Source organism: Oncorhynchus keta, chromosome 28, assembly GCF_023373465.1.
Source record: "Oncorhynchus keta strain PuntledgeMale-10-30-2019 chromosome 28, Oket_V2, whole genome shotgun sequence".
NCBI classification, from domain to species: Eukaryota; Metazoa; Chordata; class Actinopteri; order Salmoniformes; family Salmonidae; genus Oncorhynchus; species Oncorhynchus keta.
This window is the reverse complement of record NC_068448.1, coordinates 28,156,379-28,228,467: the sequence shown is the minus strand read 5'-3', so window position 1 is coordinate 28,228,467 and position 72,089 is coordinate 28,156,379. Positions and strand designations below refer to the sequence as shown.

Sequence of the window (72,089 nt, the reverse complement as noted above, 5' to 3'; positions counted from 1 at the left end):
AAGGGGGAGTGGGGGGGGTCGCTACAAACCACGGAGGGCTGGATTCAATTTCAAAGTTATTTATACACTGGCAGTAAAACCATAGCAAGGCTGAAATATAGGATCGCTGGTAAATTGACGTTGAAGATGGAAACCTGATTGACACCATGATTTGTTTTCTAGCCTTCGGTGCACATAAATCGGTATAACTGTTCATAAATGCACACACAACTAACGTTATCCAGCTATACAAGACATCTGGATTTTAAAGTGAAGCTACCTAAAGCGTTTCAACAAGCTATTTTGAACATTCAGGGCAATCTTCCATCACATCAGGTCCAAGGACAGCTTTGGCTTGCTTTTCAGTTGTGGTAACGTCATGCCAGTTATTAGCTAACGACGTTACTGGCTAGTTCAAACAAACCGGCTTTAGCTAGCTAATGACATTACGTTAGCTAACTAGTAGCGTTATTTTTTTGTAACTAGTAGCGTTATCTAGCTGGCTAACGGTGCTAGCCTAACAATATGAACATACCAGTATCTGGCTAGCTAACGTTAACTGATTGGCTAACGACGTGGCGTTAAATAGCTACGGTAGCTAGCTAACGTTAGCTAGCTGGCAACCCGTTGCCAATCGGTCAAAAATACTACATCTGTGGTGGTTGCTGACTGAATGGCTAGAAGTTTTGGTTAGCTAGCTAACTATGCTGGTTGCCGGCGCGAAGAAGAAGCTAGCTAAATGTTGTAGCTGGTTCGACTGGGCCATCATTGCATTTCCTGTGTCAGTTCCCTGGCTCGAATGTAATATTAGCCAGTTAGCTGTGTCTAAAAATATCTGTCCCACTTCGTCTTTCATTTCTGGCATTGCTTGCTAACTTTACTAGCTACCAATGTTAGCCAGCTAACTTAAACTAGTTAAGCAAACGTTGGTCATACGGACTGCCTAAAAATGTGTCAAGTGACCCTTTCCTCAGCAAAAAAAAAAAGCCAATGCATACGAACTCCCACAGATCTCCATTGTAGCATATTCTTACCCCACTGTCCGCTACTTAATCACAACTTTGGGAAACTTCATCATCCATGTTGCATTCTTTCAGACACGCTGAAGAGTTTCGTTCATGGGCACGCCAGATCCGCCCCTTATCCCACTCGCTGACATCACTTGGTTTTACGAACCAACACAGCCAGCGCACCGCGTAGACAGGTTTGTGTTCCTTGAAATGACGTTTCACAGTTGCCATGCCTCTCCCTCTGCTTTTTTTTGCGTGTAAATTATTATTTATTAAGCAGTAACATGCTAAACACAAAACACAAGACACAGAACAGCCAGAGGGATTACACAAATAAACAAGGAAGATAAGAAGAAAAAAAAACAAATCCACAAATCCATCAGATGAAAAAGTAAGAAAACGCGATTTTTCTTCATAAATGTTGATTTGTGTAAGAAAATGTGTCCTAATAAAATAAAGGGATTTATGACATACTGACGTTCAATTGTGGAATCATTGTAAAATAATATGTCAAATTTAGATATTTCAATGGTTGTATGCATTTTGTTGTGAAGATATCGTTTTACATCAGTCCAGGACACCTCACCATGTAAACTACAGAATAAGTGTTCAATAGATTTCGTTTCTAGTTTAAAAAAAAAGGATTCACTGGTAACGTCAGGTATATATTTTTAAATGAGGGTGGGGATGTCAAAATCACTAAAACCTCTCCAAATCTGGATCGTCACTAGCGATGGACATTGAGTATTTTCTGTGAGCCGGATCATTTGGTTTCGTTCAACTAAAAGAGCCACTCATTTGGCTCTCAAACGGCTCTTCGTTCAGTAAGGTTTATAAATGGAAAAATCATGAAAAATAGTCAATCTCTAATTTAAAGCCCAAAACGTTGCTTAACATTATGTCAGATAGTGAAATGTGAGTTCAAATACATGCTTACCATACCCAATTATTAGATGGCCTACAATATACACTGCTCAAAAAAATAAAGGGACCACTTAAACAACACAATGCAACTCCAAGTCAATCACACTTCTGTGAAATCAAACTGTCCACTTAGGAAGCAACACTGATTGACAATACATTTCACATGCTGTTGTGCAAATGGAATATTCAACAGGTGGAAATGATAGGCAATTAGCAAGACACCCCCAATAAAGGAGTGGTTCTGCAGGTGGGGACCACAGACCACTTCTCAGTTCCTATGCTTCCTGGCTGATGTTTTGGTCACTTTTGAATGCTGGCGGTGCTTTCACTCTAGTGGTAGCATGAGACGGAGTCTACAACCCACACAAGTGGCTCTGGTAGTGCAGCTCATCCAGGATGGCACATAAATGCGAGCTGTGGCAAGAAGGTTTGCTGTGTCTGTCAGCGTAGTGTCCAGAGCATGGAGGCGCTACCATGAGACAGGCCAGTACATCAGGAGACGTGGAGGAGGCCGTAGGAGGGCAACAACCCAGCAGCAGGACCGCTACATCCGCCTTTGTGCAAGGAGGAGCACTGCCAGAGCCCTGCAAAATGACCTCCAGCAGGCCACAAATGTGCATGTGTCTGCTCAAATGGTCAGAAACAGGCTCCATGAGGGTGGAATGAGGGCCCGACGTCCACAGGTGTGGGTTGTGCTTATGGCCCAACACCGTGCAGGACGTTTGGCATTTGCCAGAGAACACCAAGATTGGCAAATTCGCCACTGGCGCCCTGTGTTCTTCACAGATGAAAGCAGGTTCACACTGAGCACGTGACAGACGTGACAGAGTCTGGAGACGCCGTGGAGAACGTTCTGCTGCCTGCAACATCCTCCAGCATGACCTGTTTGGCGGTGGGTCAGTCATGGTGTGGGGTGGCATTTCTTTGGGGGGGCGCACAGCCCTCCATGTGCTCGCCAGAGGTAGCCTGACTGCCATTAGGTACCGAGATGAGATCCTCAGACCCCTTGTGAGACCATATGCTGGTGTGGTTGGCCCTGGGTTCCTCCTAATGCCAGACAATGCTAGACCTCATGTGGCTGGAGTGTGTCAGCAGTTCCTGCAAGAGGAAGGCATTGATGCTATGGACTGGCCCGCTCGTTCCCCAGACCTGAATCCAATTGAGCACATCTGGGACATCATGTCTCGCTCCATCCACCAACGCCACGTTGCACCACAGACTGTCCAGGAGTTGGCAGATTTTTTAGTCCAGGTCTGGGAGGAGATCCCTCAGGAGACCATCCGCCACCTCATCAGGAGCATGCCCAGGCGTTGTAGGGAGGTCATACAGGCACGTGGAGACCACACACACTACTGAGCCTCATTTTGACTTGTTTTAAGGACATTACATCAAAGTTGGATCAGCCTGTAGTGTAGTTTTCCACTTTAATTTTGAGTGTGACTCCAAATCCAGATCTCCATGGGTTGATAAATTTGATTTCCATTGATACTTTTTGTGTGATTTTGTTGTCAGCACATTCAACTATGTAAAGAAAAAAGTATTTAATAAGAATATTTAATTCATTCAGATCTAGGATGTGTTATTTTAGTGTTCCCTTTATTTTTTTGAGCAGTGCATATTAACCATGGAAATATATTCATTTTGATTATGTTGACCCTACCGAACATAGAAATGCGGAGAGTTCTCTGTCTCTGAACATCTGATTCAATATTATCTAGTAAAGGAAACTAGTTGATTTTATCGTCCACCTCCAAATTGCATGGTATCCATACAACCAGGTATTACATATGTGTCTTTGTCCAGTTCCACTGAAATCTACTTTTCAAGCTTGACAAGTCATAATTAGAAATGGGCATTATTTCAGTTTTCTCCCAATTCATTTTGAATTCTGATACAGCACCTTATGTGTCCAAGAGTTGCAAAATAAATGACTGACAATGTTCTTGTTCAGATAAATACAGTAAAATGTAACCTGCATACAATGATATCACATTGTTCTCCACCAAACTCTATATGAGTACTAATTATTGAAGCTAGGGGTTCTATGGCCAGAGCAAATCAATAACTGGACAGAGGGCACCCCTGTCTGTCTTCAAACACAGTCAATTAAAGAAATGTTTACAATAAAAAGGTAAATTCTTGAATATGAATTGTGGGTATGAGAGTGTTAAGAGTATTTTCTTTTAGTTGGATGTTTATCTCTACAGTTCGCATACAGTGCCTTCGGAAAGTATTCAGACCCCTTAACCTTTTCCTTTTGTTTCGATACAGCCTTATTCTGAAATTGACTAAATTATTTTCTTTCCTCACCAATCTACACACAATACCCCACAATGACAAAGCGAAAACAGGTTTTTAGAATTAAATATTCAGACCCTTAGCTATGAGACTCGAAAATAAGGCCAGGTGCATCCTATTTCCGTTAATCATCCTTGAAATCTTTTTGAACTTGATCGGAGCCCAGCTGTGGTAAATCCAATTGATTGGACACGATTTGGAAAGGCACACATCTGTCTATATAAGGTCCCACAGTTGACAGTGCATATCAGGGCAAAAACCAAGCCATGAGGTCAAAGGAATTGTTTATAGAGCTCCGAGACAGGATTGTGTCGAGGCACAGATCTGGGGAAGGATACAAAAACATGTCTGCAGCATTGAAGGTCCCCAAGGTCACAGTGTCCTCCATCATTCTTAAATGGAAGAAGTTTGGAACAACCAAGACTCTTCCAAGAGCTTTCCTCCTGGCCAAACTGAGGAATCGGTGGAAAGGGCCTTGGTCAGGAAGGTGACAAAGACCCCAATGGTCACTCTGATAGAGCTCCAGAGTTCTTCTGTGGAGATGGGAGAACATTCCAGAAGGACAACCATCTCTGCAGCACTCCACCAATCAGGTCTTTATGGTAGAGTGGCCAAACGAAAGCCACTCCTCAGTAAAAGGCACATGACAGCCCGCTTGGAGTTTGCAAAAAAGGCACCTAAAGACTCTCAGACCATGAGAAACAAGATTCTCTGGTCTGATGAAACCAAGATTGAACTCTTTGGTCTGAATGCCAAGCGTCACGTCTGGAGGAAACCTGGCACCATCTCTACTGTGAAGCATGGTGGTGGCAGCATCATGCTGTGGGGATGTTTTTAGCAGCAGGGACTGGGAGACTAGTCAGGATCGAGGGAAAGGTGAACGGAGCAAAGTACAGAGAGATCCTTGATGAAAACCAGCTCCAGAACACTCAGGACTTCAGACTGGGGCAAAGGTTCACCTTCCAACAGGGCAACAACACTAAGCACACAGCAAAGACAAGGCAGGAGTGGCTTCGGGACAAGTCTCTGAATGTCCTTGAGTGGCCCAGCCAGAGCCCGGACTTGAACCCGATCTAACATCTCAGGAGAGACATGAAAATAGCTGTGCAGCTACGCTTCCCATCCAACTTGACAGAGCTTGAGAGGATCTGCAGAGAAAAATGGGAGAAACATCCCAAATACAAGGGTGCCAAGCTTGTAGCGACATTCTCAAGAAGACTCAATGCTGTAATCTCTGCAAAAAGTGCTTCAAAAAGTATAAAGGGTCTGTTTTTTATGTTTAATACATTTGCAAAAAAAAATGCTTTTGCTTTGTCATAATGGGGTATTGTGTGTAGATTGAAAAAGCAATTTAATCAATTTAAGAATAAGGCTCTAACGTTGCAATATGTGGAAAAAGTCTAGGGGTCTGAATACTTTCCGAATGTAGACCCATCTCTTTGATGTTGAGGTTTAATACCTTAGACATGTTAGGGTGAGGAGATAGTTTAGTTGATGACTTGTCTAACCTACCCCCTCATACAATATTCCCGCTACACTGAGATAGTTTAAGTATACATTTTGTTAATGAACTTAAGGTTGTCTTCATTTGGGCAATAGCAATTCAGTAAAGTGATGTCCTTAAGTATTTGTCACAGGCGCCGAATGCTTACTTACAAGCCTTTACCAACAATGCAGTTTAAAAAAAGTTTTTACTAAATAAACTGAAGTAAGTAATAGTCAAGGTAATTGAGGTAATATGTCCATGTAGGTAGAGGTAAAAGTGACTATGCATCGATAATAAACAGAGAGTAGCGGCAGCGTAAAAATGGGGGTGAAGGTCTTTAGGTGCATTTGGCAAACTCGAAGCGGGCTGTCATGTGTCTTTTACTGAGGAGTGGCTTGTGTCTGGCCACTCTACCATAAAGACCTGATTGGTGGAGTGCTGCAGAGATCGTTGTCCTTCTGGAAGGTTCTCCCATCTCCACAGAGGAACTCTGGAGCTCTGTCAGAGTGACCATCGGTTTGGCCTGCCGGCCAGCTCTAGGAAAGGTTTTGGTGATTCCAAACTTCTTCCATTTAAGAATAATGGAGACCACTGTGTTCTTGGGGATGCTGTAGAATTTGTTGGTACCCTTCACCAGATCTGTGCCTCGACACAATTCTGTCCCGTAGCTCTACGGACAATTCCTTCGCCTCATGGCTTGGTTTTTGCTCTGACGTGCACTGTCAACTGTGGGACCTTATATAGACAGGTGTGTGCCTTTCCAAATAATGTCCAATCACTTGAATTTACCACAGGTGAAATCTAAGTTGGAGAAACATCTCAAGGATTGTCAATGGAAACAGGATGCACCTGAGCTACATTTCGAGTCTCATAGCAAAGGGTCTGAATATAAATAAAAGTCAAGGGGTCTGAACACTTTCCGAAGGCACTGTACACTGATTGAAGTGGATTTAACAGGTGACATCAAAATATGGGATCATAGCTTCCACTTGGATTCATCTGGTCAGTCTATGTCATGGAAGGAGCAGGTGTCCTTAATGTTTTGTATACTCAGTGTACATTGTAATACTTCTGACAGCCAACTTTCCAATGGCGCTCATAACTTTTGGACTTCATAGCATTCCCAGAAGTAATGGATTTTTGAGTCATTATTCGTTTTACACTTAAGACATTACTCTGTCGTTGTGCTGTAAAATTTGGATATCTTACCTATCATATGAGTATCCTTTTCTGACTCAAATAGGATTCCCTCAAAAAGATTTCAAATCATAATGTAATGACATGAAACTTTTAAGTTGCATGTACTTTATTTGAAAACATCTACATTGGTCAGTCCATAATTACTTTTTAATTCTGTCGTGAAAATAAATGTATTTCCTATTACCAAGTAATTTACGGTTTCTATGCCATTAGTTTTCCATGTGGACCAATTTATTGTGGAGAATCGGTTTAATTTCTTCCATATTCTTATAGTGTTCCTAACTAATAGGTTGTTAATGTTCTTTGCTTTATCCTTTGAAAATACACACGTGAAAAGATTCTGGGGGCAAGCGTGGCAGTGGAGGCTGCTGAGGGGAGGACGGCTCATAATAATGCCTGGAACATAGCAAATGGAATGGCATCTGATGGCCACTGATTCTGATCCAGCCATTACCACGAGCCCGTCCTCCCCAATTAAGGTGCCAACAACATCCTGTGGAGCATGTGCATCTTCAATATGTTCCTCTTTAGTGCATTTATAGATGAGACACTTCTAAAGCGTACATTGATGATTTGTCCTGGCCAGCGTGATAGGCCCACCTCTTGTTTTTTTTAAGCCAAAGGATAGGAATATGTTATCCCTCTCAGGGTCAATAACAAGAGAAAAACAACATTAAAAGCTCTTGCCATCACCATCTTGACTGAGAATGAAATGAATTTGATTGTTTGGGCATTAGGCATCCTTATAGTAAATGAAATAAATTATTTATTCAACTCTCCAATGAAATAAATGCAAACAGATGCAGGCCTATAACCACTGGAGTAGCCTTCTGCACACAACCACATGTGGGGCGCACTCGTTTTGACGCACGTGGGGGGGGGGATAAACTAAAGGGAAAGGTGTGCAATGTGTAGGCCCTCTGAGTGTACATTCTGAACCTTGTTTGAAGTCAGTAGGTCACATGACCAAATTGCTATTGAAATTCATTAAAAAAAAATTATAATAAAAAATTGTGCGAGATGTAAATCAACAAAAAAGTGTGTGCAATGTGTGTCTATGCCATCGGGAGAGCTAGAACCAGTTTTGAAAGTTTTAGGAGTATTGGTTAAAGAGCTATTGAAATTTGAAAATGTTGATTTGTCACTATGTTGACGGTCCCTAACTGCTGTTGGTGGACATAAGGAAAACTACAGGTGAATATCTATCGAATATCCAATCTGAATCTGTTTTTACTTAGGTCCTTTTATAAACGCATTTCATTTACATAACTGGAGATGTTCGCAGAATGTTTTTTTTGGCATACTGTACAAATGATCGAAATGACAGGCTACTAACAAACTGAGAATTTGAGATCAATAAAAACGACCTTGTGTTGAATCCATAAATAGCCTAGGCTTAGGTGTGTCCAGACACGCATTGTAGGCTACAATATGAAGAGGAAATTATAGTCCTAAAAATGCTTCCCAGTTTCACTGAATTCACCCAATGATGTACAGCTCACTTGGGGGTGATGGTCGATGCGTTGGTGCCAGAAGCCTATAAAATGAGAGTTGCAGGCTCATGTCTTGGTCTATCACAGTTGAGAGAGGGCGAGAGATAATTTAAAGAGAATCTCATTCTAGTTCTGTAAGAGATACAGGTGTGCCTCTCACACAGCCAGGAGTTGATCTCCAGGTTACAACGTTAAGCAAACCATAAACCTGGGCCGGCCCAATGCCAATCAACCATTAGAATATCATTCCCGGCTGAAAATCTATTTTTTCACATTACTTTTGCGGGGTCGGGGGGGAACTCGAAGGAACTTTGATTGCTTTTATTATAATTTGTTTTATTATAATTTTTGTATCGCAAAAAGTGACAATTATTTGAGGGTGTATATAGCAAAACAAAATAATTCAACATCCACCCCCAAACTCAGGGGCCTAACTGTGAATTTAAAAGTGAGGGGTACATAATTGTTTTTCTGCTCGGAGGCAGGTTCCTAAAGCAAACTGTTGCCTTGTTTTGAATCACATTCCAATGATAAAACTGGGGGGGGGACAAAAATGCAATTTCAGAATGTCCCCAGAGAAAGTGGCGCCCCTAACCAAACTACTTACAGTGGCTTTGGATCCGGCTCAAATTAATCACTGCTCTAAACTCACTTTAGTCGAGTCGCCATCTACTTAATGAACAGAGTTCAGTTTACTAAGATAGATAATAGCCTAATGAGGTCCACCGTCCATCAGTACTCCTACCATTCCACCTATTTGATCTCTCACACCACAGGTGAAAAATAGTGGAGATGGACCCGTTGCCCCCTGAAGGAGATACAAGGGATCCCATTGCTGGAGCCCATTGTCTCACTCTGGGAACAAGTGGAGAAATTCTAAGCATATCTAGAGGACCTGATATTTGCCATATACCCCAAAGGCAGGTGAGGAAAAGTATATACTCAACTCAAAGATAGAACTAATGAATGATTCGACAGTGAATAAAGTAGGAATGGAAGAGGATGCTTGTTCTGTGAGGGGAAAAAACTGTGTATTATGACAAAATTTTGAATTTTTGACAATATACAAATATCAATATCAGGTGAGTAAGAACGCAATCAAAGTCTGCATGTGATACCTATATATATTCCTGATTGGAACCACATGGACCCAAGAGATAGTGGATCTGATCTTAAATCATGGTGAATTTGTCATTTTTAGCTAGCTTGCTGGTGCTAGCTAATTTGTCCTGGGATATAAACGTTGAGTTGTTATTTTACCTGAAATGCACAAGGTCCTCTATTCCGACAAATTAATCCACACATAAAACAGTCAACCGGAATTGTTTCTAGTCATCTCTCCTCCTTCCAGGCTTTTTCTTCTTTGGACTTTATATGGCGATTGGCATCTAAACTTTCATAGTATTACCACGACGACCGACAAACTCAGCTGTCTTTCAATCGCCCATGTGGGTATAACCAATGAGGAGATGGCATGTGGGTATCTGTTTCTATAAACCAATGAGGAGATGGGAGAGGCAGGATTTGCACCGCGATCAGCGGTACAAATAGAACTGACTTCTATTTTAGCACTTGGCAACACAGACGCTCGTTGCCGCACGAGCAGTGTGGGTGCAATAATTGAATAACATGTACGTTTAAATTGATTTTGCAATGCTCACGCGAGCGGTATAGTCAGCATGTTAGGTTTCTCTTTATGTAGTGTTGTCTCTCATGTTGTGATGTGAGTTTTGTCCTATATTTTGATTTTATTTTGCCTTTTGGTAGGCCGTCATTGTAAATGAGAATTTTTTAAATATATTTTTAAAAATATTTTATTTTTGCATTTTCCAATTAAGCACATTCAAAACAAAAGTGAAAATATATTGGACAACGATAGGACAAAGTGACAGTAACAGACGAATGTAACAAAAATAAATTATAATTATAGTTATATAAACAAACATACAATAATAAAAAATAAAACATTAAAAAATTAAATTAAATAAATAAAATAAAAATATAAATAACGAGACATTGGATTAGCTGCCGTAGGCTACATAATATACATTACGTGTGAAACATTATGTGAGGATTATATATAGATTCAATCAATGAGATGTGGGGGAGATTCTCCATATAGTCAATAAAAGGTTGCCAAATTCTGTAAAATTACTTTAACTTATTCCTCAAGCAGTAAGTGATTTTCTCCAAAGGGATACAACTATTAACTTCCGAAAGCCACATTGCAACTGGCAGGGAGGAATCCAATTTCCATTTCAAGGCAATACATTTCTTGGCAATCGCTAGCAATATTTCTGTTAGCTTTATAGTATGGCTTTGCCTAAGATTGGTGTTAGTAAAGTTGGAAATGGAGGAATGTTCCTTCATCTGAGCCACATCTAAAACATAGGGAGGAGATATCTGGGTTGAACCTGTGCAGTCTAGATGGGGTGATATTGAGCTGATGGAGCTGATGGAGGAAATTAAACTGGATCAAGGTGCGGACTCCCGGACGCACCTCAAAACCATAGGGAGGGTTCGGGTGGGCGTCTGTCCATGGTGGCGGCTCCGGCTCGGGACGTGGACCCCACTCCATTAATGTCATAGTTCCTCCCCCTCGCGTCCTGGGATAATCCACCCTCGCCGCCGACCATGGCCTAATAGTCCTCACCCAGAACTCCACTGGACTGAGGGGCAGCTTGGGACTGAAGAGCAGCTCGGGACTGAGGGGCAGCTCGGGACTGAGGGGAAGCTCGGGACTGAGGGGCAGCTCGGGACTGAGGGGAAGCCCGGGACTGAGGGGCAGCTCGGGACTGAGGGGAAGCCCGGAACTGAGGGGAAGCCCAGTACTGAGGGGAAGCCCAGTACTGAGAGGAAGCCCAGTACTGAGAGGAAGCCCAGTACTGAGATGAAGCTCAGGCAGGTAGTTGGCTCCGGCAGATCCCGGCTGGCTGGAGGATCTGGAAGAGTCTGGTTGACTGGCAGATCTGGAAGAATCTGGTTGACTGGCAGATCTGGAAGATCATGGCTGACTGGCGGATCTAGCTGCTCTGGCTGCTCCATGCAGACTGACAGCTCTGGCTGCTCCATGTAGACTGGCAGCTCTGGCTGCTCCATGCAGATTGGCAGCTCTGGCTGCTCCATGCAGATTGTGCAGCTCTGGATGCTCCATGCAGATTGGCAGCTCTGGCTGCTCCATGCAGACTGGCAGCTCTGGCTGCTCCATGCAGACTGACAGCTCAGGCTGCTCCATGCAGACTGACAGATCTGGCTGCTCCATGCAGACTGGCAGCTCTGGCCGCTCCATGTAGACTGGCAGCTCAGGCTGCTCCATGCAGGCTGACAGCTCAGGCTGCTCCATGCAGACTGGCAGCTCTGGCTGCTCCATGCAGACTGGCAGCTCTGTGCAGACTGGCAGCTCTATGCAGACTGACATCCCTGGCTGCTCTTTGCAGACTGACAGCTCTGGCTGCTCCATGTAGACTGGCAGCTCTGGCTGCTCCATGCAGACTGGCAGCTCTGTGCAGACTGGAAGCTCTATGCAGACTGACAGCCCTGGCTGCTCTATGCAGACTGGCAGCTCTGGCTGCGCTAAACAGGCAGGAGTCTCCGGCAGCGCTGTAGAGGAGAAAGGCTCTGGCTGCGCTAAACAGGCGGGAGACTCCAGCAGCGCTGTAGAGGAGGAAGGCTCTGGCTGCGCTGAACAGGCGGGAGGCTCCGGCAGCGCAGGAGAGGAGAAAGGCTCTGGCTGCGCTAAAACAGGCGGTAGACTCCAGCAGCGCTGTAGAGGAGGAAAGCGCTGGCTGCGCTGAACAGGCGAGTCGCACTGAAGGCCTGGTGCGTGGTGCTGGAACTGGTGGTACTGGATCGAGGACACGCACAGGAAGCCTGGTGCGGGGAGCTGCCACCGGAGGACTGGTGTGTGAAGGTGGCACAGGATGGACTGGACCGTGAAGGTGTACTGGAGAGCCTGAGAGCAGGACTGGCACAGGACGTGCAAGGCTAGGTAGGTACACAGGAGGCCTAGTGCGTGAGGCTGGCACAATTTTCACCAGCCGACTAACACGCACCTCAGGACGAGTATGGAGCGCTGACCCAGGTGCCATCAAATCCCGACACGCTCCGTCGGACAAATCTTGTACCTAAAGCACCAAGCTAGCAACTCCCTCATTACTCTCTCCTCCACTTTCCCCATTAACTCCTTCACAGTCTCTGCTTCGCTCACCTCTAACACCGGCTCTGGTTATGGTCTCCTACATTTACATTTACATTTAAGTCATTTAGCAGACGCTCTTATCCAGAGCGACTTACAAATTGGTGCATTCACCTTATGACATCCAGTAGAACAGTCACTTTACAATAGTGCATCTAAATCTTAAAGGGGGGTGAGAAGGATTACCTATCCTAGGTATTCCTTAAAGAGGTGGGGTTTCAGGTGTCTCCGGAAGGTGGTGATTGACTCCGCTGTCCTGGCGTCGTGAGGGAGTTTGTTCCACCATTGGGGGCCAGAGCAGCGAACAGTTTTGACTGGGCTGAGCGGGAACTGTACTTCCTCAGTGGTAGGGAGGCGAGCAGGCCAGAGGTGGATGAACGCAGTACCCTTGTTTGGGTGTAGGGCCTGATCAGAGCCTGGAGGTACTGAGGTGCCGTTCCCCTCACAGCTCCGTAGGCAAGCACCATGGTCTTGTAGCGGATGCGAGCTTCAACTGGAAGCCAGTGGAGAGAGCGGAGGAGCGGGGTGACGTGAGAGAACATGGGAAGGTTGAACACCAGACGGGCTGCGGCGTTCTGGATGAGTTGTAGGGGTTTAATGGCACAGGCAGGGAGCCCAGCCAACAGCGAGTTGCAGTAATCCAGACGGGAGATGACAAGTGCCTGGATTAGGACCTGCGCCGCTTCCTGTGTGAGGCAGGGTCGTACTCTGCGGATGTTGTAGAGCATGAACCTACAGGAACGGGCCACCGCCTTGATGTTAGTTGAGAACGACAGGGTGTTGTCCAGGATCACGCCAAGGTTCTTAGCGCTCTGGGAGGAGGACACAATGGAGTTGTCAACCGTGATGGCGAGATCATGGAACGGGCAGTCCTTCCCGGGAGGAAGAGCAGCTCCGTCTTGCCGAGGTTCAGCTTGAGGTGGTGATCCGTCATCCACACTGATGATATGTCTGCCAGACATGCAGAGATGCGATTCGCCACCTGGTCATCAGAAGGGGGAAAGGAGAAGATTAATTGTGTGTCGTCTGCATAGCAATGATAGGAGAGGCCATGTGAGGTTATGACAGAGCCAAGTGACTTGGTGTATAGCGAGAATAGGAGAGGGCCTAGAACAGAGCCCTGGGGACACCAGTGGTGAGAGCGCGTGGTGACGAGACAGATTCTCGCCACGCCACCTGGTAGGAGCGACCTGTCAGGTAGGACGCAATCCAAGCGTGGGCCGCGCCGGAGATGCCCAACCCGGAGAGGGTGGAGAGGAGGATCTGATGGTTCACAGTATCGAAGGCAGCCGATAGGTCTAGAAGGATGAGAGCAGAGGAGAGAGAGTTAGCTTTAGCGGTGCGGAGCGCCTCCGTGATACAGAGAAGAGCAGTCTCAGTTGAATGACTAGTCTTGAAACCTGACTGATTTGGATCAAGAAGGTCATTCAGAGAGAGATAGCGGGAGCTGGCCAAGGACGGCACGTTCAAGAGTTTTGGAGAGAAAAGAAAGAAGGGATACTGGTCTGTAGTTGTTGACATCGGAGGGATCGAGTGTAGGTTTTTTCAGAAGGGGTGCAACTCTCGCTCTCTTGAAGACGGAAGGGACGTAGCCAGCGGTCAGGGATGAGTTGATGAGCGAGGTGAGGTAAGGGAGAAGGTCTCCGGAAATGGTCTGGAGAAGAGAGGAGGGGATAGGGTCAAGCGGGCAGGTTGTTGGGCGGCCGGCCGTCACAAGACGCAAGATTTCATCTGGAGAGAGAGGGGAAAAAGAGGTCAGAGCACAGGGTAGGGCAGTGTGAGCAGAACCAGCGGTGCCGTTTGACTTAGCAAACGAGGATCGGATGTCGTCGACCTTCTTTTCAAAATGGTTGACGAAGTCATCTGCAGAGAGGGAGGAGGGGGAGGAGGATTCAGGAGGGAGGAGAAGGTGGCAAAGAGCTTCCTAGGGTTAGAGGCAGATGCTTGGAATTTAGAGTGGTAGAAAGTGGCTTTAGCAGCAGAGACAGAGGAGGAAAATGTAGAGAGGAGGGAGTGAAAGGATGCCAGGTCCGCAGGGAGGCGAGTTTTCCTCCATTTCCGCTCGGCTGCCCGGAGCCCTGTTCTGTGAGCTCGCAATGATTCGTCGAGCCACGGGGCGGGAGGGGAGGACCGAGCCGGCCTGGAGGATAGGGGACATAGAGAGTCAAAGGATGCAGAAAGGGAGGAGAGGAGGGTTGAGAAGGCAGAATCAGGAGATAGGTTGGAGAAGGTTTGAGCAGAGGGAAGAGATGATAGGATGGAAGAGGAGAGAGTAGCGGGGGAGAGAGAGCGAAGGTTGGGACGGCGCGATACCATCCGAGTAGGGGCAGTGTGGGAGGTGTTGGATGAGAGCGAGAGGGAAAAGGATACAAGGTAGTGGTCGGAGACTTGGAGGGGAGTTGCAATGAGGTTAGTGGAAGAACAGCATCTAGTAAAGATGAGGTCGAGCGTATTGCCTGCCTTGTGAGTAGGGGGAAGGTGAGAGGGTGAGGTCAAAAGAGGAGAGGAGTGGAAAGAAGGAGGCAGAGAGGAATGAGTCAAAGGTAGACGTGGGGAGGTTAAAGTCGCCCAGCACTGTGAGAGGTGAGCCGTCCTCAGGAAAGGAGCTTATCAAGGCATCAAGCTCATTGATGAACTCTCCGAAGGAACCTGGAGGGCGATAAATGATAAGGATGTTAAGCTTGAAAGGGCTGGTAACTGTGACAGCATGGAATTCAAAGGAGGCGATAGACAGATGGGTAAGGGGAGAAAGAGAGAATGACCACTTGGGAGAGGTGAGGATCCCGGTGCCACCACCCCGCTGACCAGGAGCTCTCGGGGTGTGCGAGAACACGTGGGCGGACGAAGAGAGAGCAGTAGGAGTAGCAGTGTTGTCTGTGGTGATCCATGTTTCCGTCAGTGCCAAGAGTCGAGGGACTGGACGGAGGCATAGGCTGAGATGAACTCTGCCTTGTTGGCCGCAGATCGGCAGTTCCAGAGGCTACCGGAGACCTGGAACTCCATGTGGGTTGTGCGCGCTGGGACCACCAGATTAGGGTGGCCACGGCCACGCGGTGTGGAGCGTTTGTATGGTCTGTGCAGAGAGGAGAGAACAGGGATAGACAGACACATAGTTGACAGGCTACAGAAGAGGCTACGCTAATGCAAAGGAGATTGGAATGACAAGTGGACTACACGTCTCGAATGTTCAGAAAGTTAAGCTTACGTAGCAAGAATCTTATTGACTAAAATGATTAAAATGATACAGTACTGCTGAAGTAGGCTAGCTGGCAGTGGCTGCCTTGTTGACTTTGTAGGCTAGCTGGCAGTGGCTGCGTTGTTGACACTACACTAATCAAGTCGTTCCGTTGAGTGTAATAGTTTCTGCAGTGCTGCTATTCGGGGCTAGCTAGCTAGCAGTGTTGTTTACGTTACGTTGCGTTAAAAGAACAACAATAGCTGGCTAGCTAACCTAGAAAATCGCTCTAGACTACACAATTATCTTTGATACAAAGACGGCTATGTAGCTAGCTACGATCAAACAAATCAAACCGTTGTACTGTAATGAAATTAAATGAAAATGTGATACTACCTGTGAATGCGACCGGGTTGTTGAGTCCTATTCGGTAGACGTTGGCTAGCTGTTGGCTAGCTGTCGGCTAGCTGTTGGCTAGTTGTTGGCTAGTTGTTGGCTAGCTAGCAGAGTCTCCTACGTTAAGGACGACAAATAGCTGGCTAGCTAACCTCGGTAAATTAAGATAAGATAATCACTCTAAGACTACACACTCTAAACTACACAATTATCTTGGATACGAAGACAGCAAAGACAGCTATGTAGCTAGCTAACACTACACTAATCAAGACGTTCAGTTGAGTGTAATAGTTACTACAGTGCTGCTAATCGGTGGGCGTTTGCTAGCTGGCTCGCTGGCTAGCTGCTGGGAAAATAGCAGTGAAGGCTACGTTAGGATGACGAAATACGATAATTATGCAATTATCTTTGATACAAAGACGGCTATGTAGCTAGCTAAGAAGAAATTGCTAAGATTAGACAAATCAAACCGTTGTACTATAATGAAATGTAATGAAAAAGTTATACTACCTGCGGAGCGAAGTGCCGATGCGACCGCTCGCTCCAACCCGGAAGTTACTTCTCCTTGGCTCCTCACGATTTACAAGGAGAGTTGGCTCAGGTCTTTCTCCTGACTCTGCAACTCTCTCCCTGAGCCCCCCCTAATACATTTTTGGGGCTGACTCACGGGCTTTCTTCTGCGCCATCGTGATTGTCTCTCCAACTCCATTCTCCTATAACCCTCTTCGCACTGCTCCAGCGAATCCCAGGCGGGCTCCGGTACTCTCCCTGGGTCGACCGCCCACCTGTCTATTTCCTCCCAAGTAGTGTAGTCCCGATATTATAGCTCCTGCTGCCGCTGTTGTTTCTCCTCATACCAGCGTCTCTCAGCTCTCGTCGCCTCCAGTTCTTCTTTGGGGCGGCGATATTCTCCCGGCTGATCCCAGGGTCCTTCTCCGAACAATTCATCCTCCTTTCGCTGCTCCTGCTGTCGCTGCCTGTTACCACGCCGCTCAGTCCGGGTGTGGTGGGTGATTCTGTAACGGCATTCGTCTGTTGAAGGAGAGTCGGACCAAAATGCAGCGTGGTGGTTACTCATGTTCTTTAATGTAGAATAGCGATACATGAAATAACTTATAAATATACAAAACAACAAACGGAACGTGAAAACCTATACAGCCTGTCTGGTGAACACTAACACGGAGACAGGAACAATCACCCACAAAATACACAGTGAAACCCAGGCTACCTAAATATGGTTCCCAATCAGAGACAACGAGAATCACCTGACTCTGATTGAGAACCGCCTCAGGCAGCCAAGCCTATGCTAGACACACCCCTAATCAGCCACAATCCCAATACCTACAAAAGAAAACAATACGACAACACAATAAACCCATGTCACACCCTGGCCTGAACAAATAAGAAAGAAAACACAAAATACTAAGACCAAGGCGTGACAAAAGTATTATTAATTTCAGTAGGGTCGAAAGATAGTGAGAGTTTCTATGGCATTAATTGTCCTCTTACTTTCCTCTGCTTTCAGTTGCCATGCCAATACTTTGTGAGCTTTCTCTCCAAGCTCATAATAACGCTGTTTTGATTTAGTGATGGCCCTTTCAGCTTGATATGTGTTCAGAATATTATATTTAAGTTTTTTATTTACCAAAAGCCTGTATAGATCTTTAGTCGGGCCTCTTTGGTAGGTTTTCACTAGCTCAGAGATTTCAGATTCAAGAGCACTCAGATCCGCGCCGTGTAATCTGGGGAGGTACTCGGCATCTAACACTATGCAACAGTTGTGTCGAAAGTAAAAAGTTATCTATGCGTGTGTGTGTCTTGTGTGGGTGTGAGTAAAAAGAGTAGTCCCTATCCTGTGGGTGCAACTGTCTCCAGATGTCTAGTAAATTGAGATCTTTCATGAATGACATGGTGAGCTTGCCGGCTTTGGTAAGAAGTGAGGGTTTATCAGAAGACCTATCAAGAACTGTATCTAAGCAAAAATTAAAATCTCCTCCAACCAGTAGCCATCCTGGTGGTGCTTGAGCAACCTGAAAGAAGACATTCTGAATAAACATATGGTCATCTAAGTGAGGAGCATAAATATTCAATAGGGTCCAAGACTCTGAAAACATATGCACCTGCACCAAAACAAACCTGCCAGAGGGATCAGAGATGGTGTTGTTGACGCAGAAGGGGATGTGTCTACTTATCAAAATTGCAGTTCCTCTTGCTTTGGAGTTAAAAGAGGATGCAAAAACTTGTCCTACCCATTCCCTCTTCAATTTCTTGTGTTCACTGGCTGTAAGATGTGTTTCTTGTAAAAACACAATGTCAGCCTTTAATTTCTTAAGGTATGTATAGACTCTTTTCCTTTTAATCGGGCTGTTAAGACCTTTTACGTTGAATGTGACATATTTTAGTGGATTAAGCATAGGTTGGGTTTCAAATATGTAACTGAATAGAAATCTATCATATGCAGATAATTAGGAAATGTTTCAACTTTGGTTTGAGCACAAAAGTGACCTGTGTGTCTCTTTAGGGAGGAAACAATAAACATAGAAAAAAGGAAGAAAATAATAATAAAAATCCCACCCACCCCGATTGTCAGACTAGAACAACAGTCCCAACAATCAAACATGTATACACTTGTAGAGATACGTTGCTGCTCGCTTTCCATCTTGCTCTTACTAGCTAAACCTTGGCGTAAACTAAAACCTGCGAGCTCTCTAAATTGAAAACAAACGTTGTGAATAGATATTTATGGCTGAATATTTACTGCCAACGGTAAGGGCTGCTTGAGTCTCTTTACGAAAGATTAACATAAATGAGGGGGAAAGCAGTGGGCCTAAACCCACTTATTGCTTCGCCCAGTAGATATGGACTAAACCAAAATATACTCTCCTGTAAATGTAATAGAACTCACCCCGGGAAGATACGGTTAGTTGAAAATGTACAAATCAATTAAAGTGACCGGGAGATACCAGCAGTTCAATCCGGATAAGAGAAAACAAACAAACTGCATTTTATCCCCCAGAGAGACCGTCCTGGCTCAGACTCAGACGTTGCTCAGTTCTTTGAGAAAAGTGTGCACTTCTCCCGGTGTGTTGAAGAGATGGCTTCGGCCTTTGTACTGAACTTTCTTCCTCGCTGGGTGGATGAGGTAGCCGGTGATGTTCTTCTCCTTCAGTGCTTTGGCGGCAGGTCTGAACTGCTTGCGGCGTCTGGCGAGGTCCGCGCTCATATCCGGGAAAAGGCTGACCCTCTTCCCATCGATGGCGATGTCCCCTTTGGCTCTTGCGAGTTGCAGTATCTTGTCTCTGTCTTGGAAACGGAGGAACCTGATCAGGACGGCTCGTGGGGGCTCATCTGGCTGGGGTTTCGGCGCTGATGTTCTGTGGGCGCGTTCGATTTCCAGCGGCTTGGTGAAGTTGGTTATGCCTAGGACCTCCGGGATCCATTGAGTGAAGAAACGGACCGGGTCACGGCCCTCGCTGTCCTCTTTCAATCCCACCACACGGATATTACTATGTCTACTCTGGTTCTCCATCTGATCTACTTTGTTTTTGAGGTAGGCATTGTCCTTTTGCAGTTGTGTCAAGACCTGGTCATGTCTAGCGATGGTATCTTCAACTGTGCTGATACGCAGCTCTGCCTCAGTCGTTCTCAAAAGGAGATCATTCATGGAGGATTTCAGGTCGTCAATGGAAGAATGGAGTTCAGCCGATTTCTTATCGATTTTCAGAGAAAGACCTCTGTTACCATCCTGAATTTCCCGGAGGAGAGTAGCCAGCATGTCGGCTGCTGAGAGCAACAGTCTGGAACTGTCGTCTGAGTTATGAGGGCTAATGCTAATCTTGCTAGCTGTAGCGTTCTCGTTATCTTGTGAATCAACAACGTTTTGGTCGTCCTTCTTGCCTCTCGGTCGGCGGTCCATGGCTCTTTGGGAAGGTAAGTACTTGACAATTTATCAGCCGATGTTAGAATATTGTTTCAACGTTGTTATTTAGGTAAAAATAGAATAACTTTGAAGAGCTCGGTTTGTCAACATCTGCTCAGCTCCGCGGCATCATGTGTCTCCTGAGAATTTGTTCTTAACTGACTTGCCTAGTTAAATAAAGGTTAAATAAAAATAAAATGTCTGCCCATGACTCTGACCTATGAACAGCACAATGAATGAGCAAAGCTCAGTGTTATTTAATCATAGGGACATAAACAGCCGAGGTAGAAATTACAATTTTGAAATGATTGAAGTATCCTGTCAATTGATAAGCAGGCGTGGTCTTATCTTTTATCGAAATATAATTGTTGCTATGAAATGACCTATTTCCGAAAATAGCCTATAATTTCAACAGGTTTGATATCGAAACTATAGATATAGGGAAACGTTAGGCTAATATTGAAGCGATTTACCGCAAATGTTATCCTTCATTACCTAATTTCTTCCGAGTTTATCTGGATGGCTAACGCTGGACGCAAACCCTCTGGACAGTCTACTCTAAGGTGAGATTTGTGTATAGTTCTCTAGGCTACCCCAGGTAGGTCGGCGCTTGGCCTGATCCTTTCTTGGTTTATTGTGAATGCCCTTTTGCAGGTTACCACTCATGCTGTAGTATACCTTTATTTTAAGAACCATTTTGTTGAAAACGTCAATTTTGGATATGTCAGGTGATCAAATATTCTTGGTAAATATACTGGACTGCGCATGTGGGATCTCTGTTCTCTGTAACCTGATGAGAGTACAATTATTCTTAAAGGCTGAAAGGTGAGAAACGTATACGCCAATGGTAATGTCCCGAAAGATCATATGGCAAGATATGATTCCACGTGTCTCAGTAACGAGTGTATAATAATACCTATGTTATTACATGTTAGTTACATAGGCAGCTTCAGTGTATAGGTTAGGCTATATTGTTAGCTGTTATACTTGTTTCACACATTACAATTTTACATCCATTTGACTAGCAAACAAACTCGAAATCGATTGTTGCTAAACCTCCTCTTGCCCTAGAATTATAATCGGAATGCAATTACCATTTCATAGATAGGGAGGGACTCATAAAAAACAAACACTTCAGAAGTGGACCAAAGGATATCCAAGATGTGGATGTGGATAACTGACCTTTTCCCTACTAACCTTAGGACTATTGATGTACAGTTTACTAATTTCTGCTGTTGAATAACATGCTTGTGTTCATCACTATGAACAGACTGTTATACGATTTACATTGGCAACAGTAATCAATGTATCCTTAGAAATCATTGTTTTGTATTTCACTGCCTTAAAATGTATACTGTCTCAAGTTACTCTCTCTACTCAGTTCAAATAATGAAGGCAGCAGTAAAGATACATCTATGCAGAAGATACCAAGGCATCAAGCCAGTACTAAAATTGGGCTAAGTGAAGCTCTCCAGTTCTTGTTCCTGCCGGTGATGCAGTCTGTAGTGGGCTCTCGGGTTGCATCCCTGGTGGTTCTAGAGTTCTCCCTCAGAACAATGTCAGCTTAGGTCACAGCTGGACCAGTGAGCATTATAATAGCATACTTGTCACTAAATATTACATGAAAATCATTCTCACATTCATCAGCCTTGATTCACCTCTCCTCTTAATTAATTTCCCTCCCGCTCTCTGAATCTGCAGGAGTCCAGTAGGTTCCTACAGCAGCTGCTGGTCCAATGTAGCCTAGTGGTTAGAGCGTTGGGCTAGAAACCGGAAGTTTGCAAGTTCAAATCCCCGAGCTGACAAGGTACAAATCTGTCATTCTGCCCCTGAACAGGCAGTTAACCCACTGTTCCTAGGCCGTCATTGAAAAGAATAATTTGTTCTTAACTGACTTGCCTAGTTAAATAAAGGTAAATAAAATAAAAAAAAGTCAGTTCTCCTTGGGCTGTGCGGTCTCCATTTCCTCCACGAGGGGGCACCACAGCTCCAGCTCTGCCTGCTCCTTGCTGCAGGACTGAGCTGGTTCCTGGCCAGCCAAACTGGGCGCCTACGACTCCATGTCATGGCACTGTACAGACTACACAGTTCCCAGTGCTACTGTGGAGTGTGCATGACACTGCTAACATCAGGTTGCTTTCTGTTACCGCGCCTGACCAGGGACCTTGTGCTCACCTTTGCAGTGGCAGCCATTGCCCCCCTCAGGTTCTGGACTCCACTGACAATCTGCTACACACTGCTGGTGGTGTATATGCAGGGTGAGAGACTGAACATACAGTAGACTACATGGTTACACTTTTAAGCAGCAGAATGTCAGAGACTATTTGGTATTTTATACATAGCAGAAAGCAAGTAGGGACAAGCATATTGTTGTCATTCTCATTGAGAAAGCTGATGATAATTATTTTCTACTCAGAGGAGCAACATCGTCAGCCAAGTGGCCAAGCTGTTATAAACACAGTGGTGGTGCGTCTTGGGGGAGGCTCATGGTCCTGATGCTGATTGTCGGCCACTGGGCAGATGTGGTCCACATCATCCTGTGCTTCCTGGGTGAGGCTAGCTGTCTGATACCCTCCAGAGACCTATTGGATGCTACAACACAGGTGAGAATGAGTGTCCCTCAATTGACCGTGCTCTTCCAGCTTGTTGTACGTTTATCAATTTATCTAAATATTTCTGTCATTTCAATGTATCTTACATAATATAAATGTGTGTATTTTGCAGGATATAGAGGAAGTTACCAGTTACCACATTCTCAGAGGAGTAAGAACCAGAGGAGATGCCTGACACCTGGCAAAGACCACCAGAGTTAGACTAATTGACATGGGAAGAAACTGTTTGTGCTGGGACTCTTAGAGCATCAGTCTTCAATTATATTTTGTATTATTATTATCAGTGGTGTAAAGTACTTAAATAAAAAATAGTTTAAAGTACTACTTAAGTGTTTTTTTGGGGGGTATCTGTACTTTACTTTTCTATTCATATTTTTGACTACTTTTACTTTTACTTCTCTACATTCCTTTTAAGAAAATATTGTACTTTTCACTCCATACATTTTCCCGGATTGAATCATACTACACCGGCTCTGACGCTCGTCTTATGTGACAGGGCTTGCAAACGATTACAGACTACAAAGGGTAGTAGCACAGCTGCGAGCTGCCCAGTGACACGAGTCTACCAGATGAGATAAATCACTTCTATGCTCGCTTTGAGGCAAGCAACACTGAGGCATGCATGAGAGCTGTTCTGGACGACTGTGTGATCACGCTCTCTGTAGCCGACGTGAGTAAGACCTTTAAACAGGTCAACATACACAAGGCTGCGGGGCCAGACGGATTACCAGAACGTGTGCTCCGGGCACGTGCTGACCAACTGGCAGGTGTCGTCGCTGACATTTTCAACATGTCCCTGATTGAGTCTGTAATACCAACATGTTTCAAGCAGACCACCATAGTCCCTGTGCCCAAGAACACAAAGGCAACCTGCCAAAATGACTACAGACCCGTAGCACTCGCTTCCGTAACCATGAAGTGCTTTGAAAGGTTGGCCATGGCTCACATCAACACCATTATCCCAGGAACTCTAGACCCACTCCAATTTGCATACCACCCAAACAGATCCACAGATGATGCAATCTCTATTGCACTCCACACTGCCCTTTCCCACCTGGACAAAAGGAACACTTATGTGAGAATGCTATCTTTGACCACAGCTCAGCGTTCAACACCATAGTACCCTCAAAGCTCATCACTAAACCTAAGGATCCTGGGACTAAACACCTCCCTCTGCAACTGGATCCTGGACTTCCTGATGGGCCGCCCCCAGGTGGTGAGGGTTGGTAGCAACACATCTGCCATGCTGATCCTTAACACTGGAGCTCCCCAGGGGTGCGTGCTCAGCTCCCTCCTGTACTCCCTGTTCACTCATGACTGCACGGCCAGGCACGACTCCAACACCATCATTAAGTTTGCAGACAACACAACAGTGGTAGGCCTGATCACCGACAATGACGAGACAGCCTATAGGGAGGAGATAAGAGACCTGGCTGGGTGGTGCCAGAATAACAACCTCAACGTAACCAAGATTTAGGAGATGATTGTGGACCACAGAAAAATGAGGACCGAGCATGCCCCCATTCTCATTAACAACAAACTATAATGGTCCAAACACACCAAGACAGTCGTGAAGAGGGCACTGACAAAGCCTATTCCCCCTCAGGAAACTAAAAAGATTTGGCATGGGTCCTGAGATCCTCAAAAGGTTCTACAGCTGCAACATCGAGAGCATCCTGGCCAGTTGCCTCGGCCTCTGACCGCAAGGCACTACAGAGGGTAGTGCGTACGGCCCAGTACATCACTGGGGCTAAGCTGCCTGCCATCCAGGACCTCACACCAGCCGGTGTCAGAGGAAGGCCCTAAAAATGGTTAAAAACCCCAGCCACCCCAGTCAAAGACTGTTCTCTCTACTACCGCATGGCAAGCGCCAGAGTGCCAAGTCTAGGACAAAAAGGCACAGGTAATCAAATGGCTACCCGGACTATTTGCATTGTGTGACCCCCCCGCCCAACACCTCTTTTTACGCTGCTGCTACTCTCTGTTTATCATAAATGAATAGTCACTTTAACTATACATTCATGTACATACTACCTAAATTGGGCCGACCAACTTGTGCTCCCGCACATTGGCTAACCGGGCTATCTGAATTGTGTCCCGCTACCCGCCAACCCCTCTTTTACGCTACTGCTACTATCTGTTCATCATATATGCATAGTCACTTTAATCATATCTACATGTACATACTACCTCAATCAGCCTAACTAACCGGTGTCTGTATGTAGCTTCGCTACTTGTATAGCCTCGCTACTGTATGTGGCCTGTCCTTTTACTGTTGTTTTATTTCTTTACTTACCTATTGTTCCCCTAACACTTTTGTTGCGCTATTGGTTAGAGCCTGTAAGTAAGCATTTCACTGTAAGGTGTAGACCTAACGTGACAAACGTGACAAATAAACTTTGATTTGGACACCCAAAAGTAGTCTAATTCAAATTTACATCGAATATAAACATGACATTGTAAATTACGCCTCACAGGAAAAATCTATTCGGCACTGTTTTTTGCCGAATGCAGATAGGCCTACCTCATTTAAACCCCACATTTATGGCACCTACAGAGTAGATTTTTTATCAGTCCTTTTCTATCTTTTGAGAACAGTTTTCTGGCCACTATTAGTATGCGCAGATTGTATTTCACAGTAAGGTATTTATTTGCCTGCCTCCAACATTAGACTTGTTTATTCCGTTTATTTATTCCATGATCATTTGAAGAAGTGTGGATAATAAAACGGTGCCACATGATCAATATAATCCAGGGGTCGACCAAGACTGAAGGTGTAAAGGAATATGGCATGGTATAGGCTTGATAGTTCCACCACAAAATGCCTGTCTTGGACAATAAAAACAGTTGTACAATCCACGAGGTTATTGGATTTTATTTAGCAGTTCCTTTTTACATCAGAAAAAAAAATCGTTGCGTTGTTATTGGAAGCACACGATTATTTCCAAGAGCATTCATTCATGTATGGAGTTCGTGGAAATTATAACGTGCCAGTACCTCCTCGATGACGACTTGACTCAACTGTAGCCTTTCTAGAAATGCCTATCTCTGGCCCCTTGGTAGGTGAGCCATACGCATGCGTCCTTGTTCAAATGCAGCTCCTTTTCCCCTTTTTTTTACCGCATTGCTGCGCATGCGTAGCCTAAAACAATGGATTTGTTTTCTTCGCGTAGGCCTAACCATCTTTATTCAAACTGTCCATTAGATTTCATAAAACCTTCACTGTAAACTGTAGCCCACGGTTCTATCAAGTAATTTGATATTTAATAACATTAACAAGGCTGGTCTACTGAACTTGCAACACAAAGACTTTGACCTATAGGCAATTATATCTTATCACCTTACTTTGTTTTGTGGCCTTGTGCCTGATTATGCTGTTAAATATTAAACAGAGCTCAGAAACTAGCAAAAGTGTTGAGTTACTGACGTCTGTGGTATAGCCACTAAGTTGAAATGGCATTGCAACTTAGTGTTGGAGCTAGAAACATATGCATTTTGCTACATTTCCCTGCAAATCTGGGTAAGCCACCAATACACTTTGATTTTACTTATTCAAAAGGGCAAAGATATACACTGTATACACAGAAGTATGTGGACAACCGTCAAATGAGTGGATTTGGCTATTTCAGCCACACCCGTTGCTGATGTGTATAAAATTGAGCACACCGCCAAGCAATCTCCATAGACAAACAGTGGCAGTAGAATGGCCTTACTGAAGAGCCCAGTGACATTGCTACGGGGAATCAAGTCCCCACAGCAATGTTCCAACTGTAACGGATGTGAAACGGCTAGCTTAGTTAGCGGTGTGCGCGGTTACGTCACTTGCTCTGAGACCTTGAAGTAGTAATTCCCCTTGCTCTGCAAGGGCCGCGGCTTTTGTGGAGCGATGGGTAACAACGATGCTTCGTGGGTGACTGTTGTTGATGTGTGCAGAAGGTCCCCGGTTCGCGCCCGGGTATGGGCGAGGGACGGTTTAAAATTATACTGTTACACAACATCTAGTTGAAAGCCTTCCCAGAACAGTGGAGACTGTTATAGCAGCAAAGGGGGAACCAACTCCACCCAGGATTTTGGAATGAGATGTTCAACGAGTAGGTGTCCACATACTTTTGGCCACTTAGTGTATTTTGCTAGGTTAGTTATCCTCCAGGGATGAAGTGGTAAAAAAGGGGGAAACACTGAGCACTGTGAGTATACCCTATGCAAGAAGAACAATTTGGCGAAAAAAGTGGCGACCCACCATTCAGGGCAGGTGTCACATATCAGTTTGCAAACAATGTAAAAAAAAAATTGAGTTAATAAGCTGCATGCAAACATAGTCTCTTTTTGCTTCATCACACAGACATAACACAGGAATAGAAACAATAATGCCTGGGGATATATAGGGAAGGTATTCAGGGAAGTGATGGAGTCCAGGTAAATCTGATGATGCGCAGGTGCGCGTAACGATGGTGACAGGTGTGTGTCACGCCTTGGTCTTAGTATTTTGTGTTTTCTTTAATTATTTGTTCAGGCCAGTGTGTGACATGGGTTTATTGTATTTTCGTATTGGGGTTTGTAGTATTTGGGATTGCGGCTGAGTAGGGGTGTTGTATAGGCTTGGCTGCCTGAGGCGGTTCTCAATCAGAGTCAGGTGATTCTCGTTGTCTCTGATTGGGAACCGTATTTAGGTAGCCGGGGTTTCACTGTGTATTTCGTGGGTGATTGTTCCTGTCTCTGTGTAGTTCACCAGACAGGCTGTAATTAGGTTTCTCGTTCCGTTTGTTGTTTTTGTACTTTGTATAGTTATTTCATGTGTCACTTTTTCCATTAAAGTCATGAGTAACCACCACGCGGCATTTCGGTCCGACTCTCTTTCGACAAACGAAGAACGGCGTTACAGAATCACCCACCACACTCGGACCGAGCAGCGTGTTAACAGGCAGCAGCGAAGGGAGGACGTTATGGACAGCAGAAGCTTGGAGTATACGACGTGGGAAGAAATAGACAGGTGGGCGGCCGACCCAGAGAGAATGCCAGAGCCCGCCTGGGATTCGCTGGAGCAGTGCGAAGAGGGCTATAGGAGAATGGAGTCGAAAAGAAAGACACGGCGGTGCAGAGCGAAACCCGAAAGTCACCCCCAAATATTTATTGGGGGAGGGCTCAGAGGGAGAGTGGCTGAGTCAGGAGTCAGACCTGAGCCAACTCTCCCTGTTAATCGTGAAGAGCAGTTGCAGTGGGAGAGGCTGCACCACTTGGAGAATTGGATATGGGAGGAAGAACTGGACGGAAAAGGACCCTGGGCTCAGCCTGGTGAATATCGCCGCCCCAAGGAGGAAATAGAGGAGGATAAAGCGGAGAGGCGCTGGTATGAGGAGGCAGCACGGCGACGCGGATGGAAGCCCGAAAAGCAGCCCAAAATAATTATTGGGGGGGGGGGGGCTTAAAGGGAGTATGGCTATGCCAGGTAGGAGACCTGTGCAAACTCCCTGTGCTTACCGGTGGGCTAGAGAGACCGGGCAGACACCGTGTTATGCTATGGAGCGCACGGTGTTTCCAGTGCGGGTGCATAGCCCGGTGCGGTTCATACCAGTCCTTCGTATTGTCTGATGACACGCAGGTGCGCGTAACGATGGTGACAGGTGTGCGCCATAACGAGTAGACTGGTGACCTAGAGGCCGGAGAGGGAGCACACGTGACGTCATCGAATATTGTAAGAGCGTTCATTGTCTGCCCCCTTTATTTATGCTACGGTTCTGACTTGATGTACAGGGAGAATACTGTAAGAACGGCCATGTTCTGAATTCTGTCGCTGTCGTTCTCTCATACCAAGGTAGTGGAATTCTACTCTACCAGTAACCATAATGTCCTCCAAGCCAAGGGGTTATTCTGTAGAAAACTATTTGCAGCAGGGTGAAACAATTCCATGACACATTTGAACATTTATCTTTCGTCATAATTAACTCTTTATTTGACATAATGCAATAATAATAAAGGCATGTACAACCTACCTAGGCCTACTTAAAAAAATGTATTTCAACCTTATTAAGCACGTCAAATTCTTGAAAATAATACATGTCTATAAGCTTATAAATTCCATATAAGCTTAGTACAACTGTCTAATAAAGGTTTTATTACTAAATGTGTTGTTTTTGTCATTTGCGTCTTTGTATAGTAACTGCAGTAACCTACAGTTTTATATGTTTTCTTATCCAATGAATAACACACTATTCAATGTTACAATGTAAAACGTGTTTCAATGGCCTGTTGTTGGACTGCTTTCCAGTTGCTGCCTGTGTGTGTGAAAGATTAATTTCATACCCGTCGTCGACCCAAACCAATGACCCAAACCCCAAACTCAAGCGTTCGATACCCACGCATGCGCAAGACGAAAGGCGATCTCAACTGAAAGCGGAAAAATAGTTCACACACAGTGCCACGCGTGCGCTGTGTGCGCCTCATTACGAGCAAGGGTGCTGCATCTTTTTAGGTAGCTACAAGCATTATTTCGACAGCCAAAGGTCGCATGGTGTCAGGGACGCGCCTAGTCACGGGAATGGTAATAGACCGCATGCTCGTACACCCAGATCGCGCACAGTAAAGGAAATCAAACAGAGTGCAATAATTGAACCTAATGGTTACATTGGGTCAGAACAAACAGTTGATGATCTAAGCACAATACTTTGCTGCGCTCAATTTCGCAACGTATTTGACTTTGTATCGGAAAATATAAGGACATCACAAACTCTTCTGTATGATCGGGGGACAGGAGCGCACAGTATGGTCCGTGAAACCAGACATTTATGGGTGGGAAATTTACCCGAAAATGTACGAGAGGAGAAAATCATTGAGCACTTCAAGCGGTGAGTAAACGATCTTATTCCGAATATTTGATTGAGTAGGTCACAACTGTCAGCATCTGTCTGCCGGATTCCCCTAAAATCAGAAGATGATCAATCCTGGAGCGAATTGCCCAGGCAGTGACAGTAGGTAGCCTGGCTAGGCAACTGCCAGCAAACCAGCAACACAAGCTCACAAAACTCGGATGAAGAGTAAGTCGATAGATATTGTAGTTAACTAACATGAACGTACAAATTGCAATCTTATGACCCACACCTGCATTTCGCGGTCTTGTAAGCCATCTTTCCCACACCGTGGACTTGGAAATAGCCTAGCTAGCTAATTGCTTTAGCAAAACAGCTATAGCTAGCACCACTGAATACTCTTGCCACTGTAACAGCCTACCGGTTGTGGTGTGTTAAGACAGTGACTTGAATTGTGTTTACAATTTTATGGTTAGCCTAAAACTTGCCAGTTGCGGAGAGTGTCTCGTGCAATGGAATTCTAACTAAGCAAAAACAATTGAGGTAGTTTGCAGTTCCGCCAAGACTCACTGCAACATTGTAGCAAATATTGAGGTGGCTTGTGTGAAGTGATGCAGAGTCCTGACTCTTGCCAGCAGCATCATAATGTAACTGATATGGCGTCAATTAGCCTAATGTCATTAAATGTCAGTGGCTATACCAGTTGACTATCAAAATAAACTGAAATGTTCATTGAATGTTGCTATTAGTTGTTATTCAGTTGATTAACATAACATTTGGTATAGATTACAGTGATATCCTACAACGCCACTAAGATTTCCTTCCTTTACATTGGTTGCATTCATAGGTTGTGTAAACAAACGACCATATGATGATTATAAGCCCTAATGAAACTGCCAACATATAAGAAACACGGCTATATATGGCACGGATCATATTATCGATTGTAGACTACATGTTGATATAGCAATTTTTTTACTTAAAAAAAAACTTTATATAAAAACGGTAGGCTATTGTTGAAAATAATTATTTTTCACTACTGAAATGTAAAGGGCAACATTTTTGCCACATTGTTCCATTACTATTACTTCACACTGTTATCAGTATGTCAAATCAGATTTGACGGCAAAGGCTATCGTTTTTGTGCATTAAACATTTCCCAACATCTGAATACATTTGGTTCTTGTTTCGACGCTGTGTGCGCTCTCTAGCTCCATACTGGCCGCCAAGGAAAAAACAGCCTGCATATCTTTCGATCTAGGCACGAGGAGTAGCCTAATTAAAAGATGTGACATCCATATTATTTCTTTACGTTAGCTGAAGTGCTACATTCATGTAACATTATGGCTGTCTATCCTGTGTTGTAGGCTAAATGGCGTATGTATTTCTGCTACGATTTCAAGCGCATTGTTTGCTATGCAGTGTATGTAGACAATATTCATCAGATCATTATGACTTCAAGAGTATCCTACAAAATACAGTCCGAAATGGCCAAAACGGACGTTTATTTAGGCATATTTTCCTTTAATGTAATCCTTAGCCTTTGATGGTATTGTCAGATGCATGGCTTATGATAGCCTAACTGTTTTTCAAATCTTGCGGGGCATTTATGTAATGCTTATGATTTTAATGCATTGTTTACGTCATAAAAATGTAATATGCTTAGGCTATAACACGTATAATAAGACAAACGTTTTGGACAATTGATCACATACATATTGTTTTGACTTTTGAGGATGAAGCATTTTGTTGAGGGGAATGAGTGCGCGTGGAAAACACATTTCGGGGTTGTCTACTTACTCACTGCTCTTCAAGCAGTCTTTAGTTAAAGCTTTTGTAACAAGAAACAGCCAGCGTATGCAGGTGCATGACAGCTAAATTTGTGATTGGAGTCCTTGAAGATGGGGGACGGCAGAATGAGGAAGCAGTGTGAACGGTTTTCTAAAATGGCGTCGGAGGGTATTCAATGTGGGAATTGGCATGACAGAGAGACTACAGTTATGGGCATTCTCAGGGTGTCTTTCGAAAAATAAGCAGAAACAGATTTATGCTCTAGTTTTCATTGAATAGAAAAAAGTGTTGCATGGAGCTAAGCTCTCCAAGACTGGCAAATAACCCCAAACACAATTTTCTTTCTCCAGTTGGTTTATAAACGCCACAGGCTACAAAAAAAATACATTTTCAGACAGTAAACCATTTTAATTATAGGCTACATACATTCAAGATAACGATTGAAATCATCACTTTTTTCCTGTATTTCTCTTAAGCCTTTTTGGAATGCCATATTGCATAAAACATATTGCACCCACAAGCAAGAGGAAACCAGGAAATGTCACGTGTAGTTATGCTGCATTGTGCAGACCTCATCAGAGTTCCATTTTTGAATAGCTAGGAGGAACTTTTCTCATAACTAGAATACATCCTCTATTGAAAAATGTATGTATAGTGCTATCTGCTTAACCAACAATGCATTGTGAAAAATAACGAATGTGTCACAAAGGGATGAGAGAGAGCGAGATCTTTCAGTTGTGCAACTGACTAGGTTTTCCCTTCCATTTCAATATTATAAAACACATATATGGTGAACATTAGGCTCCTTTACCCATTGACTTGTTTCCATTTCCAATGAAATATGGCATACACCTTAAATCAATTAATTATTTGTTGCTGATCTCTTTTCCTTATAATTCCCCCTTTCCTCCATAGATATGGACGTGTGGAGAGTGTCAAGGTCCTTCCAAAGCGGGGGTCAGAAGGTGGAGTTGCAGCCTTTGTTGATTTTGTGGACATTAAAAGTGCCCAGAAGGCTCATAATTCTATCAACAAGATGGGGGATAGAGACTTGCGCACTGATTACAATGAGCCAGGCACAATCCCTAGTGCCGTGAGAGGGCTGGACAATAGCCTGTCCTTAGGCTCTCGTGGGCGGGATGTTTCAGGGTTCACAAGGGTGGCAGGGGACCTGGTGTATGTGCCCCCTGCATTGCTCCACAGCAGAGAGGGACGCTATGAACGCAGACTAGACGGGTAAGTGGACAAAGTTTCTCTGAACGCAGGGGGAACTTGGTTTCTTGTAACGCCTTACCTCCAAGCATATTCCACAATCTATTCATTTACTTGTTTGGGGGTTAAAGAGGAGAATGAGGGGGAAATAAAAAAAGTTCATACGCAGGAATAAATCTGTAGGCATCCCTTCCAAAGTCCTCAGAGCGTCACCATCGCTCATGGATTGATATGGTAGACACCAAGATAAACTTTAAATGAGCATGTATGTATATCATGCACACAATTGTATTTCTATGTGTGTAGTAAATAGCGTATTTGCTGTTGAGGATTATCTTTGTAAACTTAAACATTCCTGTGAGGTGGATATCCCATTTGCAGAGAGTATGGGGCATATTGGATATCGTAAATCTCCCGGGATTAATGGATGCTGGAGAGAGTTTGTTCCAGCGGCCTTCCCTGGAATCACCCTGATCTGGAGTACCATGCCCTCCTTGGTGGATTAATGGGTCATTTTTGTATAACAATTCAACCAAGAATACATATTTGCATATTAAAGACGCATTCATTAGTTTTTGGATTAGTAGAAATTGGGTTCTCGATCATTCTGCACCCATTCCAGTGGTGTTTTCATATGCATCACTTCCCTTGTGGTCCGGAGTCATGTGGATAACCTAAACCGGATATGTATTCCCGTTGGATTAAAACTGGCCAATCACAAAAGGATATTCTATCATTCAATAAAGTTGTGGGTTTTCCGGTTTTGTGTGGGATTATGTTTTGTTTCAGGTTTTAATAATTAAATGCTGGGAGACCTCTACTGTTGATCAACTTTGTAGAGAAATGACAGAAATGTTGAGCAAATTAAACACTTTTTTTGAAAAGTTTTTTTGAAAAATTCATTTTGTTGGTGGTTCAAATTATTTTTTTATATATTTTTGCTCTTGAAAGAGTGAGACTGTCCATTGGATGTAGGGGGAAGCATTAAACATAATTTATTAGAGGTTTGGACTATTTTTGGATCATACAAATCAATACAATTACATGGAAATATGGGGCTACCTGTCTTCTGGCATTGGATTACCTGCCTCCTGAATGTGGAACTACATCTGTCCATCCTTGGATACAATTATTCCCAGAATCAGAACACACATCATCCTGTCAACATCTTCCCAAAGAATAAACCTACTGCCTTTAAGGGAACTGTACATATTCGGGAGAATCATTGGGTGAACTGGATTATTTCTGACAGGTAAACTGTTACGGTCAGATCATTTTTGCTTTAATGGATCTAGTTGGACTATTGCTCAATTTTGCACACAGAATGTGGCGGACTATTAAAGATGAAGATGAAAGACTTTTCCATAAAATCGTGTGCCATGATGTTCCAGACTCATTGCTCATGGGGTATCAATAGAGCACTGTTTACAGAAGCTGGACAATTGGATATAATTTCTTGATTTGACTGGACTCTGTAGCCTAATTTTCCATGATTTTATTTTTATCAGTTATGTTTTATGTAACCATTTTTGAAAGGATAGTTTAGTCCTATGACTATTTTCCACCACATCAAAATATTGTTACAATTGGATTTGATTTTTGGATTATCTGATCGAAGCAAGTGAGGATTCCTGCCATACTGACGAGGATTACTATTTTGAACATAAACCTCCCTATACTGTGGATATATTTTTACATGGACTCTTTTTGGAATTAGCACTGCAAACATCTGCTTGGAATAATTTATTATCTTGGCTGCAAAGACTTTTGTTTGAACATAAACCTACCAGAATGTTTTTTATACATTTTTATGCCCACCCTATTGGTTTTTCCTTTTTTTGCTCACAAAGTTCTGTCTCCCTAGATTGTATTTGGAATTGTAGGTCGGGTTACCGCTGTCTCAAAAGGTTGGTATATCCTGCCCTGTGTATTTTAGCTGTTCTCTCTAACCCCTAGTTTGAACCCCTGTCTCTCTCCATATTTTTCACTAACAGAAGTAGCTGTTAAACATACGGTTTAACCGCTTGTTGTTATTTGCAGACTCTTTACTTTTTACCTGCTGTCTCCCCTCACCTTGAACCTACCCTGCCCACTTCCCAGCTGCTAATCCCTGCTCTCCCTAGTCAATAGTACCACTTTGCTGAGGCATTCTTCACATTAAAGTGAAAAATGTAGATACAGGCCAGATCATGGTAAACAGAGAAGGAATCATGCACCTCTGAATGCTTTTTAAACCATGAAGAATTACGTCAGATTGAATAGTTGTATCAGTTAATCAAAATTGGATTATATTCAACCCAATTTGAATTTCTATTGTATATTACATTTTACTGTCAGATTTGCCACCACTAAAGGGTTTATGCCAATGTTTAGATGGCTAGTCTCTCATTTGGTCTTGCTACATGATCGTTAGTAGCCTAACCGTGGAAACTTGTGGTCAAGTCCTTTTTTCTTCTGAGCCCAAGAGCAGGATAAGTCCAGGAACAGATTCCTGATGTAGAATTTATACTGAAAGCCAAATTATCCATTGGCTTCAGCAACCCTAATTGTTGTCACAATTTACAATGTTGCATGTAAAATCAGGGAACTGCGATTTATTATATTTTTTTGTTGATCTAGTAGGTAGCATGACATATTCACACTAACCTCACAGTTTTTACATGATACTGGCAGCCACAAAGTAGCTAAAAATATGTCAGTGCCAAAGAATCGTTATTCCTTATGGCTAAGGGCAGTGCATGCACTTGACAGCAACACACCTACTACAGTAGCTAGCTAGCAATCCGTTCGCTGTATACAGTACCAGCATGTGATGGTAACAAACAATTATAGATACAAATCCTGCCTTAATAGGTTTAATTATTTTACGATTCATGAATAATTCAAATTCCATGAATGTCAGGACAATGGAGACACTGGCATTGTACACACATTTGAGATTCAAATATTCAGAAAGTCCCAAAATAGGTTAACGCGGTTCTGTCCAGATTTGGACTAAACAGCATAGTTGCAAATATCTACATGGAGGAGTTCACAAAAGTTTGCGTCCAAACCATAGAGCAGGAATCATCAACTAGATTTTGCTGTGGGCCAATTTAATTGTTGAGTGGATGGTCAGGGGGCCGGAACATCATTTCAAATAATTTGTAGACTGCAAATTGACCGCAAGAAGCCCAAAAATATATAATATGATATTTGACTAAAACATAATAATTTTAAATCTTGCTTGCATTTGTATATGATTATGAGTCTCTCTGTTATGCTTGGGAATAATTGGGAACACATTTCCAACATTTACATCGATTGGGGCTAATTTCCTGGTGTTTTTAAATTATTTTATGTCCAATATTAAATAAATACAAATATTTGCTCAGAAACTTAGGGTGGGGGCATATAGAGAATGATAGAGGCCTCTAGTGACCATAAGGCTGTATTAGCATGGGCAGCACCATTGAGGGCTTCCACCATTTTAATTTAGTCAACTGGGTGGGACTTACAAATTCATTGACTGATCCCTCATGGTAACCTTGTTGGAGTCATGTCTAAACATGTCATCAGGAGGGATCAGCCAAACGTGGAGAAGAAAATATACTACTTCAAAATAAAAATTGCATGTTCAGCACCACTGAGGATATCACAGATGGTATAATGGCACAGATACAAAGAGGAGTCCTCTATATAGCTCTATTGTCCAGCATGTCATCATGCAGCCATGCAAATCTACCTGAAAACATAAATATGTATGCATTTGCTAACAGAAAAAAGGTTAGCTAGCTATGTATCAGGCACAAGGGGGTGTGGTCTATGGACAATGGCTAAGTGCCTGGATACAGTCCTTAGCCGAGGTATATTGGCCCTAAACCACAAACCCCAGAGGTGCCTTATTGCTATTATAAACTGGTTACCAACGTAATTAGAGCAGTAAAAATAAATATTTTGTCATACCCGTGGTGTACGGTCTGATATACCACGACTGTCAGTCAATCAGCATTCAGGGCTCGAATCACCCAGTTTATAATTTCAATTAGATTGTATATTAGTTATACTTTGGTTTCTTTGAGATTGATAGACTCAAGCAAAGCAGAAGTTACATCGCCAGCCCCTTTTATACTGCGTTTCAATAAGTCACAGATTAATCTCATACGTATGAAAAAGCGAATTAATCATCTAAGTGTGTTTGCTACATTGTAAGCTGTTCCATTTTTAAGTAGGCATGAATTGGGCTTTTTTATTCCTCTGCCCTAATTCACACCATTTTTAAATATTTGTTGATAATTCACCACTTTGCTAACTCATGCATTTTTTTATGGACCCCGACTGCCTCCTTATTGAGGTGGTGGTGTACCTGCTATAAGAACATAACTAATGAATAGAATTGTACTAATGTATTAGAGCAGAGGATATCAATCAATTTCAGTGTACCTAAAATCTTTCGATTGGTGTTTTAGGCCATTCTGACATAGATGAAGGCTGTCACAACTTGACAAGCTACCAGTTAGGAGGTCTGGTGATTTTCTACTTTAGATAGCAAGTTGCAGTATCTTGCAGGATAATCCTCAGAAACCTCTGCATTGTACTGGTTACATAATTGATTATGAATAAGCGCGGTATCTTTCTAGCTAGCAGCTACCCCTGTGAATTTAATTAAAAGATAACATAACAAATTGTGCAATAACATTATGATCTTAATTGCACAATACAGTGAAAACCATGTAATTGCGATATTTTATGGTTATCATAATATCAAAATCTAATCCTGGACATCCCTAATGACAAGCTAACATGAGAGCTCAGTAGATTAGTATTGAACTATCAACTACTTGTCTAGTGCCTGAAATGCTCCTCAGTTCCATTTAAGAATGGATTCCATACTTTGAAATAGCTTCTCGTCAATAACATTTGTTGTATTGTTATTAGGGTTGCAAAATATAAACTGGAGCTAACCATCATCTTTGACCTGTCTGATCCTGCACTATTAATGTACGGCTTTCCAGAATAGGACAAATATATTTTTTAATAACGTTAGGTTTTAGCACTGCATCCATTGAAGTCTCCAGACTTTTGTTTTTCCACATCCGGTTGTGCTCTCTATTGTGTGGGTCATGAGAATTATATAGAAACTAGTTTTCTTTTCATTCTGCTTTTCTGTCGAGCACATGTAATTCCATGTACAAAATATCTACTCCTTTTATCTAGTTTTCATGACATTTTCCAATTGCGGAGATTTGGATGTTTGTCAAATACCAGGGGGAAAAAATCACAAACAAGTGAAAGATTAATCGCCATGCCTAGTTAGTAATTGTTCAATTTAATTTAGATAGAAATCAGAAAGTTGCTGCATAACAGTGACAAATTCGGCAAAATATAATGAGCAATATGAATTAATGAGAAATGTTTACAAATATCTAATAAGTAAAGTATGATATCAATTGATATGTTTACTGTATATTTTAAGTCTCAAATAAACAGAAACACCCTTTGAACACTCAACTTGACTGCTGTCTTAGTTATTTGATAGCCTGACACTTTTATTTACCACCTTGTAAAGCTCAACTAGTTGATTACTAATTAGTGTCAAAAAGCATAACGTTTCTCTCTCTCTCCCTCTCTCTCCCTCTCTCTCTCTCTCTCTCTCTCTCTCTCTCCATTTCCTCCTTCCATCCCTCTCCCTGTCACTCAGGACTGCTGAAAGTCGGGATCGAGCATATGATAACAATGCCTACGGACATCACGAGCGTGCTGGCAGTAGCTTTGACTGGCAGCGTCACTACGACTCAGACTATTACAGAGATACCAGGGAGAGAATGCTTAACACTGGCTCTGGCACTGCCAGTGGAGGTGTTGGGGCTGGATCTGCAGGGGTCGGTGGAGGAGTTGTAGGTACTTGCGTCAGTGCCTGTGGAACAGGTGATGGGGCTGGGACTGTGGCTGGAGGAAGTGGAGGATCTTCATCGGTTGGTGTGGGATATTATCGTTCACATAGCCGGAGCCCGAGCCACTTTGATACACCAGAGCCTCAATATGATACTCGTGCCAGAGAACCCTTTATACTGGGCAGCATAGATCTGTACCAAGAAGAGCAGGGACGACATGGAGATCGATCTTACCACGACAGTCGCAGCCTGTCTCCACACTCTTCACATTCACGTAACCTCTCTCCACAAAGGTTCGCGAGTCCAGCATCCTGGCCTCCCCGCTCCCACAGTGGCACCGGCTCTCGCAGCCGTTCCTCCAGTTCCAACTCTGTCAGCAGCGTCAGCAGCACCAGCAGTAGCACCAGTGGCAGGTAGGTAGAGCGAGTTCTCATCAGTTTCACTGTCATCAATTCTGTCCCCTGTAGTTTATCATATGGTGTCTCTCAGTAGCGGCTCGTCCATTAGAGGTGGCGCTCCACTTGTGATTGGTCAAAAAAGTAAAAATATATACAGTACCAGTCAAAAGTTTGGACACAAATACTCATTCAAGGGGTTTTCTTTATTTTTACCATTTTCTACAGTGTAGAATAATAGTGAAGAAATCAAAACTATGAAATAACATATATGGAATCAAGTAGTAAACAACAAAGTGTTGAACAAATCCAAATATATTTTATATTTGAGATTCTTCAAAGTAGCCACCCTTTGCCTTGATGACAGCTCTGCACGCTCTTTTTAAAAATGTTAATTTAACCTTTATTTAACCAGGTAGGCTAGTTGAGAACAAGTTCTCATTTACAACTGCGACCTGGCCAAGATAAAGCAAAGCAGTGCAACACAAACAACAACACAGAGTTACACATGGAATAAACAAACATACAGTCAAAAGAAGAATGTACAGTGTGTGCAAATGAGGTAAGATAAGGGAGGTAAGGCAATAAATAGGCCATAGTGGCGAAATAATTACAAATGACCAATTTAACACGAGTGATAGGTGTGCAGAAGATAGGTGTGCAGAAGATGAATGTGCAAGTAGAGATACTGGGGTGCAAAGGAGCAACAACAACAAAAAATAACACTATGAGGATGAGGTAGTTGGATGGGCTATTTACAGATGGGCTATGTACAGGTGCAGTGATCTGTGAGCTGGTCTGACAGCTGGTGCTTAAAGTTAGTGAAGGAGATATGAGTCTCCAGCTTCAGTGATTTTGTTTTGTGCAATTCGTTCCAGTCATTTGCAGCAGAAAACTGAAAGGAAAGGCGGCCAAACAAGGAATTGGCTTTGGGGGTGACCAGTGAAATATACCTGCTGGAGCATGTGGTGCTATGGTGACCAGTGAGCTGAGATAAGGCGGGGCTTTACCTAGCAAATACTTATAGATGACCTGGAGCCAGTGGGTTTGGCGACAAATATGAAGCGAGGGCCAGTCAACGAGAGCATACAGGTCGCAGTGGTGGGTAGTATATGGGGCTTTGGTGACAAAACGGATGGCACTGTGATAGACTGCATCCAATTTGCTGAGTAGAGTGTTGTAGGCTATTTTACAAATTACATCGCCGAAGTCAAGGATCGGTAGGATAGTCAGTTTTACGAGGGTATGTTTGGCAGGCATGAGTGAAGGATGCTTTGTTGCGGAAATAGGAAGCCGATTCTAGATGTAATTTTGGATTGGAGATGCTTAATGTGAGTCTGGAAGGAGAGTTTACAATCTAACCAGATACCTAGGTAGTTGTAATTGTCCACATATTCTAAGTCAGAACATTCCAGAGTAGTGATGCTGGATGGGCGGGCAGGTGTGGGCAGCGATCGGTTAAAGGGCATGCATTTAGTTTTACTTGCATTTAAGAGCAGTTGGAGGCCATGGAAGGAGAGTTGTATGGCATTGAAGCTCATCTGGAGGTTAGTTAACAGTGTCCAAAGAAGGGCCAGAAGTATACAGAAGGGTGTCGTCTGCGTAGAGGTGGATCAGATAATCACCAGCAGCAAGATCAACATCATTGATGTATACAGAGAAAAGAGTCGGCCCGAGATTTGAACCCTGTGGCACCCCCATAGAGGCAGCCAGAGGTCCGGACAACAGGCCCTCCGATTTGACACACTGAACTCTGTCTGAGAAGTAGTTGGTGAACCAGGTGAGGCAGTCATTTCAGAAACCAAGGCTGTTGAGTCTGCCGATAAGAATGTGGTGATTGACAGAGTCGAAGCCTTGAAGTTGACCGGGTTAGGGGTAGCCAGGTGGAAAGCATGGCCAGCTGTAGAAAAATGCATCGATTTATCGGTGGTGAGAGTGTTTCCTAGCCTCAGTGCAGTGGGCAGGTGGTGCTCTTATTCTCCATGAACTTTACAGTGTCCCAGAACTTTTTGGAGTTTGTGCCACAGGATGCAAATTTCTTTTTGAAAAAGCTATCCATTGCTTTCCTAACTGCCTGTGTATATTGGTTCCTAACTCCCCTGAAAAGTTGCATATCGCAGGGGCTATTCGATGCTAATGCAGTACACCACAGGATGTTTTTGTGCTGGTGAATGGCAGTCAGGTCTGGAGTGAACCAGGGGCTTCAGTGGGGCAAAAAAGTATTTAGTCAGCCACCAATTGTGCAAGTTCTCCCACTTAAAAAGATGAGAGTCCTGTAATGTTTATCATAGGTACACTTCAACTATGACAAACAAAATGATTTACAAAAAAATGTATTTGCAAATTATGGTGGAAAATAAGTATTTGGTCACCTACAAACAAGCAAGATTTCTGGCTCTCACAGACCTGTAACTTCTTCTTTAAGAGACTCCTCTGTCCTCCACTCGTTACCTGTGTTAATGGCACCTGTTTGAACTTGTTATCAGTATAAAAGACACATGTCCACAACCTCAAACAGTCACACTCCAAACTCCACTATGGCCAAGACCAAAGAGCTGGCAAAGGACACCAGAAACAAAATTGTAGACCTGCACCAGGCTGGGAAGACTGAATCTGCAATAGGTAAGCAGCTTGGTTTGAAGAAATCAACTGTGGGAGCAATTATTAGGAAATGGAAGACATACAAGACCACTGATAATCTCCCTTGATCTGGGGCTCCACGCAAGATCTCACCCCGTGGGGTCAAAATGATCACAAGAACGGTGAGCAAAAATCCCAGAACCACACGGGGGGACCTAGTGAATGACCTGCATAGAGCTGGGACCAAAGTAACAAAGCCTACCATCAGTAACACACTACGCCGCCAGGGACTGCAAAGGGATCAGGACGACTGATCCGTGTAAAGGAAAGAATGAGTGGGGCCATGTATCGTGAGATTTTGAGTGAAAACCTCCTTCCATCAGCAAGGGCATTGAAGATGAAACGTGGCTGGGTCTTTCAGCATGAAAATGATCCCAAACACAAGCATTTCAAGGTCCTGGAGTGGCCTAGCCAGTCTCCAGATCTCAACCCCATAGAAAATCTTTGGAGGGAGTTGAAAGTCTGTGTTGCCCAGAAACAGCCCCAAAACATCACTGCTCTAGAGGAGATCTGCCTGGAGGAATGGGCCAAAATACCAGCAACAGTGTGTGAAAACCTTGTGAAGACTTACAGAAAACGTTTGACCTCTGTCTTTGCCAACAAAGGGTATATAACAAAGTATTGAGATAAACTTTTGTTATTGACCAAATACTTATTTTCTACCATAATTTGCAAATAAATTCATAAAAAATCATACAATGTGATTTTCTGGATTTTTTTTCTCATTTTGTCTGTCATAGTTAAAGTGTACCTATGATGAAAATTACAGGCCTCATCTTTTGTAAGTGGGAGAACTTGCACAATTGGTGGCTGACTGAATATTTTTTTTGCCTCACTGTATATCTGTACCTGGTTCTAAATTTTAAAAAAAAGTTAATACCAGGGCCAGGTCGATTAGAAAGGCCTGCTCGCTGAAGTTCTTTTAGGGAGCGTTTGACAGTGATGAGGGGTGGTCATTTGACTGCAGACCCATTACGGACCAGGTAATGAGGCAGTGATCGCTGAGATCCTGGTTAAAGACAGCAGAGGTGTATTTGGAGGTCAGGATGATATCTATGAAGGTGCCCGTGTTTACAGATTTGGGGTTGTACCTGGTTGATAATTGATCATTTGTGTGAGATTTAGCTTAGATTGTAGGACGGCCGGGGTGTTAAGCATGTCCCAGTTTAGGTCACCTAACAGTACGAGCTCTGAAGATAGATGGTGGGCAATCAATTCACATATGGTGTCCAGGGCACAGCTGGGGGCAGAAGGTGGTTTGTACCAAGCGGCAACGGTGAGAGAAAGGTGGATTTTTAAAAGTAGAAGCTCGAATTGTTTGGGCACAGACCTGGATGGTATGACAGAACTCTGCAGGCTGTCTCTGCAGTAGATTGCCACTCCGCCCCTTTGGCAGTTCTATCTTGTCGGAAAATGTTATAGTTATTTCAGGACTTTTGGTGGCCTTCCTAAATTAGGATTCAGACACGGCTAGGACATCCGGGTTGGCAGTGTGCTAAAGCAGTGAGTAAAACAAACTTAGGGAGGAGGCTTCTAATGTTAACATGCATGAAACCAAGGCTTTTTCGGTTACAGAAGTCAACAAATGAGAGTGCCTGGGGAATGGGAGTGGAGCTAGGTGCTGCAGGGCCTGGATTAACCTCTACATGACCAGAGGAACAGAGGAGGAGTAGGATAAGGGTACGTCTAAAGGCTATAGGAACTGGTCGTCTAGTGTGCTCGGAACATAGTGAAAAAAGGAACAGGTTTCTGGGCGCAGAAGAATAGACTCGAGGCATAATGTACAGACAAGGGTATGGTAGAATGTGAATACGGTGGAGGTAAACCTAGGCGTTGAGTGACGATGAGATTTTGAGGTTGAGGTTTTGTCTCTAGAGACATCATTTAGACCAGGTGAGGTCACCGCATGTGTGGGATGTGAAACAAAAATGGCTAGCTAAGGCATATTGAGCAGGGCTGGAGTCTCTACAGAGAAATAAGACAATAATCACTAAACAAAACAGCAATGGACAAGACATATTGACATTAGGGAGAGGCATGTGTACCTTAGTGATCACGACGATTCAGACAGCTTGCGTGCCGGGGCTAGCAGAAGCGCCTTAGGGGGGACGTCGCGATGTAAGAAGTTTGTTGAAGCCCCCTCAGACGGTTACGTCGGCAGACCAGTCGTGTTGGATTGGCAGGGCTCCGTGTAAGCAGTAAAAGGGTCGAGGCCAATTAGCAAAATAGGTATTGTAGCCCAAGAAATTGGCTGATGGTCCTCTTCAGCTAGCAGTTCGATATGTTCTAGACAGCTAGCAGGCTAACGGATGGGCCTTCAGGGGATGTTGTGATGGAGGAGCCTGTTGACACCCATCAGGCGGATTACGTCGGTAGACCAGTCGCGGTGGAATCGTCGGGGCTCCGTGTCGGTAGTAAAAGGGGTCCAGGCAAATTGGCAAAATATGTATTGTTGCCCAAGAAGTTGCTGATGGACCTCTTCAGCTAGCCAGGAGATGGGCCTAGCACGAGGCTAGTTCCAGGCTCACTGGTGCTTTCTTTCGGGACAGAGACGTTAGCCAGGGGGTAGCCACTCAGATAGCAGCTAGCTAGCTGCGATGATCCAGGTGAAAAGGTTCAGAGCTTGCGGTATGAAACCCGATATGTGGAGAAAGAGCAGTCCAGCATGCTCTGGGTTGAAACACGCTGTGCAGACTGGCAGGAGTTGACCAGGCTAAGGTTGGCCATGGCTAACTGACTATTAGCTAGTAGCTAGTTAACTGTCTAGCTTCTGTTGGGGATCCCGGTTAGAAAAGTATAGAAAATAGCAGATCCATACCACATTTGGTGAGGCGGGTTGCAGGAGGGTATGTTGATACTGAGGTTGAAATATATAAAAAAAGATATACAAAGGAAGAAAGAAAAGATATATACACGGGACATGACAAGACGAAGACAAAGACGTCTGAACTGCTACACCATCTTGGAGACGGGATTACAGGTCACAGCAGAAAGTATAGTGCATTCGGGTAGTATTCAGACTTACCTTTTTCATGTTTTGTTACGTTACAGCCTTATTCTAAAATGTATTTTATTTTTCTAAATCCTCTTCAATCTACACACAATACCCCATAATGACGAAGCGAAAACAGTTTGAACATTTTTTTTATCCCAGTATTCAGACCATTTGCTATGAGACTCGAAATTGAGCTCAGATGCATCCTGTTTCCATTGGTCATCCTTGAGATGTTTCTAGAATTTGATTGGAGTCCACCTGTGGTAAATTCAATTGATTGGACATAATTTGGAAAGGGACACAACTGTGGGACCTACAGTTGAAGTCGGAAGTTTACATACACTTAGGTTGGAGTCATTAAAACTCGTTTTTCAACCACTCCACAAATTTCTTGTTAACAAACTAACGTTTTGGCCAGTATGGTTAGGAAATCTACTTTGCGCATGACACAACACATTTTTCCAACAATTGTTTACAGACAGATTATTTCACTTATAATTCAATGTATCACAATTCCAGTGGGTCAGAAGTTTACATACAGTAAGTTGACTGTCTTTAAACAGCTTGGAAAATTCCATAAAATTATGTCATGGCTTTAGAAGCTTCTGATAGGCTAATTGACATCATTTGAGTCAATTGGAGGTGTACCTGTGGATGTATTTCAAGGCCTTCCTTCAAACTCAGTGCCTCTTTGCTTGACATCATGGGAAAATCAAAACAATTCAGCCAAGACATCAGAAAAAAATGTGTAGACCTCCACAAGTCTGGTTCATCCTTGGGAGCTATTTCCAAATTCCTGAAGGTACCACGTTCATCTGTACAAACAATAGTACGCAAGTATAAACACCATGGGACCACGCAGCCGTCATACCACAGGAAGGAGACACGTTCTGTCTCCTAGAGATGAACGTACTTTGGCGTGAAAAGTGCAAATCAATCCCAGAACAACAGCAAAGGACCTTGTGAAGATGCTGGAGGAAACAGGTGCAAAAGTATCTATATCCACAGTAAAACTAGTCCTATATCAACATAACCTGAAAGGCTGCTCTGCAAGGTAGAAGGCACTGCTCCAAAACCAGACTACAGTTTACAACTGCACATGGGGACAGAGATCGTACTTTTTGGAGAAATGTCCTCTGGTCTGATGAAACAAAAATGGAACTGTTTGGCCATAATGACCATCGTTATGTTTGGAGGAAAAAGGGGGAGGCTTGCAAGCCAAAGAACACCATCCCAACCGTGAAGCACGTGGGTGGCAGCATCATGTTGTGGAGGTGCTTTGCTGTAGGAGGGACTGGTGCACTGCACAAATAGATGGCATCATGATGAGGGAAAAGGATGTGGATATATTGAAGCAACACCTCAAGACATCAGTCAGGAAGTTAAAGCTTGGTTGCAAATGGGTCTTCCAAATGGACAATGATCCCAAGCAAACTTCCAAAGTTGTGGCAAAAGGGCTTAAGGACAACAAAGTCAAGGTATCGGAGTGGCCATCATAAAGCGTTGACCTCAATCCTATAGAAAAGTTGTGGGCAGAACTGAAAAGTCGTGTGCGAGTAAGGAGGCCTAAAAAGCGGACTCAGTTACATCAGCTCTGTCAGGACTAATGGGCCAAAATTCACCCAACTTACTGTGGGAAGCTTGTGGAAGGCTACCCAAAACGTTTGCCCCATTTGAACCATTTAAAGGCAATGTTACCGAATACTAATTGAGTGTATGTAAACTTCTGACCCACTGGGAATGTGATGAAAGAAATAAAAGCTGAAATAAATCATTCTCTCTGCTATTTTTCTGACATTTTACATTCTTAAAATAGAGTGGTGATCCTGACTGACCTAAGACAGGGAAGTTTTACTAGGATTAATTGTGAAAAACTGAGTTTAAATGTATTTGGCTGAGGTGTATGTAAACATCCGACTTCAACTGTATATAAGGTCCCACAGTTGCCAATGCATGTCAGAGTAAAAACCAAACCATGAGGTCGAAGCAATTGTCATTTGAGCCCCGAGACAGGATTTTGTTGAAGCAAAGATCTGGGGAAGGGTACCAAAACATTTCTGCAGCATTGATGTTCCCCAAGAGCACATTTGCTTCCATCATTCTTAATTGGAAGAAGTTTGACTGCCCGGTCAAACTGAGCAATCGGGGGACCAGGACTCTGGTCAGGGAGGTGACCAAGAACCCAATGGTCACTCTGACAGAGCTCCTGAATTCCTCTGTGGAGATGGGAGAACCTTCCAGATTGACAACCATCTCTGCAGCACTCCATCAATCAGGTCTTTATGGTAGAGTGGACAGACGGAAGCCTCTCCTCAGCAAAATGCATGTGACAGCCCACTTGGAGTTTGCCAAAAGATTACATTACCGTGTAGTTTTAATAATAAAATGCTCTGACGGTGATGTGGACATACTCTGTATTCATATCCCGAAAGAAAGAAATTATCTCACTACAATAAATGTTAATAGAAAGTTAGCAAAAAATAGATAAGATCTTGCTATTTGTGGAAAAATCACCATGATTTAACTCTTTAGTCATATCCCAGTTTACCTATTTACTTATGGCCTTGCCTAGTGACATGTTTTTAAAATTGTATTATATGAGCAAAAATATTATATTTTATTTGGAAGGGCATGCCATACAAAATTAAACGGGCCTTTTTATGTAATGAATATGAATTTGGAGAACAGAAATGATAAAATATTAAAGCATTAGACCTCTCACTAAAGGATTCAGCCATACAAAAGTTATAATTAAATCTGAACTGGCTCTCTAGCAGATTAGTAAGTATGTCTCACCCCATGTTCAAGAATGGCCTTTTTCCCTTTATTCAGATTTACAACCTCTTAACTTTCGGTTATTTGAAAATGAAATAATCTCGACACATAGAATTTCTCAATTTAAATTATTACAAAACTCTTGCAACCAATAGAATGTTATATATATATATATATATATATATATATATATATATATAATATATATATATGTATGTGTGTGTGTGTACATGTGTGTGTGTGTGTATATGTGTGTGTGTGTATGTGTGTGTATATGTGTGTGTGTGTATATGTGTGTGTGTGTATATATGTGTGTGTGTATATATGTATATGTGTGTGTGTATATATGTATATGTGTGTGTGTATATATGTATACATGTATGTGTGTATGTGTATGTGTATATATGTATATGTATGTATGGGGATACAACCATCCCAGCTCAGCAGTTTTTGTTACGAAGAGAAAGAATCATTAGATCATTTTTTTTGGTACTGTCCATATGTAGCTTGTTTTTGGACGCAGGTACAGGAATAGCTGAGAAATTGCAAAATGTACTTGGAGCTAACTCTGCAAATAGCACTGATTTTGGAAAGTCATAGTCAATCGATCAATATTATAATAATACTTTTAGAAAAAATGGTTACATTTACAATCTGTAGAAGCTATGAGAATAGAAAGGTTCTGAAATTTTGTGAAACATCACAGCACAGTTGAACAATATATGGCAAATAGAAATAAAAAATGGATGGTGTTAAGAGATAGATGGGAGGGGTTGAGTGGAGCTGAAGTGTGGGACTTAAAACAACAAGATAACTAAATGTAAAATATACTGTCTATAAAATGTATAAACGTTGAACTTTGGTTAAACACCACAGTTAAACATATATGGCAAATAGAACTAAATGGTCTTCAGCGATAGATGGGAGGTGTTGAAGGTAGCTGAATGGGATTAAAAACAACTTGTAAAATATATTGTGTCTGTAAAATATATATAGTATGTATCAGTTGGAAATGGAGTTGGAGTTGAGAATGATGCAGACAATTACATTGATGGAAGCTACAATCTATTTGCAATATTAAAGAAAAAACAAACTAACAATCACAAAATTAATAAAAAATATCGAATTCCCAGTTCATGCTTCAAAATCAACTTTATAAGAGGTTTAAAAATAGGTTATATTTGATTTAACATTCCAATGACATACACTAAGGCATTGGTGGCAGAATAGATCGATGCAGTTCAATGCATGATTAATATAATTCACCAATACATTTATTAGAGTCCAAAACATATTGCTATCAGGTTGTAAATCACAGCTAGCCTGGTTCATTGTTTGCTGCCTCCATTCGTGATGCACTGTTTCAGTTTCAATAACTCAATATTTTGGACATAAACGGACTAATGTTACTTTAAGGATTGGTATGTCAATACAATCAAACTAGCAAGGACTAACAAGTCAGTCATAACGTGGTTAATAGGCTAGCGTATGTAAGAATTTTCACCTAAAATGACATACCCAAATCTAACTGCCTGTAGCTCAGGACCTAAAGCAAGGATATGCATCTTCTTGATACCATTTGAAAGAAAACACTTTGAAGTTTGTGGAAATTAATGTAGGAGAATATAACACATTAGATTTGGTAAAAGATAATACAAAGAAAAAAAACATGCATCTTTAAAAAAATGTATTTCATCACCTTTGAAATGCAAGAGAAAGGCCAATATATGACTTAGGAATCTAGGCGCTATTTAGATTTTGGCCACTAGATGGCAACAGTGTATGTGCAAAGTTTTAGGCTGATCCAATGAAGCATTGCATTTCTGTTCAAAATGTTGCCCAAATGTGCTTAATTGGTTTATTAATAGATTTTCAAGTTCACAACTGTGCACTCTCCACAAACAATAGCATAGTATTATTTCACTGTAATAGCTACTGTAAATTGGACACTGCAGTTAGATTAAAAAAATGTCTATGTCCTGGGAAATGTTCTTGTTACTTACAACCTCATGCTAATCACATTAGCCTACGTTAGCTCAACCGTCCTGCGGGGGTACACACCGATACTGTAGAGGTTTTCAGCAAAGTTGCTATTCCTCAATAAAGTTATTGGAAATGTTCTTAAATTTTTTTTAAAAGTTAAGAGGAAATGGGATTCTTGAAAATAATGTTTTAAGATTTCTTTGTGGAAAACTACTTAACTTTAGGACAGCTAAACCCTTGTCTTGTGACAACTGGATACTTTTGTAACCGTGAACGTTTTCTTGCGCCACTGCCACAGACAGTCTGCTTCCGAACATTTAATTACAGCAAGAAAACGAATTAAACGTGCATTATCTAGCTAGCTAGTAATTAACAATATATTACAATATTCTAGAAGTGTTAAATAGCTAGTGTTAGCTCGTCAGTTTGTAAAGAAGAACTTGGCTAACTTAACTAGCTAACTTACCGGTCACGCAGTCCCTCTACCACTGTGTCTCCTTTCATGGACAACACCTTCATTCCAGCTGGTCCACATGAATGGTCGATTACCCCCCTCACACACTTTTTTTTACAACATCACTGTCCCTTGCCATACCCCCGATGAGAGAGACAGACTCGGCCACTCTCACCCATCCTCTCTTTTTGGTCTCTGCAGTGACTCCGCAGTTATCGAGTCTCCCCAACAGCAACCTTTTCCTGGCTGCTATTTCCTCCACCATTAATTCAAGCTCTTGTTTGCTGAAATGTTGTGCTTTTCTTGGTTATCCATTTTTGTTTTTGATATAACTGTGAAAATGTTTATTTTTTTGTTTGAAGGGTTTGCGAGCCACCTAAAAAATGTATATTCTCGAGACATAAAGCAGATAAATAAATGTAATAAAATTGAAATATCAACACTTTATTATAATGGGCCAAATCCTATCATCCCTATCACAGGTTTATTTATTGATTTCAAGCACGTCACTAATGTCAATGCCACATGAGAATATATTTACAAAGTTCTTAGGAAAGATATTTACGAAGTTCCTAAGAAAACTATGAATTCCTAAGAACATTAAGGAATGCACTTACGAACTATCATATGAACTTCTTATTTTTTTCCATAAAAAACTTCTTACGTTTTTTCTTAAGTAGTGTTTTGTGAATCTGGCCTCAGAGCCCAATACTATGAATCTGTTTTTTGTATTTTTGTATTTAACCTTTATTTAACTAGGCAAGTCAGTTAAGAACAAATTCTTATTTACAATGACAGCCTACACCAGCCAAACCCGGGCCAGTTGTGCGCCGCCCTATGGGACTCCATATCATGGCCAGATGTGATACAGCCTGGATTCCGAACCAGGGACTATAGTGATGCCTCTTGCACTAAGATGCAGTGCCTTAGACCGCTGCGCCACTCGAGGAGTTAGTGAGGTAACTTTGGTCAACTCGTTATAACTGTTGACACGAAAGTTGCTCACCTTTTAGCCAGATCAATTTCTATGGCAACAAATCCTTCAGAACTAACCTGCTTCGGGGCAGGCTAACTCGAGGTTAACTCTACTTATTTTTTTATTTATTTTATTTAACCAGGCAAGTCAGTTAAGAACAAATTCTTATTTTCAATGACGGCCTGGGAACAGCGGGTTAACTGCCTGTTCAGGGGCAGAACGACAGATTTGTACCTTCCGGTTACTAGTCCAACGCTCTAATCACTAGGCTACCCTGCCGCCTGAATGAAGTGTGTGAGCCATGAGTTGATGACCAATCAAAGTAGATTCCCTTCCTCTCGGAGAGTGGGTCATCATCCCTTCATTCTCCGGACTATATTTGAGGAAGATGACGGATTTAAATATTTTATTAATCAAATGTTCTTGTGTGTAATTTTTTTAAATTTTAATAAATCAATATTCAAATACATATCACGCAACACATTTAGTAATGACAGGACTAGGGTTGCAAAATTCTGAAAACGTTCAATAAATTCCCTGATTTTGGCTATATCCCGGTTGGATGATTCCCGGAAACAGGAGGGAATAAGCAGGATTTCTGGAAAACCAGGGTGTGCACTCAGCTGCACATGTGGATTCAGGGAGAAATGCTACAGAGAATGTTTGGAGATGGCTGGTGCATTTTCTCACTGCCTACTTCTGTGTATGGGTGATAGCCGCCCCCCCGTGAGATCCAGTTGGAACTGGACATTTCTGGCCACTGCTGGCTCCCTGCCCACTCCCACAGGCCAGGCTCCATTAGCAGTACTTCCGGGAGTGTTTAAGAGAAGGAGGAGGAGCAGCAGGAAACAATTGACAGGGAGAAGGCTGGAAAATAGAGAAAGGAATATTGGGGTATACTATTAAGGGGAAGTTCAGAAAGTATTCACACTCCTAGACTTTTGTGTTCTGTTTTGTGCCCAAGTGTTTTGTCATTGCCCCTACACACAATACCCCATAATGTCAAAGTGGAGTTGTTTTTTAAATTTTATTCAAATTAATAAAAAATTAAAAGCTGAAATGTCTTGAGTCAGTAAGTATTCAACCCCTTTGCTATGGCAAGCCCAAACAAGTTCAGGAGTAAAAATGTGCTGAACAAGTCACATATTAAGTTGCATGGACTTTCTGTGTGCAATAATAGTGTTAAACATGATTTTTTAATGACTAACTCATCTCTGTACCCCACACATACATAAGGTAAGGTCCCTCAGTCGAGCTGTGAATTTCAAACACCGATTTAACAGCACACGCAGTCTTCTGTCCAAATTGCTCTCTATTTCCCCTATTGTAGTAGTTCTATGCTACTCTCCCAACCTTGGTTGTTCGTCAATATGATTTCATTCAAATCCATATGGGCACGACCTGCTGAACATTTTGAGAAATTGGAACAATGGTGGCCAATATTTCAAGCCTTAATGCATTCGTGTGATAATTTGTATATTAACCTGTGAATGGTTATGCAGAATATTCTGCTTCAACATATGAATAAAAAATAGACCTGTATCAAAACAGATTTAATTTCATGTTGATGAATTGGGCCGATGACAGTGCCACTGCAAGACAAATATTGGTATTCCATATCTTCATGTTAGTTTAACCTTCATTATTTCCAACAAACCTGATTGTTGAGTGTGTAATGGATTGATGATGTTTACGATATACATCAGATCTGTGAGTTATATCAAAATCTTTTGTAATTGTTCAGACAAAAGTACACCATTTCTGAATTAGAGTTCTTTACAGAGATTTGCTCCTCTTCTTATGTCTATGTGAGGTTCTGTGACATTCACAGTATGCTATTTTCCATTAAGCCTCTGTTCCTCTCTGGCAGCAGTGATTCCAGCAGTAGTTCGAGTGATGAGTCCCCAGCACGTTCAGTTCAGTCTGCTGCCGTCCCTACACCTTCAGCTCTGGCTTTATCTGCCGTTGACAAGGATGAGCCTCGAAAAAGTTTTGGTGTCAAGGTTCAGAATCTTCCTGTGCGTTCTACAGGTGAGGATTTGACCCCTTTTCTGCTGTGTATATACCATACATTGTCTAGTCTAGACTACAGGGTCAATATACTGTTAGGTTTTGGCAATAATTACGTTTGTTGAGTTAATGACATTGTTGTTGAGGCTCTTTGTACTGCAGATATGAATTAGTCACTATCTACAGTGTATTTGTAAAATATTCAGACCCTTTGACATTTTCCACATTTGTTGTTACGTTACAGCCTTATTCTAAAATGGATTAATAGTTTTTTCCCTCATCAATCTACATCGTCATAATGACGAAGAAAAAACAGTTGAGACATTTTGCAAATGTATTTTAAAAATATATATATTACATTTACATAAGTATTCAGACCCTTTACTCAGTACTTTGATGAAGCACCTTTGGCAGCGATTACAACCTTGAGTCTTCTTGGGTATGATGCTACAAGCTTGGCACACCTGTATTTGGGGAGTTTCTCTGTAGATCCTCTCAAGCTCTGTCAGGTTGGATGTGGAGTGTCACTGCCCAGCTATTTTCAGGTCTCTCCAGAGATGTTGGATCAGGTTCAAGTCCAGGCTCTGGCTGGGCCACTCAAGGACATTCAGAGAAGCCACTCCTTCATTGTCTTGGCTGTGTGCTTATGGTCATTGTACTGTTCGATGGTGAACCTTTGCTCCAGTCTGCGATCCTGAGCGCTCTGGAGCAGATTTTAATCAAGGATCTCTCCGTACTTTGCTCTGTTCATCTTTCCCTCGATCCTAACTAGTCTCCCACTCCCTGCTGCTAAAAACATCCCCACAGCATGATGCTGCCACCACCATGCTTCACCCTAGGGATGGTGCCAGGTTTCCTCCAGATATGACGCTTGGCATTCAGGCCAAAGAGTTCAATCTTGGTTTCATCAGACCAGAGAATCTTGTTTCTCATGGTCTGAGAGTCTTTATGTGCCTTTTGGCAAACTCCAAATGGGCTGTCATGTGCCTTTTACTGAGGAGTGGCTTTCGTCTGGCCACTCTACAATTAAGGCCTGATTGGTGGAGTGCTGCAGAGATGGTTGTCCTTCTGGAAGGTTCTCCCATCTCCAAAGAAGAACTATAGAGCTCTGTCAGAGTGACTATTGGGTTCTTGGTCACCTCCCTGACCTAAGCACATCTCTCCCGATTGCTCAGTTTGGCCGGGCGACCAGCTCTAGGAAGAGTCTTGGTGGTTCCAAACTTCCTCCCTTTAAGAATGATGGAGGCCATTGTGTTCTTGGGGACCTTCAATGCTGCAGAATTTTTTTGGTACCCTTCCCCAGATCTGTGCCTTGACACAATCCTGTCTCGGGGGCTCTAAGGACAATTGCTTTGACCTCATGGCTTGGTTTTTGCTCTGACATGCACTGTCAACTGTGGGACCTTATATAGATGGATCTGAATACTTACAGTTGAAGTCGGAAGTTTACATACATTTAGGTTGGAGTCATTAATACTCGTTTTCAACCACTCCACACATTTCTTGATAACAAACTATAGTTTTGGCAAGTCGGTTAGGACATCTACTTTGTGCATGACATGACGCAAGTCATTTTTCCAACAATTCTTTACAGACAGATTATTTCACTGTTTCACAATTCCAGTGGGCCAGAAATGTACATACACTAAGTTGACTGTGCCTTTAACTTCTTAAGGATGACGCAGAACACAGTTCCCATGCAGGAACATCACTCAGCGGAATTTCAGAGCGCCACCTATAGTTTTTGATAAAACTCAAACTTTCATTAAACTTTCATTAAAATACACATTCAAGGTAGTGAATTAAAGCTACACTCGTTGTGAATCTATCCACCAAGTCAGATTTGTAAAATGCTTTTCGGCGAAAGCATGAAAAGCTATTATCTGATAGCATGTACCCCCAAAATACTGCAACGTCATTAAAAATTTAAAAAGTTGACGATAAACTTTCACAAAACACTTCGAAATACTTTTGTAATGCAACTTTAGGTATTAGTAAACGTTAATAATCTATCAAAATGATCACGGGGCGATGTATATTCTTTAGCTCCACGTCTTGAAATCATGTACGGATATTTCTCAACCAAAACATCCTGTCGGAGACCGGAAGAAATCGGCTCCCTTGTTTCGGTTTGACCAAGAAACAAATCCGAGACAAATGACAAGACTGTTGACATTGTGTGGAAGCTGTAGGTATTGCAACCTCAGCCCCATTTAATGTGGGTCACTTTTAACAATTGGTTGAAGTGGCGCATGGATATATTTTCCCATTTTCAGTGATCAGATTTTCCTGCACTTTTCGATGAAACGCCGTGATTTAACCAGTTTTAGAAACGTCTGAGTGTTTTCTATCCACACATACTAATCATATGCATATACTATATTCCTGGCATGAATAGCAGGGTGCTGAAATGTTGCGCGATTTTTAACAAAAAGCTGCGAAAATTCGCAGCCTCCCTAAGAGGTTTTAAACAGCTTGGAAAATTCCAGAAAATGTCATGGCTTTAGAAGCTTCTTATAGGCTAATTGACATCATTTGAGTCAAATGGAGGTGTACCTATGGATGTATTTCATGGCCTACCTTCAAACTCAGTGCCTCTTTGCTTGACATCATGGGAAAATCAAAAGAAATCAGCCAAGACCTCAGAAAATAAATTGTAGACCTCCACAAGTCTGGTTCATTTTTGGGAGCAATTTCCAAATGCCTGAAGGTACCACGTTCATCTGTACAAACAATAGTATGCAAGTATAAACACTATGGGACCACGCAGCCGTCATACCGCTCAGGAAGGAGACGCGTTCTGTCTCCTAGAAATTAACTTACTTTGGTGCGAAAAGTGCAAATCAATCCCAGAACAACAGCAAAGGACCTTGCGAAGATGCTGGAGGAAACAGTTACAAAAGTATCTATATCCACAGTAAAACGAGTCCTATATCGACATAACCTGAAAGGCCGCTCAGCAAGGAAGAAGCCACTGCTCCAAAACCTCCATAAAAAAAGCCAGACTACGGTTTGCACATGGGGACAAAGATCATACTTTTTGAAGAAATGCCATCTGGTCTGATGAAACAAAAATAGAACTGTTTGGCCATAATGACCTTCATTATGTTTGGAGGAAAAAGGGGGAGGCTTGCAAGCTGAAGAACACCATCCCAACCATGAAGCACAGGGGTGGCAGCATCATGTTGTGGGTGTGCATTGCTGCAGGAGGGACTGGTGCACTTCACAAAATAGATGGCATCGTGAAGAGGAAAATGATGTGGATATATTGAAGCAACATCTCAAGACATCAGTCAGGAAGTTAAAGCTTGGTTACAAATGGGTCTTCCAAATGGACAATGACCCCAAGCAAACTTCCAAAGTTGTGGCTAAAGGGCTTAAAGACAACAAAGTCAAGGTATTGGAGTGACCATCACAAATCCCTGACCGCAATCCTATAGAGCATTTTTGGGCAGAACTGAAAAATCGTGTGCGAGCAAGGAGGCCTACAAACCTGACTCAGTTACTTACACAAGCTCTGTCAGGAGAAATGGACCAAAATTCACCCAACTTATTGTGGGAAGCTTGTGGAAGGCTACCCAAAATGTTTGACCCAAGTTGATCAATTTAAAGGCAATACTACCAAATACTAATTGAGTGCGTGTAAACTTCTGACCCACTGGGAATGTGATGAAATTAATAAAAGCTGAAATAAATCTTCTCTCTACTATTATTCTGACATTTCACATTCTTAAATTTAAGTGGTGATCCTGACTGACCTAAGACAGAAAATTTTTACTAGGATTAAATGTCAGGAATTGTAAAAAAAAACGGAGTTTAAATGTAATTGGCTAAGGTGTATGTAAACATCCGACTTCAACTGTATGTAAATACTTTTTGTTGTTGTTATATATATTCTTTAAACATTTGCAGAAATTTCTAAAAACCTGTTTTCACTTTCTCATTATGAGCTATTGTGTGTAGATTGAATCCATTTTAGAATAAGGCTGTAACGTAACAAAATGTGGAAAAAGTGAAGGGGTCTGAATACTTTCCGAGTGCACTGTATGCACCTGAAAGTATTTAGTCAAGCTTTTATATGGTCTTTTTTCCCTCTTTCAGATACAAGTCTGAAGGATGGCCTGTTCCATGAGTTCAAGAAGTATGGGAAGGTGACTTCTGTGCAAATCCATGGAGCTTTAGAGGAGCGCTATGGACTTGTGTTCTTTCGCCAGCAAGAGGACCAGGAGAAGGCCCTTGGCGCATCGAAGGGGAAGCTGTTTTTTGGCATGCAAATTGAGGTCATCATCTGGAATGGCCCTGGTGCGTCCACAACTGGTATATAAAGTGGCTTGAGTTTTTCCTAACCACTTAACCTGACCAGGAAAATCTCTGTGCTCTACCTTTTTAAACATGATTTATACAGGTTTATGAAAACATGAATTTCTCTTTTTAGAGACTGAAAGCGAGAATGAGTACCGGCCTCTGGATGAGAGGATAGACGAATTTCACCCCAAAGCCACACGAACTCTGTTTATTGGCAACCTGGAAAAGACCACCAGCTACCATGACCTTCTCAATATCTTTCAGCGTTTTGGGGAGATAGTGGTATGTAAAATACATTCTGCATGTAGCAGAGGAGATTTTGTGAGGAGGAATTGCCTAATTCAACACTGCCTCTCTAAATGTAGTGTTGCCTTCCTTTCCATTCACATAGGATATTGACATCAAGAAAGTTAATGGTGCCCCTCAGTATGCCTTTCTACAGTACTGTGACATTGGCAGTGTTTGTAAGGCCATAACGAAGATGGATGGAGAGTACCTCTGCAACAATAGGCTAAAGGTGAGGACAGCATTTTACACAAAACACTTATTCTGAATGTACAACTGAGATTTTAGTTGTTGATAGTAGTGACAGGAGTATTGCCAACAGGATAATATTGTTGATATGTTATTTATCCCTATTTTTACAGCTGGGATTTGGAAAAAGCATGCCCACAACTTGTGTTTGGTTGGATGGTTTAGCCTCCAACATCACAGAGCAGTATCTCACTCGTCATTTCTGTCGTTATGGACATGTTGTCAAGGTAAGCCTGCTGCTTATTCCTGTTTAAGCCATTTTCTCATGACACATTTCATTTCATTCCACATGTTATCTAAAGGATCATATAGTTTTACCAAATGTATGTCATACTTCTCTCCCCTCCCACCACAGGTTGTATTTGACAGACCCAAAGGAATGGCCCTTATCCTGTATAAAAACATTGAATATGCACAGGCCGCTGTCAAAGAGACCAAGGGTTGGAAGATTGGTGGCAACAAAGTTAAGGTCAGCAGAAAAAAAATATTTTGAGCTAGAATGCCTGTCGTTGGGGGGAATAGGCCAGATGATTGAAGACCATAGTCCAAACAATAATTTTTGTTCGCCTTTTCAATTTCCATGTGTTTGCAGGTGGACTTTGCCAATCAGGAAAGTCAGATGGCTTTCTATCGCTCAATGCAGGCATCTGGGCAGGACATTCGCGACTTCTATGAAATCCTATCTGAAGGAAGGTTTGTATAATTTTGTCACAGATCCCCATTGAAAAATAATGATATAAATTATATATAAATAATGATTTTGGTTCCTGTGTATATATTTGTGTTTTTCAGTGATGAACGCAGGCCTCAATATGAGTTTGCAATTGAACGGCCATTCTTTGACAACAATGTGCGAACACCTGGAGGAGCCTTAATAGAAGACCCCCGTCGCAAGTTACCTGCCAGGAGCCGCGAGTCCTACACTGAATGGGACCCATACCAGGGAGATTTCTATGACCCACGTTACTTTGATGACCCGCGTGAATACAGAGATCACAGAGACCCCTATGAGCAGGACATCCGCAAATACAGTTACTTGCAGAGGGAGCGTGAGAGGGAGCGCTTTGAAACAGACCGTGAACGTGAACATGGGCGGAGGACAATTGAACACAGCCAGTGCCCTTCTCACCCTAATCGCCCTGTCAGTCCTACAGTGTCCCCCTCTCTCTCTGAGCGTCTACCAAGTGACTCTGATCGCCGCATTTGCTGTAGATCCTCAGAGCAAAGTGGCAGCTGCAGTTCACTCTCACCTCCAAGATTTGAAAAGCCTGACAAGGAACACCCTGACCGGTATAATAAGAGTGATAAGCCAGAGAAGGAGAGATCCTTTGAAGTTGAACGTGGTATCGGCGGTGAAAAGGAAAGGCGGGCCGGGCGCAAGGAGAAGGGTGAAAAGGAGAAAGGCGAGAAGCTGAGGAAATTTAAGTTGCTATCTCCCAGTATTCCATCGCCTGAGACGGACCCTGAACTTGAAAGAGAAGGTAGTCCAGGCCTTCGAACCAAAGTCAGCAAGTTTCCTCCTAAGGAAAAAGAAGGCTCAGGCAAAGGACAGCTAGACCTACCACCTTGTGTGGTGCAGCTAACGCGTGTGAAGGAGAAGGAAGGAAAATCGCTTGGTCATGCTGTCCTAGAAAAACAAACACGTGGGAATGACAGTATTCGGCTTGAATCACCCTCAAGTGACCAGAACAGTCCTCCCTTTCACATAAAGCCTCAAAAAGGAGATATAATCAAGCATAGAAAGGTGCCCAAAGACAAAAACATGGCAAGACTGGTTGAAGTTGTAGAAAATGATATTAAAATGAAAGCCAAAATACATATGAAAGCTGGCCCTGGGTTTGATGGTTCTAACTCTGTAGATGTTGACCGTCTAGCTGCACGAAAGAGGCGTTTTGAAGAATCCATGCTGAAGACCGATCGACTGAAGAGGGCCAGTCAGGAAGAAGAAGAGTGTGGTAGATTGGGACTCAGGAAGCCAGCTGAGGAGGAGAATGAGGGTGACAAGAGCCTATTGCAAATAGGGGTTCATAAGAAAGAGCATTGCAAGGCTAAATCTGAGAGACTTGTTACTGTTTTCAGTCCTAAAGATAAACAAGAGTCTGATATTGTCTCCATGGGAATGGGCCTTGGACTCAGTTTGGAACTTCAGTCACGACTTGGAGAGCCAACAGAAGATGAAACCAATCCATTAGACCCACCCTGTCTGAAAATTGAGTTTTGGGGATCAAAAATCCAGAGGAGTTCAAGTCTCATGAAAATCTCTGATGATGGGAGTCTTGACCAGGACGCATTCAAGGTACAGCCGCAAGAAGACAATGGTGGGCAGGGTGTAGGACTATACAAAAGCAGAGGGGAGACTGAGGAACGACTTGCGTCTGACATTGACCACTCTCAGAGCTGCCAAAAACAAATGGAACAGAGCCAATGGCTTTGGCAGAAGCTAGAAGAGCCTGACAAATCAGATAAAACTGAAAGCCCACAAGGCAGCAACACAGAGGACTTTGAACGTTGCAGTCTGTTGCATGAGGTAGGAAAATCACGTCAAGATGTCACACATGATTCTCCATCTAACAAACGTAAGAAATCTGATAGTTATAACTTTGACTTGCTAAGTGCTAAGAGAGAACGACACTACAGGTCTTCCCAGGAATTAAATGAAGACCTTTGCCGGAGTGTCACAGCCTTTTCTGGCTCTGGTCACTTTCCCTCAAATGAAGTGTATGCTTCCCAGTTATCACAATCAGTTACCAATAAAGAGACGAAAGACTCTCCTAAAAAAGAGGACAAAGTCTACTCGCATGTAGATTCATTGAAATACAGCTTGGACGTGACACCCAATAGTCTCAGTTCCCCGAACACAGAATTTCCTAAGTCTAAGACAACATTGCTTGGGTGTGATGAGGAGCTACTTCAACGATGGGAGAGCGGAATCAAATCTGACTTCCTCAGAATGGACATGACCTTCCCCAGTAGCATTGTGAAACGTGAAAGCATTCGCAAACGTCTTGTGCGTGAACTAGAGCCTGGAGAAGTACAGTCAGATTCAGATCATGATGGGGAGAACAAAAATCACTCCACTAAGCCCAACACTTCACTGTCCTCTATCCTCAGAGAACGTGAAGAAAGGTTGACAGACCTGAATTTCTCAGGCTCCCTGGAGAAGAATAAGTTTTATTCTTTTGCATTAGACAAGACTATAACTCCAGACACAAAAGCACTTCTTGAGCGAGCCAAGTCATTGTCTTCCTCAAGGGAGGATAATTGGTCCTTTCTTGACAGAGACTCTTGCTTTGCAAGTCTTCACAGTAGATCAGACAAAGAAAAGGCAGAGTCTGCACCACGACCTATCCCGTCTTGGTACATGAAGAAGAAGAAGATTCATACTGACTCTGAAGGTAAACTGGATGACAAAAAGGAGGACCCCAAAGCAGAGGATCAGCAACGGCAGGAGCTGTTTGCCTCTCGTTTTCTTCATAGTTCAATCTTTGAGCAAGATTCACGGCGATTGCAACATCTTGAGCGCAAAGATCCAGATCCTAAGTCGGGATTTGGTAGACATCTTTCCAAACAGGATTCTGTAGAAGGACAACCTGAGCCAGGAGGAGTGGACCTTCAAGAGCCCATAGTGCTTTTTCATAGCCGCTTTCTAGAGCTTCAACAACGGAAGGAGACCTCAAGGGACCACTTTCCACCAGAAATTGAAAACGTTGATAAGAGTGAAGGAGAAGTTCAGAATGAACAACAAGAAGGGTCTTCCAAAGTTTCAGAGTTCATGCAGAAGGCTGATATTAAATCAGTCGGCTCTTCTCTCATCCTACCAATTTCATTGTTTCTTCCTTCACCCAGAGCGATATTACCACAGCAGGAGAAAGAGGCTGTTTTAACTTCCTCATCTGAACAAACTGTCTCACCGATTAAAGAGGAAAAAGTGGAACATAGTCGTGATTTGTCCCCACCCCAATCTCCTCCACTAGTAGAGATCCAACCACCATCCTCGATTGTAATCACACCCCTACGGTCTGTCCTTTCAGAGGCTGAGGTTAAAGTTGAACCTAGAGAGGAACTATGTGAACCCACTCCTGGTGCCTCATTAAGTTGTTTTGATGCAGAGGCTGCCAAATTCCCTTGCTCTGCTTCCCCCAAGATTGAAGAGAATATGAACATGGTAAAGATGGAGGTCCAACCACGGAAACCAGATTCTAAGGACTTTGATAAACCTCAGAAATCTGAAGCTTCCCATGAGGTTCACATGCCAGTTTCAGAGGCTGAAATGAAACCAGCAAAGCCAATTCGCAAACAACCCAAGAGTAAAAGGGCTAAGCCAAATGTGTCCGAAACACAAATCCTGAAGCCCCCCGAAACAGTTGTCTCTGAGAAACCAATTACTCGAAAGAGTGAGCGAATTGACAGAGAGAAAATGAAAAGGTCTTCATCTCCACGAGGAGAAATATCATCAGAGCCTATAACCAAGTCACCAGTTCATGTCCTTGACCCTGAGAATGAATCAAGCCTATTCCTCGGAAGGACTAGACGCCGAAATGTTCGGTCTGTTTATGCCACACCATCTGAAGGGGAGGCCCAGCCACCAGGTAAAGAGGTGGTGGAGTATTCCCGCGCCACACGTAAACGTGGTGTTGACAAAGAACCAGTGCAGCAGCTGCAGCAGGACACATTGAACACATCTACTAACACAAGGCGAGGTCGCCCATCCAAGTCACGCAGGCGAGGGGAAGATGTGTCACCAGTGAAAGGAGACTCACAGAAAGCAACCGAGGAAGACATTGATATCAAAGAGCCTTTGAACACTGGAGAGGGTTTAAGAATGTCTGAGGGGTGGCATTCACCCCGTATGCAGAAAGTGCAGACCGCTCAAGTGTCTTCACCTACTGGAACCTCTGTTGGCAGGAGAGCAAGTAGAGTAGACAAACAATCTGAGAGTGCACCATCAACAGGAGAGAAGTCGGGTGATAATACTGAAGAGCCTGAGCCCAAAATAAAAGATGAGTCTGAAGAAGCAGGGACATTAGTAGAGGAAGCAAAGCAATGCTTGCCAACACAAAAAGACAAAGATCTAACTGATCAAATTGCAAAAAGGTTATCTGAAGGGGACATTGAGAGGATAGAATCTACCAATGTAGAGAAAAGACAAAAATCTGAAAAGAGTGGGAAAGTAAAAGCACCAAGGTTGACACAAAATGCCAAATTGGTGACAGAGGATAAATCGCATTGCTTGAGAAACTTTGAGATTCGTGTAAGCGTAGATGATGTGAAAGGGTTGCTTTGCTCTGGGGAGGATGAGTCTGAATCTTTTGAGACCACTGTTAAAAAGGCCAAACCAGGAACACCAGATAAAGAAGAAACAAGGACTCAGTATCTGAAAGAAGCAGCAGAACTCAGCCCAGAGGAAAAGGAAGTTCTATTAGACCCTGAACCACCGGTGGACCCAGCAGCCGCTCTTTTGGCACGTCAGATGGAACTGGAACGGGCAGTGGAGAATATTGCCAAACTTACAGTTGAGAAACCTATTCAACCCTATAAGGAACCACCTGCAGAGCCACGTACCCTACTGCCCCCTGTCACTGTAGAAACGGAGGGGGAGAAGTCTGCTAATCCTGCCAGTGAAACCGAACTGGCTGCTGCCATTGATTCCATTACTGCTGAAGACATACCTACTGATACAGATGGGTTCACAGCTCCTCCCACTTACACTGCACTTGTTCCTACCCCAGAGCCCCTGGTCTCCCCCTCTGCCGATTATGTTTTGGAACCAGAAAAACACGTTATTGACCCAGACCCAGAGATGGGAGTTCTGATTCCCAGTGTCAAGCCCTTGATGCCAGATGATAAAGCCTCTGAATCATCTGTTTCTGGGGCCTCTGCCCAAGATGATTCCCCTTCACCAGAAGCACCCAAGAAAACAGGGAAAGCAGTCAGAGCTAAGACTCCAAAGAGGTCCAGGGGACGAAAGGCTTGTATCAACAGGAAGGGAGAGACTGCTGAAGATGTACCAGAAGCTGAAACCTCCCCTATCAAGCCAACAGAGTCCATTCCTGAAGACATGGAAATAATCAACTCTAAGGCAGCTACTGCTACAGCAACAGTGGATGTCACATGCACCATGACCGTGGACACCCCTAAGGAGGCAGAACAACCTGCTGTGGAACAACCCGTACCTGAAGAATCTGCCTTTCACGCTAGCACCAAGAGTCCTCCTCATTTCAAAACGTTACAACTATCAGCTGAAGCCCCTGCTCTTTCTTCATCCCTTGCGCTCAAACCATATCCAACCCAATTGAATGTCCCTCCACCCTGCCCCGGCACAATGCCTGTTTCACCAGACTGGCTTCCCAGATCTGAAGAAGGTAAAATTCATACTACTCCTGCAATTCAAGTTAATGTAGTCACTCCCTCTGCACAAGCAGTAACTGCACTTGGGAACCAGTCAGCAAATCCACCCATGCCTCCTGATACTAAGGCATCGGATATTGACCCTAGCTCCAGCACTCTAAGAAAGATCCTCATGGAGCCGAAATATGTATCAGCATCAAACAGCAATGCCATCCCAACTACAGTCTTAACGACAATGCTGACAGACATTCGCATGTCAGAGAATGAGAACTCGTCTGACACAATGACCGCTTGGAACAAGCATCTTAAAGACAGAACCTCGCCTTTGATACCACATCCCACTTTTCAAAAACCTTCCCCGCTCACAGAGACCCAGCAGAACTTTGGAGAGAAGATAGTCCATTCAGTAATTTCTTCGCCTACTACCTCTGTCATCAGCCGGATTCCAATGCCCTATGATACTGAGGAAGCACCTCGAATCTCCCTAAGTAACCGTAATGCTGGCCTATCTTTACCCAAACAGAAATTCGGATCAAGTATGAACGAGAACAATCGTTACCATGGAGTGGATGCGGCAGAGGATTTGAACAGCAGAGGATGGTCTGTAGTTGAGAGCACACCCTACAACACAGACTCCAGTCCTGGCCTCAGGGTGAATACATCACAGGGTGTGGTAGTACTAAGTTACTCAGGGCAAAAAACAGAGGGACCTCAACGGATCAGCGCCAAAATTAGCCAGATCCCACCAGCCAGTGCAGTTGACATAGAGTTCCAGCAGTCTGTCTCTAAATCTCAGATTAAGCAAGAACCGCTTACCCCATCCCAGCCTTCCACCCCCAAGGGACCCCTGACACCCACAGGGTACGGACACCCTGGGGTACTCTTAACTGGCCAGTCATACAATTTTCAGCCTGTCATCTCCACTATTAAGCAGGAGAGTCCTGGTTCTGACAAGTCAGAGTCGTCATATCACACTGGACTTCAGGGTAGCACAGTAATGATGATTCAACCAAAGATGATTCAACAACCGGCCACAAGTCCTCAAGTATTGATTTACAAGAAAGGGCTTGGAGTAGAATCTATACCAATGCTGGCGGATATGGCAAAGGCACACCAGACATCCAACCTCAGTCCAATCATGAATCCACATCACCCATCTTTGACTGGAAACCGTATGAGTCCTAGTCCCAGTACCCCAACTGATCAGTCAGTCCCACACCTCAAGCAAGAGCCCTATTCCCCTAGAACAACAGGCCACTCACCTTTTGCCAAAGTTTGCCCTCCCAGCAACTCAATGTCCCCCCATGGCAGCTCTATGGTTTTGCATCCTGGTATGCCTGAGATGTCTCTGTACATCTCCAGTATGCACCACCCCCACCCAGAGCAGTCTGTTATCATGACCCCAGTGTCGCATAGCGTCACCCAGTCAGTGTCTATGGGTCGCCTCTCTCACGGCGAGATCAGGATCAACACCCCACACCTTTCTGGAATGAATTACGGAAGAAGGGCGGATTTCCTACCATCTTCCCACACTGGGCCCCCTCAGCGCTCCAACATGCCAGCCGTGATCAGAGACATGGTGGTGCAGTCCCACGTGGGCCCCACTCGGGGAGCCTCAGACTGCAGCGTCGAGGAGGACATAAGGCACTACCACCAGGGGCTGTGCAGATCCTCTACACCCCAGCTCCAGTCAGATGTGATGATGATGCAGGCAGAGAAACGGAGAGGGCTGCATCACGCAGGTCTACGTCTGGACCAGTACAGCATGGCCTCCCGAGACATCAGAGACATACGGGACATGCGCATCCTGATGCACCATCAGCTAGGAGAGCACACCATCGCAGAGGGACGTCAGTCACGAACTCCTGAGGCAGGAGCAACCTCAATTACCAACATCTCTGCTGCTTCCAATAGTCCCTTGGTTGGAAAAGGCATGACACAGATGGGAAAGGAGACTCCCAAACCATTGGAAGCAAATATGTCTCACCCACCTCATACCGAGAGCAGCAGGATCATGGGGGTCCATTCATCCGTCCCTGTTATGGTATCTCCTCATCATCATCCTCAAGGGGTTCAGCTGATTCATCCAGGCGGCGCTGGCTCCTTCCCAGTGTACAGAGATATGCGGGGCTTCCACTCCCAGTTTTCCAGTCACTCTTCGATGGGATTTAACCTGGCTTCCCGCGGCATCACACCTTCCCAGGTCAGAGAACAATGCATTCATGCTTACATTTAGTTCATTAGTTTATAAGCTTTAATCTGTTCAGTGTTTTTGCCAAAGTGTTTTCAGTTAGGATGGACTTTTACTATTACATTGTTTCTCTCCTACATGATTACTTCTATGCATGCAGCACTGTAGTCCTATTTGTTACTTATGTTTCTAAACATCTAGTTTTTTATTTGTTTCCTCAGAATGCTGATCTCAGCCACAGGGGAATGCTGTCTCAGTCACTATCTGCTGGGTCACTTGGTGGAGGATGTGAAACCAAATCTGACAACTCCCACCTCCATCACACAACCTCCATGGACCTATCTCACATGCCCCGGATACAGAGGGACACCATTTCACCCTCTTATACATCTCCCATGGCTCTCTCCCACAAGCAAGAGCTAGTTCTGCAGAAGGGCCCACCAGTCTTCATGTCGAGCCCTCCAGCAGCACCCCTCTCAAGTTCCTCTGAGTTGCGCCCTGAGGGTAAACTGGGGCACTCAGGATACCGGTCCGTCGATATGGTGCAGCTTTTAACGGTAATGAGGCTGATCATGGGAATTAGAACAATTACTAGAGGGGCAATACTGAAGACATTCAGTCGTCATTTGTAAGATTAGAATAATAATCAGTTTACGTAATATTGCTTTTTCTTAAGATATAACCTATTTAGCTGACCTGTCTTTGCTCTTCTTTTGTTTGTGCAGACATACCCCATAGTGTGGCAAGGCCTGCTGGCACTGAAGAGTGACTCAGTTGCCGTGCAGCTCCACTTTGTCTCTGGCAACAATGTGCTGGCTCACCACTCACTGCCACCCCTGGAGGGAGGTGCCCCACTCCGCATTGCACAGAGGATGAGACTGGAAGCGTCCCAGCTGGAGGGCGTGGCTCGCAGGATGATGGTGAGATGCTAGCTGTTCGCCATTAAAACAATGCATTTTTATCACGATTCTTAGGACACTCATTGGGGATGTTTTCTTTTCAGGCAGCTAGTTCTGTAAACATGCTTAATATTTCAGTAGAAAAGCTCAACTGATTTGATTGGGTTGTTGTTTACAGGTGGAGAATGACTACTGCCTCTTGCTAGCTCTGCCATGTGGACGAGATCAGGAGGACGTTCACAGCCAGACCCTTCTCTTGAAAGGAGGCTTCATCACCTACCTACAGAAAAAACAGGCAGCTGGGATCATCAACGTCCCCAACCCCGGCTCTAATCAGGTATGTTGTGCATTGACTGTTATGCCATGTAAGCATCCATTTTCAAACCGACCTGTTCCTTTCTGTATTTAAGTAAACATTAGTTGGAGATGGGAGTATGCTTCTGAACTGACTTCAAACCATGTGTTTTGTCTATTTCTTCCCCAGCCGGCATATGTGGTGCAGATTTTCCCACCGTGTGAGTTCTCAGAGAGCCACCTGTGCCGGCTTGCCCCCGACCTTCTCAACAGTATCTCCAGCATCTCCCCTCACCTCATGATTGTCATTGCCTCCGTGTAATACCTCTCCATAAAAAAACTATATTTTCTTGAACCCACCAGAACCAAGCCAACACCAGCCTTTTAGGACTTTCATCCAGTTTAGAAAACTGGAAATGCCTCAGTTTGGATGGGTTTAACCATTTTTTGTTTTAAAAATATGTTTTTCTCTTCACCGAGTCCTTAAATCATCCTACCACCTCTGATTCCACAAATCTCTGCCTTTACTGAGAGCATACGGAAGGGTGGATTAGGAGTTTTGATGATCAATTCTATGATCATCCATTTCGCTTTTGCCATTGTTGAAGGTTAACTGGATTGCGTCTTGATTTTCTAAGTATTGAAGGGGACAAGGGAACTAAATTAGAAGGATGGCTAAGGGATGTTTTTACTCTTATCTAAATCATGTTTGATTATTTTTATTTTTTGTGTAATGACTGGTCGGAATTGTTTTCTATATTGAGAAAACAAAATCAATAAGTAAATCAAAAACATGATATTTTTACAGATTGAGAAAAAAAGGACACATATAATAGACATGCTCCAGTGACCAATCTTTTGTACTGCTTTTATTCTTCTATCATCTGCCAATTTAATTTCCTTCTACTTCATTTCCAGTCAGCTTTCCTCAATGTTCCCCAGGAAGCTATATGGGAACTTTGAGTTGTACATGCCTCAACACAGGACTAAATATATATTTAAAGAATATAGAATTTTTATTTGCCTCCTTTTCAAGTCTAATGTTTAAAGATTAAAAAGATTTAGGGAGACCAAGTGGATTACATGACAGATTATCACTTTTAAAATTTTAGGGAGGGGGGTGGCAACTGACAAGGATCCCAACAAAACTCAGTTCAGTGACATTTATGAACCCTTGTTTTTAGAATCGATTATGTGCCAAAATGTATTTTTCAAAGGAAAAATCACCACAATGTATCTAAATAATCTGAACCTATTTTCATACTTGAATTTGTATTCGTCACTCAGATCTACTGTAATAGCCTCTGGTTTTGATTATATTTTCTTCATCAGCCCAACCTGTTACAGCCTACTGCTACTCCATTGTGAAATCATGTCCTCATTTCCATTCAGTACCATTAACAGTTTTATTTGATGTTGAATTGTGGATACAGTTTAGCAAACTAGTAAACATAGTCCTTCTCTCTCCTTGTGTCCTCCACTGCCCCCTACTGTTCCCCTGAAAATACTCCTGGATACCAATATGTGTTCCCAAAGTCAAAAAGCAAATTACTAAATGACAGCTGTAGCATGCTTAACTTGAAGAAGTAAAGGGGAAACCAATCCATGAGGCAACAAATGTGACTTAAACTTTAAACAATGCCAGGAATGGATGTGTAAACTGTCCATCTCTCTTTCCTTTCTCTGAACTAGTGTCTCCCTGAGCCAATGCTGTAAATACTCATGTTCCCAATCTGTGCTCTTGTGTACTTTCCCGTATTACTGTCTCCGTTCAGGGTCCTCATATTTTGATTTGTGTGACAAAACAAGGCAGTCTGAAAGAGACGCAGCTAGTTGTGAACCGATGCAGAAAGTAAACCATGATTCTCAGTTTTTGTGCTGTAAATATTTAAATTACTGCAGGCTGAATACTCTCATGGTAATGTTGAAGGCACTTAATTTTGATACACAAATGACAACTAAATACAACAAAAAAATCTTAGACTGTCTTTTGATCAAATCTTATTTCATAACTTGTGTATTTTGCTGTTCCTCTATGAGGACATTTTAAACTGTAAAATGGTTGTTTAACATACTTACAGATCATTAAATGGTCTGTCACTCTCGATTGGCGTTTTCTTGATTGTGTCAGTTGTCTTGGTATGGCTTGTTCCACTATAGATACATTACTGTATGATAATATAATGCCAACAGTTTATCATAATGTTATTACTATATGTTACAGTGCACCTTGAAGTCACAAGATGTCAGCATAGGCATTTTGCACGTCTGTAGCCTAAAGCCTACCATGGCCATTTTATGTTTGGAGTCTGAGTCCTGTATCTGCACTCGTAGTTCACAATCCTAGTTTATGTGGGCAAATGCCTCTCATAAATTAGTTTTTTAAGAACTGTCACAAATGTATACACAAGGCAACTGCCGTAACAAAATCAACAGTACATGCATAGGAAAGAGCGTAGAGAAGTTGAATTCTTAGTCTTGCAAGTCAGACATTTGTATCTGATAATCTGTAGCCATATTTTGAATTTCTGTGAAGCAGTTTAAAGATTAGTGACTGGAAAAATGTCTAAATTGGGAATCGGCACAAGGGAAGGGCAGTTAAAGTTGCACTTTTGTACTTATCCTCCCCGAGGCCATAGGTCTCCATGGTTTGGAGAATTTTAAGACTTGTGCCTGTAAATGTGGGTTTCCTGCTGCTCCTGTAACATTCAAAAGCAACTGGAGAATCCTCAGAGGAATGTCAATAGTGAGATAGTGGTGAGGTATTACTTAGGGAAATGTTTGGCAGACAGGCCTGCGGGGGACTCATATTTGGAGGTACAGAAAAGGGGGAAATTAATGGGGGACTGCCTGCAGTGAAGATCCCCAACTGTACATCATGGTTTTATAGCCCTCAATTTAAGCCTACAAGGATGTTCTATATTTCCTAAATAATGGATTCTTCCTGAATTGTCAACTGTGGTTTCTGGTAATTGAAACACTCATCCCCCATGCCTAATGAAATAATACAGAACTTTTCATAACAGTATATCGTATCAGAGAGAAAAGGGAGACAAAGCGATGTAGAAGGGCTGAGGTTGTGAAAATGGAGGTTCTCAAAATACATTGAGGTTGCCACTGTATATCTGAGGGAGTGCACGCCTCTGTTCTTTCATCCCATTATCAGCCTCAAAACGCCATCCTGTCATGTACCCTATACAGTAAATTCAGAAAGTTTGCAGACCTCTTGACCTTTTTCCACATTTTGTTACGTTACAGCCTTATTCTAAAATTGATTAAATTGTTTTTTTCCCCCACCAATTAACACACTACTCCATAAAGACAAAACAAACAGTTTTTTTTTTTTTTTTGTAAATGTATAAAAAACTGAAATAACATTTACATAAGTATACAAACCCTTTACTCAGTACTTTTTTGAAGCACCTTTGGCAGCGATTACGGCCTCAAGTCTTCTAGGGTATGACGCTACAAGCTTGGCACACCTGTATTTGGGGAGTTTCTCCCATTCTTCTCTGCAGATCCTCTCAAGCACTGTCAAGTTGGATGGGGAGCGTCACTGGACAGCTATTTTCAGGTCTCTCCAGAGATGTTCGTTCAGGTTCAAGTCCAGGCTCCGGCTGGGCCACTCAAGGACACTGAGACTTGTCCCGAAGCCATGCCTGCGTTGTCTTGGCTGTATTCTACAGTCATTGTCCTGTAAAAGGACAGTTTTCTCTGTACTTCCGTTCATCTTTCCCTGAATCCTGATTAGTCTCCCATTCCCTGCTGCTGAAAAACATCCCCATACCATTCTTCACAGTAGGGATGGTGCCAGGTTTCCTCCAGAAGTGACGCCTGGTATTTAGGCAAAAGAGTTCATAGTCACCTCCATGACCAAGGCCCTTCTCCCACGGTTGCTCAGTTTGTCTGGGTGGCCAGGTCTTGGTAGTTCCAAACTTCTTCCATTTAAGAATGATGGAGGCCACTGTGTAATTGGGAACCTTCAATGCTGCATAAATGTTTTGGTACCCTTCACCAGATCTGTGTCTCGACACAATCTTGTCTCTGAGCTTTATGGACAATTCCTTTGACCTCATGGCTTGGTGTGTGCCTTTCCAAATCATGTCCAATCAATTGAATTTACAACAGCTGGACTCCAATCAAGCTGTAGAAACCTCTCAAGGATGAAACAGGATGCACCTGAGCTCAATTTTGAGTCTCATAGCAAAGGGTCTGAATACATAAATGAGGTATGTCTAAATCAAATCAAATCAAATTGTATTTGTCACATACACATGGTTAGCAGATGTTAATGCGAGTGTAGCGAAATGCTTGTGCTTCTAGTTCCGACAATGCAGTAATAACCAACAAGTAATCTAACTAACAATTCCAAAACTACTGCCTTATACACACAAGTGTAGGGGGATAAAGAATATGTACATAAAGATATATGAATGAGTGATGGTACAGAGCGGCATAGGCAAGATACAGTAGATGATATCGAGTACAGTATATACATATGAGATGAGTATGTAAACAAAGTGGCTAGTGATACATGTATTACATAAAGATGCAGTAGATGATATAGAGTACAGTATATACGTATACATATGAGATTAATAATGTAGTGTATGTAAACATTATATTAGGTAGCATTGTTTAAAGTGGCTAGTGATATATTTTACATCATTTCCCATCAATTCCCATTATTAAAGTGGCTGGAGTTGAGTCAGTGTGTTGGCAGCAGCCACTCAATGTTAGTGGTGGCTGTTTAACAGTCTGATGGCCTTGAGATAGAAGCTGTTTTTCAGTCTCTCGGACCCAGCTTTGATGCACCTGTACTGACCTCGCCTTCTGGATGATAGCGGGGTGAACAGGCAGTGGCTCGGGTGGTTGTCCTTGATGATCTTTATGGCCTTCCTGTAACATCGGGTGGTGTAGGTGT

General features: G+C 43.1%; 1 protein-coding gene and 1 pseudogene across 5 annotated transcripts; one reads left to right on the top strand and one right to left on the bottom strand.

Annotated features, from left to right (window-relative positions):
• LOC118360955 (SUZ domain-containing protein 1-like) overlaps window positions 1-1,220 on the bottom strand; it is a 5,357-nt pseudogene extending 4,137 nt beyond the window's left edge.
• Window positions 1,221-29,101: 27,881 nt separating this feature from the next.
• Window positions 29,102-69,272, top strand: LOC118360953 (msx2-interacting protein-like). Of its 5 annotated transcripts, none has more exons than XM_035740562.2 (15): window positions 29,102-29,529; window positions 32,197-32,517; window positions 38,174-38,779; window positions 52,458-52,615; window positions 56,696-56,911; window positions 57,030-57,181; window positions 57,291-57,416; window positions 57,547-57,660; window positions 57,789-57,902; window positions 58,026-58,126; window positions 58,226-65,984; window positions 66,194-66,529; window positions 66,698-66,892; window positions 67,050-67,208; window positions 67,356-69,272. In XM_035740562.2, exons 1-15 carry the CDS (start codon window positions 29,447-29,449, stop codon window positions 67,485-67,487), a joined length of 10,572 nt encoding a protein of 3,523 aa, XP_035596455.1. In that variant the 5' UTR covers window positions 29,102-29,446; the 3' UTR covers window positions 67,488-69,272. The 5 variants fall into 5 exon arrangements, with proteins under 5 accessions (XP_035596455.1, XP_035596453.1, XP_035596457.1 ...); XM_035740560.2 differs by having other exon boundaries at window positions 52,455-52,615; XM_035740564.2 differs by having other exon boundaries at window positions 29,103-29,529; window positions 56,696-56,896.
• Window positions 69,273-72,089: the final 2,817 nt, after the last annotated feature.

Bases quoted from the DNA above. Each gene is read 5' to 3' on its own strand.
- LOC118360953 (XM_035740560.2), top strand. From the start codon at position 29,447: ATGGTCCGTGAAACCAGACATTTATGGGTGGGAAATTTACCCGAAAAT. The intron at 58,127-58,225 runs GTTTGTATAATT...TGTGTTTTTCAG, and splicing joins GAAATCCTATCTGAAGGAAG to TGATGAACGCAGGCCTCAAT. The intron at 66,893-67,049 runs GTGAGATGCTAG...TGTTGTTTACAG, and splicing joins GCGTGGCTCGCAGGATGATG to GTGGAGAATGACTACTGCCT.